The sequence below is a fragment of the Brachycentrus maculatus genome, unplaced genomic scaffold (assembly GCF_059751285.1).
Source record: "Brachycentrus maculatus isolate JH-2025_06_01 unplaced genomic scaffold, ASM5975128v1 h1tg000102l, whole genome shotgun sequence".
NCBI classification, from domain to species: domain Eukaryota; kingdom Metazoa; phylum Arthropoda; class Insecta; order Trichoptera; family Brachycentridae; genus Brachycentrus; species Brachycentrus maculatus.
In genome coordinates this window covers 1,487,686-1,559,774 of record NW_028280856.1, presented here as the reverse complement: position 1 = coordinate 1,559,774, position 72,089 = coordinate 1,487,686, and the positions used below count along the sequence as shown (strand labels likewise).

Below are 72,089 nucleotides of genomic sequence, written 5' to 3'. Positions count from 1 at the left end.
TCATAAAATTATATCAAATCATGGTTATCAACTCCTGCCTTCTTTTAAATATAACATACAAATTTGTAAAGCCTCTCACCAGTCTGATGATGTCGGTAACGACGAAACCCGGTCGCTGGTCAAATAAAAAAGTGGAAAAGCTAAAAATATTGGTTTTAATCTAATAATAAATCAAAAAAAGTAATAAAATTTCATTAAGAAATATAAAACATAACCTATAAAAATATGCTATATTATTTTAAAAAATTAACCTTTATTAATTAAGCAATTAAGTCAATTTGATAATCTAACACATTCTATTTTCTTATATTGAATTCGAAAAATGCTGTTCCACAAATGTCCATGTGAACTTTCCAGATAACAATAAAAAAAAATCGATTATTTTAGTAACGAATATATTATCATTTTTACTATATTATTCCTGTTAGTAGTCGGCAGCAAGGTCGATCACAACTGCAAGTCAACTGCGCGTCAAATTCTCTAGGCACCAGTGCGTGCTGAATAAGATTTCCGTTTTGAAACTACAAATCGCTCATTCCTTTCAAGAACGTCATAAATGAAAAATCGTCAATTTTGAGTTGTGCATATTTTCGGAATGCCTATAAAATGTTCTATATCCCAGCAAAAGAGGTATATTTTCAACATAATATTATACTGCCGAATCAATTAATGAGATAATATATACCCGCTACGAAGCAGAAAGTGTAGTTTTTGCATTTTGAAGAAAATATTCGTATTGTTGAATTATTTTTTTTAAATACACTTAATATTTTTCAAATGGAGAAAAAACCTTCAGGTTTTACCTAAAAATATCTGTTGCACAGTAAAAAGTTCTATAAGTGGCTTGATATATATTTTTAAACTTTAAAAACGCTATCCTGAAAAATCAAGTATTTTTTTATTTATGACGTTCTTGAAAGGAGTGAGCGATATGTAATTGCTATGTGCGACAGCTTGACGCAGTTTTCCTTGACTGCTTTTTAAACTGATTGTCTGTTTCTATACTAACAAAGATCAAAGTTACCTGACCAAGTTTGACTTAATAAAGCCAGTTTTTTTTATTCGCCAGTCCTTTGATCTCGTTAAAGGAGCAGTAATTTGCTAGAACCTTATCTGAGGGTTGCCAGCCCGTAAAAAAATAATAAATTAAAGATAACTCTGAAAACATGACAAGGACCAATAAATACACCAATTGCGAGCAGTCCTCCCATTGTATTTTTTGTCTTATTTTTTTCTTTCTTTATAAGACTAATTACCCATCACGTCGCTTTTCCGCGGGGATAGAAAGAGAAAATAGGAAGCTACACAGCTATCTTTGCAAACAATCTTAACCTCTTCCACATTTATGAATCACCACATACATACTCATCAATTATTCCGACCCCTGACCTGATCACTTTCAAGTATTTGAAATACATACTTGGTCATTATTTCAATTTAATATTTCAAAACTTTAACAATATGTCCTCACTAGGATTTACCGTGCTAAAGGGCACATTTTAAAAGATTTTTTATTAGTAATTTATCAATCATGAGTGATTTCAAATCTACCTACCTCCATTATCTAATTGTGCATGGATAAGTCTCATTATTTTATGGCTTAATGGATAATGGAAGCACGTTTTAAATCTTTAATATGTACATTATATTGAATTCCTTTGAGCAAACAAGTTATATTCTTGATATTATTTTTAATGTTTCTTTGTTTTCCATATTTGGGTTTATATGTATGTTTTCGTCAAGTGTGTAATTGGTGATTTGTGTGCTTTTTTAAGAGGTGATCTTTATAAGTCTTAAATGCATATATAACTGAAATAAACTGTTTTTATCTATATTTATGTAGTAGAAATTAAACAATATTAGAAAAAATATGTTATAAAATAACAGCTTTATAGTTTTGTCGACATGTATTTTATTTGAGCAGTGGCTGGGTTTTCTTGTTACCGACATCTTCCGTCACTGGTCAAAAAAATATTCGTGGGAACACTATATCGTTGTTATTTTATTATTATATATAAAATGCAGTTCCACCAAGAAATGCCAATGCAATGCATAAAGTACAAATCTAGTTGGAAAAAAGTTTTATTTTATTATTTTATTTAATTTTTGTAATTCTAACAGCATTCCAGTCAAAAAATAATAATCTCACCTGTAAACCATTATAGTTGTTTCAACTCCTTGCTTTCAGATGGAGGTTTATACTAAGTATGTTAATTAGTACAAGGTGCTGTGATGAATATATTAATATTAATCCCTTCCACAGTATAATACATTTCAATCCCACCTGCTAATAAACCTGAACAAGAAGGCTTTATTAGCCTACCTCACCCCAAGTATCCAAAAAATACGCATGTTCTGAAAGGAGGTATTTAAAATACCAAAGCTGTACAAAGCTAGCTCGCTAATCCAAAGATAAATTGTGCAGTGGGTTGTCTGAATTATGGAATCGTTCGGATAACTGAGTGTTTTAAGAAAAATTAATGAAAAAATGGAAGTTTGATGTATGAAAATGCTCTTTACGTTTTTAATTGCGTACTGAATTCAATTGTAAATTAAAACACTTGTTTTTTTATCACTTGAGTTTAACGACTAGTTTTAGAAGCTACAGATGCTTCTATCTTCGGGTGCGAATATAAATTGAAATAAATATTTCCAACATTTTGAAAAATAAATGAAATAATTTTTTAAAAAATTAATTAATACACCTCAAGCAGTAAAAAACAAGTTTTCATTTACAATTCCATCATGCCTTACCACAAAGTGAATGCCGAAACAATAATTAAAATAGAATAATTAATGACATACTTTAAAAAATTCGAATAAATTTTTGCTTGAAAAAAATCAGACATATTGTTTTGAATCAACGAACCTGGTGTTCAAGAGATAAATCACGCTTTCGTCTTAAAACAATCAATTCCTCAGTGTCCTGGACGACATTTTCAGCCCAGTTATATTGAAAGCTTTCACGGCTTCAGAATGAGGAACTCTTGAAACTGGCATAATTTTTACATTTGTATTTTCACATTATATGACAGAATTAAAAACGAAGATATAAGAAAGGAATGTAAGGCTGAACGAGGAATAATTTAAAAGATAAAGAGTTTTTTAGGTGGTATGGACATGTGGAGCGAATGGATAGCGAGAAAATGACTAAGAAAATATACGTGGCGAATGTGAGAGGGAAAACAGAACGAGGACGACCGAAAAAGACTTGGCACGATCAAATCAATCAGAACCTAAAATCTGGCGGTGACAAAAGTCTTGCGTAATCGGAGGGCATGTATGACTAGATGTATGGATGTGAAGGAGGCGAGGAGTGTGTGTCAGGACAGAAGAGTGTGGCGTTCCATCCTCTCTGCCTACCCCTGCGGGGAAACGGCGTGATGGTAGTAGTAGTAGTAGTAGTATTTGCACAAGCGGGTATGTATAATATTATAACAATTATTCCAACTGCTAACCCAACCACGTTCAATAATTTTATCACGCCAAGTTTACTCAATATTTTTTTTATAGGTTTTTTTTTTCAAACTTGCTCACACTTTTTTTACTATTTTTTCTTCACTCATTCATTCCACATATTCAAACCATCTCAACACACCTTTCTGAATTTTATCGATAATGCTTTTCTTTACCTTGCATTCTTTTCTTATTACAACATTTGAACCTCTAACCACAAAACAGTAAAGCATGCGGTAAAACGCACATCTATCTGCGTCATCATAGTTCGACTGCATTCATCCTCCTTTGACCAACTTTATGCTTCTATTACATACATCAAGGGTTGTACCAGGACTCCGACTGATTCCGATTTATTAACGATTTTTTCTCTTCCAATTTAAACCCTGTAATTACCTATCTGTATTTGAACATCATAATTTTATGATTCTTGTAGTTTTTCACATTTTTTTCACCGAAATGGTATACCCATAAATAGGTGTAAAACGTCTATTTTAATATTTACTTTTACTTACATGTAATATGTATATATTATCTATACGATACACATTATTGTTGAATTTACTCGCTAATTTGAGTACAAATAGATTCTTGATTACTTATCCAAACAATCTGAGGATTAATAAGGTTTTGATGTATACATTAACTAAGTTGTTAATAATATTCACAGAGAGTGAACACCAGAATGGAATAATCGGTTAAAAATAAGCAAATGACAACGACTACATCATGAGCTTAATATAACATGAGCACTAAAAAAGTTGATAATATTATTAAATCAATAATAATAAAAAACATGATGCATTACAAAGATTCTTAATTCTTTTAAAATACCATATAAATATTGTATAAAAATAAAATATCAGTAAAAAGTGAATGTATTAAGGCATTAATAATTTCGATAGCCTCCTACAATAATTTAAAGTTCAAGAAAAGTAATTTAAAGATGTCTTTTTTATCATCTCCGTCTTTTTTTTAAAATATGAGGTCAAGAGATCTTGTATCCTTTATGTCACTGCGACGTCCTTCTGTATCATCAATCACTCTCAAGACCTACACGAGTCATCTAGCTCAAATCCTGTCTTGGTAAAAAGACCTTCACCTTCTCGGAGTCTAGAGTCTTACTCCTCATTACTGAGGGTTGTGACCCTTGTCGAAACTATGACTCTTCTCCAGTTATCTCTTGACTGGGTTGCACGTTGTGCTCCAACCTACAAGGTGCCTGCTGCTGTCTTAGATTGATCGGTTTATCGTGTGGCGGATCTTTCTCTCCCTCTCTTCCCCTCCAGACTACCAATCACAACAAGCCATTCCAAGCTATCCTTATTGCTACCTCTTTGACATTGGCCTGAGTCATACCATCCAAATGTAACTCCTGACGAATGAACAAGTTGGTGTGTCTAGCTGTCCATGGGATTCGTATTATGCGTCAATTTTTCTCCTTTCTTCTGCTTTTATGATCCATGTTTCAGTAGCATAAAGACAAATAGAGTCGACCAAATTCCTGACAAAATTTATCTCGGTGTTATTATTCACACCTAGAACTTTATATATATATATATATATATATATATATATATATATATATATATATATATATATATATATATATATATATATATATATATATATATATATATATATATATATATATATATATATATATATATATATATATATGTATATATTTATATTGTTTTTGGGAGAAGATTCATTTCCTTTTAAAAGTTGTTGTTTACTGGCCGAAAGTATGTACATACTTTGATTGATTTATTTACAAACTGTTACAATAATAAAACATTTGCAGAAGAGATTTCAACTCGTAGGGTAGAGCGGGGTCGTTTGAGACAAGGGCCAATTGAAACTGCCATAGAACCACTAATGTTTTATGCGTATAACATGTGTGGAGCATTTGAATTATATGCGTATGGATACTGAGAATAAAATTAATAAAATAAAACATTGAAACGTGTTTGATACAAAAAACATAAAACAGTTTTTGAGATAAATGATACGAGCCGAAGACACTATCGTATTATGTACAACAATAGTGTCTTCGGCTCATTTCATTTTTATTATTTTTGCACTGAAATTTCCAGTCGTTTCGTTTAAATATTGAAGAATAAACATTTCCTTACTATTTATTGATTTGGCGTTTAATTTGTAGAACTCCATTTATAATTTATGTATTAATCAATTTATGTATTAATTATCAAACACAGATTTAACAAGATTAACATAACAAGGCAAAACAATTGTCACAATATTATTTTTTTGTGTTTTTTGTTAATAAAATACAACTTAGTAGATTTCCTTACTATTTATTGGTCTCACCTGCCACTAACAACAAGGAAGTCTGACTTGACCATATATTATATTGCCATATTTATATGGGGTATTGAACCGTGAGAAATTTGCTTAGACCAGGGGTCAAAAGGCTTCGCAGTGAGAAGGGTGAAATATTAAGTTAACAAAATTTTAATATTTACACAAAGCCAAAAGATAACATTTAATTCTAGCTTTATACGTTTAACTAACAGTAGAAAACGAGATGTTAATTTATTTCTCATATTTAAAATACTACCATAGGCTACTGAGAATAATATTGTAAACTGTATAACTAATTAACTAAGTAACCATCACCCGGCTTCCCCGCAAGGGTGGGCAGAGATTATAAAACGCTACAACAATCTGTCTTTGCAAACGATCTTCGCCTCTTCCCATCTTCTCAAATATACCCGCTGATTATTCTGACTCCTGACCTGACCACATTCAAGTATTTTAAATACTTGATATTGCCAAGTTTTCCTCGGTCTTCTTCTGTTTCTATTACCAACTACATTCGCCTTATAAATTTATTTTACTGTTCTTTTCTCATTCATGTCCAAACCATCTCAACACACATTTCTGAATTCTATCGATAATGCCTATCTCAGCCTTCCTTCCTTACATCATTCCTTCCTTCATACATCGTTTCGCCACACATTTGTCGGAGAGAACGCATTTCGACCATATTCAGTCTACTTTTATCCTTTTTCGTAGAATTTTTAGTGGTTGTAAACTTAAGTAACTCATGACCTAAGAAAATTTTCTACGTACTCGTTTTAAAAGTAATTTTTTTTGTTTGCTTTCGAAAATTTTGATATGTCTGGAAAGAGTAACATCTTATAATTTATATTTGAAGCACTAACTTTGTGATTTTTTATTTTGTTATGAAAATGTAATTTGGTTTTAAAATCACCATAAATATTTTATTATGTAACTTAATTATAATGTCTACCGGTTTCGAAGCTAACCACTTATTTATCAAGACTGATTAATACTAAGTATTAATCAGTCTTGATAAAGAAGCGGTTAGCTTCGAAACCGGTAGACATTATATTTAAGTAATAACAAAATATTTATAGTGATTTTAAAACAAAGTTACATTTTATTTATAAAGTAACAACTTGTTTCAAATTTTAGGTTTATGCCAGTCATCAGATAATTGGCATCTTGACTTTTATTTTTTGTGTGTCATGCATGCTCTTCTGATGAGGTTCAGTAGTGGAGTTAGTAAGTGAAGTTAACAAGTTAACGACAGTAGAAATAAAGTTAACGAGTCACAAATCCCTATGGATTTTAGGCTTTTCGTAGGGAAAATAAAAGTAACAGAGGAATGAGCAAAGGGAGGATTCTTGGAATAGAAAGAAAGGAATTGGGTACTTAGAGTTGCATATCCTTACTTATAATAGCTTTTGTAACTCATACATAACTAGTTTTTGCGGGTCCCTTGAGAAAACACTGAAAAAAATGAAAATCGCATCATGGAATAAACTATATTATTGATTTTATTACGATATTTGGAACTTTTCATAATTTTATGATAATGCTTTGTTAAAAATTTCAATGCTGTGTGTGCAAATTTCTAATGGTTATGTATTATTCACTATATATTCGTATTATTTGTAATAACAAATTATGAACTCCCAAATTGATTTTCATTTTTTTTTTGGTAATTGTATTTCTGGAGAGTCTAGGTTCTATATGCTTACTAAATAAAGAAACACAATAGAAAACCAAATGGATCGTCCGCAGGCTTGTTTTTCATGATTATGAAAGGAATGTGCGAAAGCACTAACGAGGACGACTCCGTTTAATCTACATGGACCAAATTATCTCCGACAAGCGTTGAGCAGATACGCCGAGTTGAAGAGGTGAGCAGCAGAAGATAGAGTGGGTGGAGACTGACCATGAAAGAAGCAAAAAAATCATCACACAGATTGTTACCCATGAAGAATAATTTACTTCAATATTGCACAAGTAAAAACATTAACTATGTCTTATATCTTAGTTCATATTGACACTTAATCTAATTATATTTCTGATAATTTCCATATTTACCATTTTCCATTTTTACCATAACCTAAAATACAATGTATTCCCACACACAGGCCATGCCTTTATGGGATCTTTTTTTGTATTGTATTATTTATTTTTTTAAACTTGTATTTACATTGTATTGTGAAATGCAAAAGAATTTAAAATAAAGAAAAATATATATAAAATAAATACATTACTTACATATTTGTATTATATATTTGTAACATTCACAAAACATTTTCCCCCAAAGTGTTTCTTAAAAAGGGAAAAACATGCCTAAATAACCCCATTCTACCTTTCTGGAAAACCTTTGGTCAAATAGCACATTTTCTTGAAACAATATTATTTCTCAGTCCTAATGGATAGCTTCCACTAAATTCAGCAAAAGCTATTAGTAAATTAAACGACTGGCTACTTAAGACTCTTAAATTACTCGGTCAGTAACTAAATTCATTAATGGAGAAAAAATATTATTAAATATATGTAATAAAATAACTAGGTACCTACCTATACATTTTATTAAGTACTTACATATAGTACCTACATAAAACAGTTCTACCACCAGATGTCGCATGCATCGCTCTGAATAAAACAAAAGACATCAGATAGAAAAAATATAATATTCTGAACTGTCAGAATCAGATAGATAGATAGAAAAATATTATAAAGATAAATTAAGAATAAACTTTATTATAAAGTTTAATTGCAAAGCAACACATTGTTTATTTTATTATTATACACCCACTTTACATATTATTTACACCCAATTTACAAAAGAAAATTATTACCACGTTATATATATATATATATAACTTTGTTTAAAATCATTGAATTGAAAACAACATACCTTTATTATAAAATCATCTACATGTGTCTTATAAAAACATTTTACGTTTTAAAAACGGTTTCCAAGCAAACATCATCTCCTTCAAGTCTAATAAATTAGTATTTTATTAAGTCATTCAACAGAATGCTCATATAAGGCCAGTAAATTATTCGGTTAATAATTAAGGTTATTTATGATGAAAATATATTAATAATAATAAACTTAACAAGTTAGCTTACCTGTAAAATCACTTTATACGGTTTTCTTATTAAAACTTTATTGTAATATCGACCAGTTTCGAATCAAACAACTTATTTTTGAAGACTAATTCATGTGAATATTATTTAGCATAAATCAGTGTTTTCCAGCGTGGGGTGCACGCCCCACCGAGGGGCAATTTTAATATCTTGGGCAATGCGCAAATCGTCAATATTAGTTACATTGTTTTCGAAAACGCATTGCGAAAAAAATTGCACCTCTGAGTTTTGGAAAATATGATGACAACACATTTATATTTGTTTTATTTGCACTTTTCCATATTATTTTTGGTGAAAGATGGAAAAACTAGCCCAACGTAAAAATGTTGAGATTATATTTCTACTTCGCGTGTGTGTGATTAACGTATTCGTTTGCTTATATTTTGTAAAGTTTATAAACTTATTTTAATTTCCTAACAGTTTCTTATAAGTCCTAACCTCATGCAAAAATGAAAAGTAAGAGTTTGAATAAAGTTCGTTAGTATTCAGAAGTTTATTCGCATTTCGGTTTCTAAAGCCAAGCCCAAAGATCGCACTAATTTTCTTGAGAGTTGTAATGTAACATAAAATCCATATTATTTATTTATGAAAATGAAATTAAAAAAAAAGTTTACGAGTGTATTCCATTTGTGCATTTTTTATTTGAAGTAATTCACTTTTTTCAGCATTTGTTTCGTAAATTAAAATTGATAAGGAGGGCGTGGTGATTTTTGATTCGTGAAAGAGGGGCATGGTACAATTAAAGTTGGGAAACTCTGGTCTACAAGGAAAATGCTGCCTGCTTCGAAACCGATTAACATAACAATTGATATTTAGTGATTTCGCAAAAAAAGTTATATTGTAAGTTTTAAAATTAATAATCACAAGGTTAGTACTCCAAATATCGATGATATAAATAAATCTATCGATTTACCCATAGAACAATGAGAAATTTATTTGTTTTAGTTGTGAGTAAAGCTTTAGCTAGAAAAACGATTGAAAATATGTTCCAACCTGAATGATAAGAGTCTCTTCATGGATTTTCTGTTATCACTATAGAGTGAAGTTTTGTCTGCAAACATTGTGAAATCTAACAGCAGTGATGTTTGATGAGTACCTATCAGCTACTTGAAACCCATTCTATTAAAATTTATTGCCACAATATACGCTTGTATTGCAAGCTGAATTGTTTATTGGCCTCAGTATTGAGGCTTTCAACAGGATGTTGAAAGTTCACTATGGATTTCGAGATTTTCGCTACGATATATATAATAATATGTTTACAAGAATACAGGATGGTCCGACAGGACCTTTAATTGTAAATCGATTAAACAATTTCTTTTTTTTTTTTTATCAACACACGTACTTAATTCAAATTGTCATTTTTTCTAATCTTTATTAATAGTAAATAGCTGTTTTAAGGTAGGCAGCATTTACTTTTTTCTTTTATAATAAAAAAATATACATTTATTCTACGTAGTGTCTAGAGATGTTTTAACTATGGAAATCTTCTCAACAAAAAAAAAACAAATAAAATTTAAAACATCAAATTATAAATAAAAGCAAAAAATGCAAATTATAAAAAAAACAGAAAGAATGAATGCGAAGACAAAAAATACGAAATGTATGAACTGACAAAAAATTATATAATCTCGAGCAATGTATGAAATTTGATAGAATTACAGTTTTTTTTTAATACGACACACTAGCGAAACAAAGTTACTTTATATCATACACAAAAAAATAATTGCTGCTCCAACTAGCTCCGCCCATTTCTTAAATCCATTCTTTTGTTCGGATTTTTAATTTGTTTCTAGCTAAGAATAATACTCTTTCTTGGAACATATTCTATACACGAAGGCCTATAAGAATTGAATGCCTTTGGGTAAAAGAAATTTTCATCTGTGGAATATTCGTTTTTCCTTCAGTTTTAGATCTGGTCCAGTAATTAAGATGAACCCAATAGCCTATAAGGCATTATGTAACCTTCTTGAGTATTTATTTCAAATGAGTAAAAAAATCTAGTGAAGAATTAATGTTGGTACTAATTACCTGCAAAAATTATTTTATAAATATTTGTTTAAACACAAAAGTATTTTTCGGGCATTTGTTTTTAAGGAATTTTAGAAGGGCCTTATGCAATTTTCAATTCAGTTCGATTCAGTTCAATTTATTCAATAATAAAATAAACATATTCTTTGCAAACTAAATTTCAAAGCGTATACATTAAAATTAAAATTAGAAAGTAAGCAAGAACACTCTTGTTTAAGATTTAGAATAATCCCGCTTCGAAATACCCCCTCAGACACATCGAACAGATCAATATCCAGCGTGATATTGTTCAACATAGCGGTAGCTTTTCCTACAGGCATAAACATCGGCAGGTTGGTCCTGTATACAGGAATGTGAAACATCCTATGCCGACGCTGTCTTAGCTAACTATCGGGAACATAAAGACCAATGCTCCGGATAATTTCTAGATTATCGATCATACCGCGCAACAATCGATAAAAATGCTTATATAAGGCTTATATGGATTTCAGGAAGTATAATATGGGATTGTTATATTTTTATAATGATGGTAATAAATCATCGTAGTTTACGTTTTATACTGACATTTCTTGGTGGAACTGCATTTTATAAAATAAAATTACAACTACTTATATAGTTTTATCCGCATATACTTTATTTGACCAGTGACCGGGTTTTGTCATTACCGACATCATTATGAATGGTATTTCATCAGTCTGATAATGTCGGTGACGACGAAAGATGGTCATTGGTCAAATAAAATATATATGGAAAAAACTTTATGGTAGGTTTTTTTTATAAATCATAATAAATTAATTTTATAGATAAGATAAAATATATTTTTTTATTCCAATATGATAAAATAAGTGCAATGAATATGAATAATTTTACAATTTACTGAACAAATGTTAACAATAGAAATAAACAGATATTATTCGCATGAATGAAAATCTAATAAAACACTCTGGGTACAATGACTTTTTGTTACGTCGTTTGCAAACGTAAAAAATTTTCGCCATTAAGTAATTTACTAAGTAAGTCATTAAGTACCTAAATCACTGTTTACAAATTTGTAAGATTCGCACTTTCTTGACAATTTGGCGGCACTTTTAACTTAGATTTTTTAAGACCTCAATAAGGGTTAATATTGGAGATTTTTTTTTAATATTTATTAGTTGCCTTAAAAAATTCTTCTTGCCTATTATGTGCAAGTATTTAAAGCACATTTAGTTTATATATCCTAAAAATGATAGTAAATGTGAGTTTACATATCGCTCACTCATAAAAAAACTTGATTTTTCAGGATATCGTTTTTAAAGTTTAAAAATATAATGCAATGTATTAAAAATATATATCAATTCATTTATTGAACTTTTTACTGTGCAACAGATCTTTTTAGTTAAAACCTGAAAGTTTTTTCTTCATTAGAAAAATGTGTAGTACAATTGAAAAAATAATTAAACAATACCTTTTCTTAAAAATGCAAAAACAACACTTTCTGCCCTGTAGCAGGTAAATATTAAGTTAAAAATATGCCGCTTTTGCTGGGATATAGAACATTTTTCGGTTATTTCGAAAATATGCACAACTGAAAATTGTCGATTTTTGATAAATGACGTTGTTGAAAGGAGTGAGTGATATAATAAATTATTAAGCTTGATCCCTAAAAACAATCTCAAAGATACAATACAATAGACACAATGGATTTAATATCTTATATCAGTCAAGATTTGTCACATAGTTCATTTATTATTCGTCTTGTCATATTATCTAAATAAAACACCATTAAATCTGATAGATCTTTATGTCCTATTGCCTCTTTAATTTTTGTCAACTGCATACCTTCTTTCGCACATTCTGTAGTCGAGGGTTAATATTATAACACCCTGTTTATGAGATTCTATTTCAACATTTTAAAAAATCTCTGTAAATAATGCAATTATATTTTTAGTAACAGATGTAATATAACTCAGTCAGGGAATATTCGCGAATTTTAAAACCAGGAAGACATAAATTTTATTTAATCTTCTCACAGAATCTAGTTTTCATGTTACCACAAGGGACAAGCCATTTCAAAAAGAGATAAATCATTTCGATCAGATGAACGGTACATCTTGATTACAGCGTCATTTTTCCTCAAATCGTAAATAACACTTAAATTCTCAAAGGAAATAAATGGAAAATAAATTATTGTTTGTTTGAAATAAAAATAATGCTAACCTCTGGTACCAATTTTCGTATTTCTAGAAATACCTTACTTGATTCTCTCTAGAGAAATATTTTATTTTAACCGAATGATAACCGATAAATACTAAATTAATGGGTTTAAAATGATACCCGATACAAATCGATACAATTTTTGTTAACTTTTTTCATTATGTAAAAAAATTCGCATTTTACAATATAATATAATTACAAGTAGAAAAAATATAACTAACAAACTAACCATCACGCCGCTTCACCGCAGGGGTAGGCAGACAGAATAGAATGCCACACCACTCTGTCTTTGCAAACATTCTTCGCCTCTTCCACATTCATGCATCTCCTCATAAATACCCGCTGATTACTTCGACTACTGACCCGGCCGCTTTCAAGTATTCGACATACCTGATTGTGCCAAGTTTTCCTCGGTCTTCCTCTGCTTCTTTTGCCTCATAAATTTGTTTAAACGTTATTTCTTCACTCATACGTTCCACATGTCCGAACCATCTCAACCTCTTTTGTGTACTTTTATTTATTTTGTGTAGTTTTAAGTGTGTAAATAGTATTATGGTAGTGAAGGGTAGTATTGTTTACATGCTGTGGTAGTTATTGTCCTGACGAAGAGACGGGTACGTATCGAAATCGGTAGACATAAAAATCTCGGTAAGTGGTTATATACTTATATAACTAAAAAATAAAAATAAATAATAAAAAGGAAAAACTATATAAATAAAACAAACGTCTTTTGCAAAAATGGTTATATTTATTAATGGTTTGCAAATATGGAAGCTATTAAGTTATGTAATATGTGCACCTCAAAAATCTTTATGTACATTTTTTTAAATATTTCAAATCTATATTAATTTATTTTTAAATACATTTCATATGCATACATATATATTTCAATTATTTTTAACATCTCATCAAAGATGAAGAAAAATATGGAAGTCTGGGCATTTACGGGGCTGACGACCGTCATAGGCTGGTTTAAGTGATCACTATACACACGTGTAACATTCACCAATTCTACCCATTATTGACAACCACGCTACTCAAATTCTTGAGAGTTCTAATATATATGAACCAATTTCGAAACATTGTTCTTGAATCACTAGAACTTCACTAGAGACATCTATTGGTGATATGAAAAGAAGCTTTTTATTAAGCAGAAACTCTCATATTAGTATGTGAGATCCGAATCCTGGATTATAATCACATACATGAGAAACGCCAGAAAATATCGTTTGAGTATTTGGACACACTCAAAATGTTGTATATCTTTCAACATTCTGAAATTACACAAATATTTTATTATTAATTGGTATTCACTTTAATTTTACTGACAAAAAAACAAAACGAATTACGCACATGATTTTAATCATGTGGATAGAATTTGAAGCAAAGTGCATAGGGCAAATTCCTAAACATATTATTTATTTATTTTTCTTTATAACAAACCTTGAGGTGAAGCGGACAAGCCTCTAAGGTTTCATATGGTATATGCTTCCCTTGTCCTACCATAGATGTCTCTAGTAAAGTTCTAGTGAAAGCAAACACTGTGTTTCGAGTTTGATCGATAAACCTAGAAGTTACAAGAATTTGAGTAGTGTGGTTGTCAATAATGGGTGAATGTTACACGTGAGTATTAAGTTATCACTAAAAACCAGTCTATGACGGTCGTTAGCCCCGTAAATACCCAGACTCAATCTATATTGAGATGTCAAAAAATAATGTTTACAAAACAAGAAACATAGAATGAATGATTAAAATAAATAATAGTATACTAAAAGAACCTTATAGTAAAGATATACATATTAATATAATATATGTACATATGTTATATAGCCAAAAAAGTGGTCGGATACTAATACGAGTATTTAAAATATATGGCGTAGGTAACATTATACACCATTATTTAGGTAAAACCTACAGAAATTAAAAAATAAATACTAGATACCACTCATAAAATGCTTTAAATAAATCTTTTTTTAACACCCATGTCTATATAAATAATAATGCACATGTTAGTCTGCTCGAAATCTCGATTTATCCACCAATTGCTTTGAAATTTTGACACAACGTTGCATTAAAATACGGGCAAGTTTTATATGCATACCTATTACAGGTATTTTTGCCTGGGATAGATAAAATAATGTTTTTTTAACAGCCTTTTTTTAACGTAATGGCAGCGCCATCTGTTAAAAGTAACAACAATAATAGTAATACTAAACATTGCTCATGGCGGACAGCTTGGTTCTTGACTGCAGTCACTTTTAATTTTATTGTTTTTTAAAGCATCATTGTTTTTTGGATTTTTAACGTTTACGGCTTCTCAAGCATTGTGAAATGAAGCATATAAAAAAAGGTGTGCTTTCTAATTTCTTTTTTTTCAATTAGCTTAAGACTGTACCACAGCAACACATGGTTGGATATAACTAGCATATTAACATAATAGCACTCAATGACTACATTGAATTCAGATGATAATTAATAAAAAAGTACGGCCTACACAATATAAGATATATTCATTGCATAAACATTTTTATACTAAAATCGTCAAAATGGCCCCACTAGTGATTGTCATCAAACACAATATTGTCACCATATCACCATCGCCTCAAATCAAGCCATTCCAGTTAGAAGGTAAGGTGTTGAGAAATACAGAACTGAATGTACAGTAATACGTCGATAAAACAGACCTTATATAATGAACGGATATAACGAAAAAAAAATCCTGTCAAATTATATACAAATATTAAAAGTCCTATTAACACACTAATGACGGATGTTTTTTACGCCTGTGGAGCGCTGGCGGCAGGAATCGATGATTGTATACATATAGTTAAGACCTTAACAAAGAGATAGGTACTTAATATTATTATAAAAACATTAAGTAATTGCTCCTTTTCTGACTTTAAAATGAGGCCGGCACAGGAGATAAAAATACCCTTCTCGTCCTTAAGCATCAATCGACCGAACGGATAGAAATACCTTTCCCGTCCTTAGTGTGTTAATATTATACATACTTAAATTTGTGTGTCACCGCATGTAAACAATTTTTAGCGGCCATGATAATCCCAAATTATGTTTCAAAACTTAAAAGTGCAAACACAACTTGATTCCTTTTTCAAAGCAGGATTACTCAAAGCAAGCGCGTCAATATCAAAAAGCAACGTCACTTCACGAAGAGTGTCTGAAGACAACAAATATAATTTTGTTTGTATTTTGTATTGTTTATTTAAATCTTATGTTAATATTTACAACAGAAAAAGTTTTGTGATTTATTTTAAATCTATTTTTATATAACGGACACCCCCTCCTACCAATCAGTCCGTTATATCGAGGCTTTTCTATACTGATAAGTGCGAAGAAACTTTAAATAAAAAAAATCAAATCAACTTGAGTTGAATCGATGGTAAGTGTACGATAATAATAAAGCTTCTAGTGCTCCAAGCAGAAAAAGATGAAATAATTTAAAAATGTTCTATTGAAATTAAAGAACACTTATTAAATTGTGAAGTTAGTTTTAATTAGATCATAATAGGAACACAGTACACGAAATCGATGTTCCCAAAAGAAGGCTATGATTAACAATATCATCTAATAGTTTTACATATCGCAGGTGTACTGGCAAAAAAAATTAACTCGTAAATATGCAATTTTGACTTAATGATGCAGTATTATAAAGTTTTCAATGTTCTATAAACTGGCAAAATACACTAAGTAGTTTGAAATGTCATATTTATGTGGTTTTACCAGTAAATTCAAACTTTCAGTTTAATAGCGGATATTTTACTCAGGCTAAAAGCTTTAAATAACAAGGATTATTCAAATTGGTATTTTAGAGTTAATGTTTTTTGCCAGTACACCCACAATATGAACTTAAACATCTCACAAATCACATATTAACATTTTTAATTTGAGGTTTACTTAGTAAATACCAACTCTTTTTTAAATCTATTGTGACAACATGTGTTTCGATGCATTCCGCATCACTTTAAAATATTGAGAAATAGTGATATTTACCGCATAAAATTTAAATTAACAATGGATTGATATTACCACAAAGTGACTGCTGAATGACATTATTAATACATAATTTTTAAATCTCATAGAAAAGTAACTGCCTACTTCGGGATTCGACCCCTGGACTTTCGGATATTGTACTGTTACTCTTATCGATTAAGCTACACAGACTGCTACCTAAGTCGAGAATTTATCTTTCCCTATTGAAAGTAATTTTTTCTCAACCTCTTTTTTGAACCCACTTTACCATAGGTTGGAAAAGTGTGACTCAGGAGACGCATGCAGCTCTTTGACCTTTTAAGTATGGCTCTAGCACTAATATCTGGCCTTCGACTCTACGTATTCAAGTAAACAATCATTTTGAACCATGAAATTTATTTTATTTTGAAAGCAAACTGAGAAATGATCTTATTTTCTAACTGAGCAGCAAATACATATTACTATTTTCTGGGATAAATTTTTCACATATTTTAGTTTTGTACTAACATTATAAGGTGGAAAATCATTTTATATAATAAAACGACAACTATATAGCCTTTTCCACTCTTATTTTATAAGACCAGTGACCAGGTTTCTGTCTGAAATATTTATCTCCATTTTTTTTTAAATATTATGAATTTGCATCTAATAAAAACCATTTAAAACCACATCACAATGCTAAACAATATACATACACTGCGACAAGGAAAACACTTGCAACCCATTTGTGATGTAATAACCAAAAGCTACTACTATTTTTTTCCAATATTCTTGCACACCCACTCCATGCCTTCCTGAAAATTTAAAAATGAAATATGTAAGAATATAAAAATGTTATTCCACAAGTTAGAATATAGCCCTACATTGTATTTTCTGCCTTTGCAATGGAGTGATTTGTTTTTTTTTTATTTAATACAGTTACGTTTTTTCAATACAATTTCTATACATTTCTATTAAATACAATCTTATAATTTTAGTTGCTCTGAGCCTCTCCAAAAAAGAGACTGAGCTCTTGTGCTTGGAGATGGAATTTTTTCTTGTTGATAGTATCATGCTATGTTTTTGTTTTAATATTACTGGGGAACATATATTTTTATGCGGTACGAGGGAGTTATCTAGTAAAGTTTTCTATTGTATAGTCTGTATATGTTCAAAGAGTTTGTTAAGTTTCAAAAAGATGTTTACCTTTACACCGGTGCCTTCAATAGCTACACAAGATTGAATTTGCCAAGTTCGGTCCCGCAACAAATGCAATCCTAAGGCTTGAGCTATTTCGCTTGCTGGTAATGCTGAAAATATACAAGATTCCTGATATTTAAATTCCTCCCAGTCAATCAGAATTTAGGAAGCAGTCTGTCAATGTTTAAAGTATAATTGAGAATATGAGTTGAATAAAGATACAGAATTTCCTCGAAAGACTATAGGAAGGTCTATGGGAAGACCAAATAATTCATTGATGCTACAGAAAGATTACATGGTTCGAAGGCATGACCTAGGTGACGTTGTATATGATAGAAGGACCTACAATCTGAGGACGAGGAGAGCTGATCCTAACAGCCTACAAAGACGATAATTTGGAATGAAGCAAGGAAGAAGATGTGTTGAATAAAAACATATGAAAAATGGGTTGTGAGGTAAACGCATTTAAAAAACTGTTACATACACACACTACATCAGTACATAATATGTTGTTTAAAATAACAACATATTATGTACTGATGTACTATCACATTTATTTTTATTTTTTAATAATATTATAAAATATATTTGAAAATAATCACAGTATGAATAGAATGCAAGCATGAATTTAAATATGTAGAGGTATATAATATATCTCAACACAGATGATTAATCCTATCAATACATTATTCATAGAAATTATGAGTGATGGGTAGTTCAATTTAAGTAGACTGCATTATATATGAGTAGTTCCAGAATGATAGCGTTCAACTAGGAGTAAAGTATCTGAGCTGGCATTATGATTATCTATTCTACATCATGTAATCTATTCTGCGAAATGAACATAAACACTTGAAAAAGCTTACAGTTTTATGACTAATATATGGTATACCCATATTCAAAAACCCCATTAACATGTTAGTTACGATGAAGTTTGTTGAAGAAATGTAATTTGACGCTGGCAAAATTAGATCGCATCCAAAGAACAATGACTTTTAGCCATATTTTGAAACCAAAAGAGAATCGATAATATTTTTTTATACTTTAATGACACCCATCAGCTTTGTAGCAAATCAAATATGACAAGAAATTAGACTTTCAAGGCATATTTTTTGTTGAAGGTATGCGAAATACATCAAAATTATTACAATAAGGTGTACTGTATTAATAGTGTTATTGTCTAGACGTTAATCCAATCACTTAGAGTAATAATTAGCACATTTTTGACATGCACAAAGTACTTTGATTCCTGATTCTGTCAACTTAATAAAGTTTTATTAATAGCTTTTCAATCATCATTGCAGCATTCATGTTCTGCAATTATTTATTACATATAATGTGATTTATAATGAAAATTAATATTACCTGAAGGAACATCTTGCTTGTTGGCATATACAAGTAAAGGAACTCCTTTAAGCTTGTCGTCTCCCAGTAATTCTGTAAGTTCTGCATTAGTTTCTTCTAAACGTTTCTTGTCAGAGCAGTCTACAACATAAATCTGAAAGCGAGAAATATTTATACAAGTCTTTTATCTTTATTTCGCTCGAAGTAAGTCTAATTAACAAAATGGATGTATTCTGATTTTGTTAACTAATGCATAGCACCTAAAATGACATCATTTGGTCAAAGGAGTAATATTTATCTTGCTCGGGAAATGTAAAACAATATACCATTTGCTATGAGTTCTTCTTCAAACCCTTATCCACAACCCAATTGAGCATAGGGCACTTCATTATACAAATGCAGTGTTATATTGATCGTTCACACATGAAGGAAAAGTTATTAGCCCTCCACTTCAGGTACCAGTCCAGGGTAATATTGGATAAATATCAGAGTGGAAAAATCACTAATACTTATTTGACCCCCCCGCCCCCCTGGGAATCGAACGATACCTCCAGAACGGTAGCCGAGTGTGCTGACCATTACACTACGGAGGCGGGCAAAATGCTACAAAAGCAAAGTATGTAAAACATGAAAATGAATAAATAAAATAGGCTTACCAAAACATCAGTATTTTCAAAATAATTTCTCCAATAGGGTCGAATTTTTCTCTGTCCTCCTATATCCCAAACATTCAGTTTAAACCCATCAGAAAGGACGGATTTTATATTGAATCCTGCTGTGGGGGTAATGTGAGTAATATCCTCAGAGGCTAATTTTTTCAAAAGGGTAGTTTTTCCAGCATTGTCTAATCCCAATAATAACAGCCTTAATTCCTTTTCTGGAGATGACCGAAGTTTCCTAAGAAGGGCTAAAAGACCCTGCAAAAACGAAAACAAAATATTCAGAAGAAATTAATTCAAAACATGCCATAAACATAAAATTATAATTTTTTAATTTATGTTTTACTTTGTAAATACCACTATTTCTTATAATCCATTGTGAAACGTGTTTCGATGCATTCCGCATCATTTTCAAACGGTTTTTATCTTACGGTGTTTGAAAATGATGCAGAATGCATCGAAACAAGGGTTACAATAGATTTTAAGATATCGTGGTATTTACCAATTAAAACTTAAATTTAAATTATTGTAAAAATGTTTTGGACTTTCGGCTGTCCAAACTTAAAACACAGTAAGGGACATTTTTTGTAGTACCTACGTTTTTTTTGCAATTTTGAACTAAGTAGAATCTACTTAGTCCAAAAATGCAAAAAAAAGTACTACAAAAAAAATGTCCCCTACTGTGTTTTGAGTTTGGACAGCCGCGTTGTCATTATACTTGGAAAGTCATTTGAGTGTAGCGTGACTATTGCGAATAAAGTGTGCGTGTAGTTTGTGTTGCGCTTATTTGTATTGAAAAAAAAATTAAGAAATATCTTTTTAATAATTTTCTTCTCTCTTTTACAGCATTAGTAGAGTAGGTAGGTACTTAAGTAATTAACTTGTACGCAACAAGTAAATCTATTGGTATCCCTGAAATATTATTTTGTTGTGGCGTTTTTCTGTAACCATGACAACGCGCTAAAACTTTCAATATTTTAATCCAATTACTCGGAAATGTCTAGATATTTCACAATGAATCAAGAGTATTGATGAACAAAACTGAATAAATTCCAATAACTTCAATTATGCTTACCATCATTTAATATTAGTACGTGATTATATTAAGAAATGTAAAAAATATTCAATTAAGTTCCAGACGAAATAACGTTGACAACTTCATGCAAACTCGTAAGAAAACGTACTGACAACTTGACAAAACGAACACATAAATTTGACATTTGCGATCAATACTACAATTAAGTCTGTGACAGATCAATACGATTTCATACAGGTGGTCTGCCGGCTTCTTTTCTTTTACTGTCAAAATTGAGCGCCAATTGTATTATCTGCATATTTATATATTAAATAATATTGTTTTTATAATACATTCCTTATCGTACTTGTTTATAAATGATTTGAAGCGAAGAATAAGGTAATTTATTAATTGTGTATTTTTTAAAATTCAAATAACACCAAAATTATTAACTAATATATTATTATCTAAACCTAATGGTTTATAGAACACCGTATTGGATTTAAATAACCTTATTTTGATCGTAATTAGTAATATTGACACTGAGATTTTAATTCGTTTAGGGATTAGTATATTTGCTTTCAATATGCTTACTTACACCCACACCTAAGGAACCAAATAAAATTGTAAATAAATCGTCATATCTTCGAAAAGATTTGATATTTTGTCATAAAAATTTAATAAAATTTTAATTTAATTTAAAATAATTTCAATTGTTAGATACATAAATATATCGTTAGTTAAAAATTAATTCATAAAATACAATACTATTTTATTGTTTTATATTACACTTTCATATTTCATATCACATAACCAGGGTTGCCAGGTCTTTTCCAAATAAATACCGAACAGTGACCAAAAAAAAAAGTTTTGATCGTTTAATTATATTATTAACTTAAAATCCAAAGTACTATTGCACAAGAGTAACTAGCTAACCTAACTTATAAAAATAATATTTTTTCTCACTAATGCACGCTTTCAGCAATGTCTTATATGCTTTAACTGTCCCATGCATTTCACGACATGTCAGACTAAAATAACATTGTATACATAATTCAGCCTTCACACATTTATTATGGCTGTCCATCCACAAATCGTTCATATGGCTAAATACTCTTTCCACATAAGTGAATGAATCGTTGGAGAAAAAATAATCAGAAAGAAATACCGAACCGCCCATACTTCGGTATTTTTGTCATACCGAATACGGTGCTAAAATACCAAACGGTTCTGTAGCATACCGAACCCCTGGCAACACTGCACATAACACACCTCGTATATTGTGGACCACACATGGGGGCTGGACATGTGGCGGCACTGGAGCACAGTGCTGCGTTTGCCAGCGAGAAAATCTTCATCTACATCTCTCAAAATTTTATTTTTTTTCTTTCGCCGTTTCTTTTCATTTTTTTTATTTTTATTTGTTTTTTATTTTAATTTCATTTTATAAAAAAGATTGTCTGCCTCCGTAATGTAATGGTCAGCACGCTGGGCTACCATTCTGGAGGTCCCGGGTTCGATTCCCAGGGGGGGCTCAAATAAATATATGTGATTTTTTCACTGCAATATTTATTCTATATTACCCTGGACTGGTTCCTGAAGCGGAGGGCTGATCATTTTTCCTTCATGTGTAAACGATCAAGATAACACTGCGTTATATGACCCAGTGCCCTATGCACCATTGGGGTGCGGATAAGGGTTTCCTTATAAAAAAGAAATGTTGTAAAACATATATGACTGATGAAGTATTACACCCACCACTTAGTTAAGCTGGAATAAGGATTTATTATTATTTTTATATTGGATTTTTTCAAAGGGTCATCATAAATATTTGCTTTGTATTCTGTGATTTTTGTCCTCGAACGTTTTATTCATTTTTCAGCTGACATCAAAGAAAATAAAACATGACATTGTTTTATACCGGATTCAACGGCTTTAAGCAATGGCCATCCGAGCGAAATTCCATTTGTGATTTTGAGAACATCAGCATAAGTAAATATTTAAACTCTCCCGACAAAATCGAAAACTTTGATTGGTTTTTAGAATGGGCGGTAAATGCTTTCATCCTGAATTCAAAAATCATTGTCAAAGGCTTGAGTGAAAATTTTGAAGGGAAGACAGAGATTTTGCATAGCCCGCCTGATCACACGTTTACAAACGTAGCGGGAAATGACAGATTTTTAATATTTTACAACTCTAATGAAACATATGTCTGGAAATATTTCTTGGATCCTGGATTAGATGAAAAATGGAGTGTGGTTCCGCTATTTTTAACAAGAACAGAACTCCCCGATGATGACCAAATAAGCTCAAGAGCTCCAGAAACCATAGTTAAAATTTCGTGCGGTCACGTTAAACACATATGTCTCACATCAAAAGGAAGGGTATTTAATATTCCATATCCGATATCAATCGAAAATGTTTCTGGAAAAATCATTGATGTATGCTGTGGTTATGAACATGCTATATTCCTTACAGATATGGGATGTGTCTACACTTTAGGGGGTGGAAGGTAATCATTTTATTTACGTTTATAATTTATACTAAACGCATGTACTCAGATATATTTATTATATTTTGAATATTGAAAGCATTAACTTTGTGGATCATAGTGATATATTATTTTGACAAATAAAAAGACTTTGTTTTTTGGTCCACTCACATTTTTATTAATGTTGCATAAAATAATTTATGACTTCAGGGCAATAACCTGTTGCCGAAACTAGTTGGTTGTTAATAAAAATGTGAGTGGACCATAAAACAAAGTCTTTAATTCTCAAAACAATATTATATTTATTGTTTCGGCATTCACTTTGTGGTAAGACATGATGAAATTTTCAACCTTTCCAGGAGTAAAATAATTGATGTCCGACTTTCTCTGGAGAGTGGGTATTTTTTACATTAAATATGTGTTTTTTTAAATAAAATTTTTGTATTATGAAGATAGAAATTATGTAAAAATAATTTTAATAAAAAAATAAAGCTCACCATCTCTAGGTTTTATTCTATGGCAAAGTTAAATACAAATATCCACAGATGTCATTACTATACAAATTACATCAAACCAACTGACAGATACTCCTTTGAGGAAAATTTGCACCGACATTCATTTACGTCCATACTCCCGGAAAGGTTAAATGAAAAACACTTGAGTTTATTTTATGACGACTAGTTGGAAGCTATGTTTCATCTTCAGGTCTAAATGTAAACTAGACATTTAGACCTGAAGATGGAAGCAAAGCTTCCGAAACTAGTTGCCATAAAATAAACTCAAATGGTAAAAAAACAAGTGTTTTTCATTTAAAAATTTCAACGTGTACATGTGATGTGACATTACAGTCACAATTGATTCATATGACATTTTTATTTAAAAAAATTGGGCGACTTCAGTCGATATACACGTCCAAAGGGTTAATAGCTCCGTATCATAACACCGGCTGTGAAATTTTTGCCTCGCCGAATGACGAATCTAAAAATAGATATACCTAGTTCAACAATTGTACAGAGGGTTTATAAATTATCCAACACATTTTACTTTTGAATTATTTTTATGTTGAAATCTCGGTATTTCTGGCATAGTAACCCCAAAGTGTTGAAGGAATTTTCCTGTTACATATATGATTTTATATTGTTTCAGCCGCTGCCAACTCGGAAATGGATCTCTCGACAGTTCGCAAGAGCTTCTGCGTGTAGAAGCCCTAGCCGGTGTAGAAATACAAAAAATAGCTGCTGGAGGTTGGCACTGCTGCGCCGTCAGTGACATTGGAGATTTGTACACCTGGGGTTGGAACGATCAAGGACAACTTGGAATATATTCGCCATCAAAAAAACGCAGTTCTGCAAGTATGACGGAGCCAACAGGAAGTTGTTCTTCTGATAATTTATTTGAGACCGATGCGCCTGAAAATAGTAAACCAAAATTTTATACCAAAGACTCCATAAAGAGATTTCAATCGGCAATCGACAGCAAATTGGATAAAGTTGTTACTAAAAAAATTAAACAAGCAGATGACAATCCTAAACCCATCAATTCGTACGCTATTCCTAAATTAATTGACATATACGATGCAGCGGGCGATGTGATTTTAGAATTAAATATTGTAGATGTATCTTGCGGATCGAAACACAGCATGATCAAAATGGACGATGGGTCGATTTGGGCTACTGGCTGTAATAAATATGGACAATTGGGTTTCAATAATGAGGTTTTTGAAAAATGTAGTCGTTTTACTATGACGAATTTGAAATCTAAGAATTCTGTCATGAGATGTGGAACTTGGACCACTAGCTTATTCTGTAATTAACACGTTGACGCCTAGCGTTCCTTGTTAGGACGCCGACTATGAGTTATTTCGTTCTGTGTTTCCTTGCCGTATTCGTGCAGCTACGATCAAACTCGAATATATCAGTAGCAATAAGGATAGATGACTTCTGGGAAGAGAACAAAAAAGGAATTGTTACTGCTAACGGTACCGGAACACTTTTCATTGGGAAGACGGAAACGCGCAAATGAAGATAATCATTTATTTATTAAAAAATCACAAAGTTGTAAGTGTGAAAATAACAAAATTACACCAATACATCGAAAATTACAAAACACAAGGGGCGAGAAGAACAAAGAGACACCAATATAAAAACAGAGCAAGCGCGGCGTATACACGTTTCGAATCTTATTTAATCTGAGCACACAAATATTTGTCCGCCACCCCTTAAATACTATTTTAAAGGCGTTGCATGGGGTGGGGACAGTATTTGTAACATTTAAAACTTACTGAACTGCGTCTCTTTGTTCTTCTCGACTACCTTTATTAATACTATTTTAATACATCAATTATTCTAAAAAATACACAAATTTTGGCCGAAACAGGAATGCTGGCTTACATGAACAGAAAATTTATTAATATATGAACAAAAAATATATTTATATTTTTTTTTTATTCAAAATCAAGAAGGAAAGAATATTTTTAAGATTGGCTTTTTAGACCGGAATTCTGAAAATTGCCATGGCAGTCAATGTGTTAACCCTTTGCCCTTACCACATACAGGCAAAAAAATAAGCCTTTGCGGATTTGCCCGCACCAGTCATGGGCACTCCAGTGAAGAAATAGCTCAAACTGATATTCCTGTATTATTTTATACGGTATTTAAGTAGCTGTTCTCTATGTCAGTAGATCTGGCTCTATGTGTATGGACCTGTGGTGGACTTTGTCACTTAATGTCAGTATTATTTTGTATGTTTTGAACATATCTTAATGTTGTATATTTGAAATAAGAAAACCCTCCCCTTGACCAAATAAAATCTTCATTAAAACTCGTAAGTGTTAAGTATGTGTACAGTATGTAATGTATTTATTTGTCTTGAATAAAGTTAAAATTACACAGAAATGCTTGTTTTTTTATATTTAATTATGTCAAATAATTATACTTTTGTGGAACATAGGTCATGTTTTTTTGACGTGGGGTATGTCATTTCCTTATTACTGAAATGGTTTAAGCTGAACTACAAGATCAGATATCGGTACTTTTTATGTCATCGTAAAATGCAGCACTAATTATTCACAGAGCTGCTAGAACTAAACAGTGATCAGGACACGGTAGCCATATTATTTTTTCTTTTTATCTTTCTCTTTATTTGTCTGGACAATTTCTACTGCAGGAGGCCACATTTCTTCGAAAAAATCCTTATTTACAGCCATTTGCAGAGGCAAAATTACATCTCTGAAATCTATTTCACTTTCTTCTTCCTTTGGTACTTTTTCTTCTTCTGGTACTTTTTCTTGTACTGCTTCTTTAACTTTCTCCTTTTTGTCCTTTGTATTTTCTTTCTTATCTTTTTCAGCAGTTTCAACTGGCGGTTTGAATAGGTCTTTATACTGTAATATTGTTTTTGGTTTATTCATTTCATAAGGTGAATAAACGTCCTGACAAAGCGGTCTCTTTCTGAAGAAACTGCTTACCAGCATGAATACAAATTCTTCACCGAATCTAAAAAAGAATGATATTGTTTAGAAATGAAGTAAGGAAATAACATGTTGGAATCAAATATTATTTAACCTTTGTTTAGAAAATCCTCAACAAACGAAAGGGCTCATTTGGAACTCTATTTCTTTTATTTATTATTACTTTAATTAAGTCAACCAACTAACCATCGCACCGCTTCTTCAGGGAAGAAATACTTGATCATGCTAATAAATTTGTTTTACCGCTCTTTGTTCACTCCTTTGATTCACATGCCCAAACCATCCCGACACACCCTTGTTGATTTTTAATAATGAAACTTATCTTAGCCTTGCAGTCTTTATACTGCATTCATTCTACTTTCATCCTTGTGCCAGCTCCATGCTTCATTTCCATACATTTAGGTTGGCACGGAAATATCCATTGTGCACTGCTAGTTTAGCTTTTGCTGAAAGGTTTTTGTTTTCTATAACTGATTTCATTACACAATTCACTCTCCTTTCTATATCTTTCCATCACTACAAAACATGTTTCCCAAATATACAAAATCATCTACTTGTTCCAAAATTTCTTCGTTCACTTGTATTTTACATCCAGATCTACATTTATCATTTCAAAGACCATAACTTTGGATTTGTCAATATTTATTAGCAAATTAAATCTTTGCACACATTATACATCTTTGACGCCAGTTCTTGCAGGTCTTCTCTATTATCGGTAAGAAGCACAGCATTATCAGTTTACAAAAGGCAACAGATAGTCAAATCGATAATTTAAACTCCAATATTAAAACTTTTCAGTGCTTTCATACAATTATTCATGTATAGATTACCAGCCAACAAGAAATTAAAAGAAGAAAATGTATAAAAGGACTATTAATTTAAATATGTGCGCTTCACCTCTTTTCGTTAGATTAATTTTAAATGACTCACATATTTTTTAGAATCGCAGATATTTTTATAAGTGCATTAAGATTTTCAATAATTAGTCCATCATTTCTAACTTTTACAGGCTCGACAATAATTTTATTCAAATTAGTTTTCTTCTGTGCTGGTTTTGATTGAATCACCTTTAATGTCTCACTAACTCTCGAAATTTTGCTGTTTACACTCATTTTAGATTTACGGTTTCCATCTTCAACAGCTATGGAATCTTCAATAATTTGAGCTGGAAAGTAAAAACCATATTTTTCAAATATGAATTTGGGTAAATATTGCTACTTTTGACAGGTAAACATTAGCGAAGATTAGAACCTAAGTACTATAGATAATGCTTTTACTACTCAATCATAGATGGCACAAATGTCACATATTCAATTATGTTGTTTTTATAATATTAATAGATACGTATAATATAGCTTAAAATATACTTCATTTTGACACATAATTACCTTTATCCTTGTTTTTAACGTTTGGTACCCACGCATGCAAAATATTTACGAAATACAATTTTAAACACTAACAAAAAAAATAGCAACATATATAAAACATAAACATAACCTCAATTTACTATTTTATTTGAATTTATTAAAACATATCTATTTATTGTTAATCTTAACGTCAGTATAATTAATAAGTAAATAAACAGTTACCGATTATTTCTGGTGTCGCCATAGCACCATTATTTTCTTCAATAAACTCTGCTGCTTTCTTGAAATACAAAATAAGATTTTCCATAAAGGTCGTAAAATCATTTTTATTTTCCAGCTTTTTCATAAAATAACAAAACCATCTTACTAATAGTTTTTGGTTCTCTGAAAACGTTAATTATATTTATTACCAAAAAAAATTGATTTTAAAATTCAACAGATAAGTAATTGAGTATTTAGCCGATGGCGGCAATCGGTAGAATATGAAATCTTCTACCGATTTGTGCTTTTTTGAGAGATTTTAGAAAGTGATCTGTGGCATAGTTTTGAAAGAGTATTGAGAGTACAGATTATGTATATATATATATATATATATATATATATATATATATATATATATATATATACAGTACAGATTATATATATATATATATATATATATATATATATATATATATATATATATATATATATATTTATATATATATATATATATATATATATATATATATATATATATATATATATATATATATATATATATATATATATATATATATATATATATATATATATATATATATATATATATATATATATATATATATATATATATATATATATATATATATATATATATATATATATATATATATATATATATATATATATATATTTATATATATATATATATATATATATATATAAGGGTCCGCCAAATAACTTTTTTTTTTGAAAACAGGGCGCAAAACATCGAGTGTAGCTTCGGCTGTGTGGCACGTAGCGCCGTCCTGTTGAAACCAAATGTTGCCAATATCCTCCTCTTCAATTTTTGTGAACAAAAATCCGTTCAACATGGCCCGATAACGATCGCCATTGACTGTAACGGCCACTCCTTGCTCATTTTCAAAGAAAAATGGCCCAATTATGCCTCTGGACCAAAATCCGCACCAAACAGTGACTCGTTTTGGGTGTACCGGCTTTTCAATGTATGCGTGCGGGTTTTCTGTGCCCCAAATACGACAATTTTGCTTGTTTACATACCCGCCAAGATCAAAATGAGCTTCATCCGAAAAGATGATTTTTTTGGCAAAATCGGCATCTTCTGTAAGTCGATCGCAGGCCCACTCAGCGAAGCGAAAACGCATTGGATGGTCAGTTGGCTTCAACTCCTGAACCAATTGGACTTTGTATGGCGTCATACCAAGGTCTTTATGCAAAATTCGTCTCAATGATGTCTCCGAAATGTTCAATTGTTGAGAACGACGGTGAATTGATGTTGATGGCGCTTCACGCACACTTTCTGCCACAACATCGATATTCTCGGGTGTACGCACTGTTTTTGGCTTTTCACGCTTTGGTTTATCGATGAGGATGCCAGTTTCTTTCACTTTTTTCACAAGATAACGAACATACGGAGCTGACGGTGCTTCTCTTCTTCCAAAAACCGTACGCAATTTTCGCACACATTCTGCAACATTACCATGATTTTCAAAGTAATGTCGCAATATTTCCCAGCGTTGTTCAAGCGTATACAATACCATATTCGCTTAGCGGAAAGATAAAACTAATTATCTGTCAAATCAGACATGAGCTAAGTGTTACCATTCACGAAATAAGCACTAGTTGAAAAAAAAAACTTTAGATGGCGGACCCTGTATATATATATATATATATATATATATATATATATATATATATATATATATATATATATTTATATATATATATACATATATATATATACATATATATATATATATATATATATATATATATATATATATATATATATATATATATATATATATATATATATATATATATATATATATATATATATATATATATATATATATATATATATATATATATATATATATATATATATAAAACGTACTCAGAACATTGGAAATATGGGCTATCACAGGGAATATGCTTATAAATTGCATTTCAAACAAAGTTATTAGGCGGACGTTATATATATATATATATGTATATATAAATATGTATATATATATATATATATATATATATATATATATATATATATATATATATATATATATATATATATATATATATATATATATATATATATATATATATATATATGTTTATATATATATATATATATATATATATATATATATATATATATATATATATATATTTATTTATATATATATATATATAAATATATATATATATATATATATATATATATATATATATATATATATATATATATATCTATATATATATATATATATATATATATATATATTTATATATTTATATATATATATACATATATATATATATACATATATATATATATATATATATATATACATATATATATATATATACATATATATATATATATATATACATATATATATATATATATATATATATATATATATATATATATATATATATATATATATATATATATATATATATATATATACAAAACGTACTCAGAACATTGGAAATATGGGCTATCACAGGAAATATGCTTATAAATTGCATTTCAAACAAAGTTATTAGGCGGACCGGTGAGACCGATAGTCTTCCTTGCCTTTATACTCGTAAGTCTATCGGCAACTACGTCCAAAAACGATACTCGAAAAAAAACTATTAACAGTCACAATATGCCAAACAAATGCAAAATACAAATATATGTAGTCTACCTTGGGTCATTTTGTGATGTATGCCAAACAAATCTAATATTCAAGTATATTTAGCCTACCTTGGGTCATTTTGTGCTGTTGCGCCTTTATAAGTCCATCGACAACCACGTACAAAAACCAGAACTCAAACAAGCTTGAATGTTAACAGTCACAATTTGCCAAACAAATAATCTACAATTCAAATACATTTAGCCTACCTTGGGTCATTTTGTGCTGTTGCGCCTTTATAAGTCCATCGGCAACCACGTCTAAAAACCAATACTCAAACAAACTGGTGGTATAGGATTCACAACCCAATAGCCCTCCTAATATCTCGATTGACTCTTTGATGCCCACTTCTAAGATATCTGGTATCTCGTCTTCTGTTCCAATAGTCAGGAAGACTTCTGGAAGAAGGTGAACCGGATCTCTTCCATGTTCTTCTGTGACGTAATAAACAATATCGTCAAGAATTTCGACACAAATTCCAATTGTCTGAAGTGCACTATCGTATGGAATGGTAGAGCGTTTGACTTGTCCGGTATTGACTATTGTATTACGTACTGACTCCATTGAAAATTAATTATTTAAACGAATATTAATTCAACTCTTTTTCTGTAAATTTACATAATGGTTATATCAGGAAAGAATGCAAGGCTAAGATAAGTATTATCGATAAAAAAGAAAGGTGGGTAGAGATGGTTTGGGCTTGTGAATCAAATGAGTGAAGAAAGAACATTAAAATAAATTTATGAGGCAAATCTAGCTGGTAATAGAAGCAAAGGAAACCCGAAGAAACCTTGGAATGATCAAGTATTTCAAACACTTGAAAGTGGTCAGGTCAGCAGTAGGAATAATCGGCGGGTATGTATGAGGAGATGCAGAAATGCGGAAGAGGCAAAGATTTGCATAGACAGATTGGTATGGCATTATATTCTCTCTGCCTACCCCTGCTGGAAGCGGCACGATGGTTAATCAAACACAATGGTATATGAGTTAACGTTTTTTTTTTAATTTTTATTAATTTAAATTGCTGATTTCTATTTTTAATTAAATTATATGTTATTTTTTGACATCTCAATATAGATGAAGAAGAATATGGAAGTCTGGGCATTTACGGAATTATTTTGAAATTATTTTGGTTCCTACCTGCAAATGCCTAGAATTCCATATTCATCTTTATCTATGTCAAGATGTCAAAAAAATAATATAAAAATAACTGGTATAATTGGAGATAATCGAATATGTGACAAGTTTTTGGACACACTCAAAATTTTTTAATTTAATTTTCTTATTTACTCTTTTTCTTGCTTTCACATAATTTTCTGATTAAAAATAAGTAAAACTAGCCTTATACAATAGCGTATATACAATATTATTGTACTACATTGGACGATATATCCATCCACGCACAGGCTGTGCCCATGTAGGATATTTTATTTGTCTTTTAAATATACATACCATAAATAAATGCATGCACCATGTATAAAAACTTATAAAAATTACATATTTGATATTTTACGTTTCTTCCTATCTCCATCATATAATTAATAAAAGCAATTAACACTGAAAATGTTGAAAATAAATTAAGTGGTCAAATTAAAAGCTAAAATAATAAAATGAAGAGGATATTTTGTAGCGTTTCTCATGTATGTGTTTATAATCCAGGATTCGGACCTCACATACACATGAAAGAGTTTCTACTCAATTAAAAGCTTATTTTATCTCACCAATAGAAGTCTCTAGTGAAATTATAATTTGAGTAGCGTAATTGTCAATCATGGATAGAATTGGTGAATGTTACACGTGTGATCACTTAAAAAAGCCTATGCTGGTCGCGAGCCCCGTAAATGCCCAGACTTCCATATTATTCTTCATATATGTTGAGATGTCAAAAAATAATATGAAATTAATAAAAGCTCTTTTATTCATATTTCCCTTGTTTAATAATTTTAATAACCTGTACATAATATGAGAGGGTAATACTGCTTTGTAGCGTAATACTCATAGTCCCTTTGACCAAACGTGGTATTTGTTTGATTTGTTTCTGCGTTTTCCATCTTGTGGTTCTATTTTGCTCAGTGAGTTTCAAAAACAGATGCTTTTACGTGCTTAAAAACTGATACTTGTTCATAAAATGGACAGACATTCTGAAATTGGTCGGATGGCTGCTCTGTTTCCCAGTATTGTCATGATTACGCTACAATATTACGACAAAATATAAACAAATACTGAGATTAGCCATTTAATCATAATGGTAAATACTTACTTTTGACTCCTCCTTAAATCTGAATATTAGAAAATCAATTTTCAGATTTGTTTTCTCAGATAATTCAACAACAAACCACAAACGAAAAGCTTTATCTACAGGCGAAATTTAAACTGACAGCAGTTCTTTTTTTACAGCTAAACATTATCTCATCGTTGTTTAATTTTGAATTTGAGAACAAAACGATGCTTACATAATCCTTTAACAATTATTTTGGTTTTTAGTTTGAGTTTACCTTGGTAAATACTACTTTTTCTTAAAATTATTGGGATACATGTTTCGATGCATTCCGCACTATCATTTTCAAACACCAATTATGCTGAATGCGTCGAAACAGATGGCGTAAGTGAAGGTGCTTAGGGTCAAAAACATAACTGCTAAAAGCGAAACGAAATGGTTCTATTAATGTGAAAAAAACTATAATGGGTAAAGAGCTCGGATCTGCATACCCGTACACGCACCAGATTACGTAAGTTGTTCACTACAAATGTGCAATACTTCTTACAGAATCACAATTATTTAAGGTAAGTTGTTTATTGTCATTTATATATCTATACATATAAACATATGTATATATTTTTAGCGCAATAATGAATAGGACACTGCATCAAATAGAATTTTTTTTAATGTGAATTGATCAGTCCAGCACTTTTGTGTGATATTAAAATAAATAATTACCAAAGTGAAAAAATTCTTTCGTTTATTTTGAAATCTCTGAGAATTAAACCTGGGTCCCTCAAAATAGCAGACAATAGCTCTAACCACTTTACTATGTAAGCGGACAATAATCAAGTTTAGCGAATCTAAAAAATAGTAATATTTTTGTGTATATTCTAAGCGTGCAACAAAATTAACAGAAAAACAAAGATTTTCAACATTTAATGAAGTACGTGACGTATGACCCAGTTGAAGAGGTGACTCTGTGTTTTCCTGAAACTTCATACAGCTTGAAAGTCGGCGGCGAAGGCTTTAATGCGTTCCTAATGACATCAACCCCTCACTTCCTTTGCTACGCACCCCCTTACAGAACTCATCGCTAACATTCAAACTGCATTTAGGAAAACTAAGAAAAGCTTTTAATGACGTCACTTTCCAAGTCACGGTGTAAGCTTAAAGCTCTCAATGCCGACATATGGATTTCAGCTTTTATTTTACTGCCCTGCAGTGTAAATCAATTTTACGTGCTCTAAATAAGCTGCACTTAAAAGAATGCACTTTTGTTCTACTAAATAAAACGAACATTTAAAAATCATTTAATATACTTTGTTTTATTAAAATTACAACACATTTTTATACTAAGGGACTATGGATGTTTGGGCGTCCAAGGGCTTAATACCGACTGGTTTAAGAGATCATTTTATACAATGTGTAACTTTCACCATTCTGCCTATCATATTATCTTTATTTGATGTTTCGCCCTTAAAACATGAATTGGATGAAAACAAATATGTATATTGTTAAAAATATTTAGATTTCAAAAGAATAAGTTTCAAATATCTTCCATTATGGAAATATTTTTTTTTCAATTAAAAAAATTAATGAATAGGCTTGAATCGAGTCTTAGTCATTTCCATAGCTTTTTATAATATAATCATTCCCCATTTGATCAATAGTTTTATTTTAATTCAAACATTAATGATTTCGTTCTCCTACTTATGTTTTTTTACGGAATCACCTTTGACAAAAAAATTTTCAGCTTATAATACACCGTATTTCAGTACAAATATATGACTTGTGTGAACTACTTTTCAAAACTAAAATAAATTTTAAAGGGGTCGGTTTTCTTAGATTATCGGTTTTAGAGTTCAATCGTTACTATGCCACATCTTGATTTCGTTATCTGACATAATAATTTATTTTTTATTCAATTTCACTTGGTAACAACCACTTTTTTCTAAGATCGAAGATGTCGTAAGGTGGGAGAGGCATCGAAGAAGATAATGGTATGCGCGTATGAGGTGAATGGAACCACCTAGACTCATCCACATCGCACTGCACAGCCAACCCCAAAGTAGAGACTCCCGGCCAGCAGAGAGAAGGATTGGCAGCTAGGAATCGACATCGCAAGAGACTAATCCCTCTTAAAAATAGGCCACAAGCCTTACACCAAGGAGAAGAAGAAGATAATTGAAAGCTGTCCCACCACATTCCCAGAAGCATCTAGGCTTCCTGACAGACCTTCTCTTGCAAAACATTTTTTTTGTTTCTGTTTTGTGTTAGTTCTTAGTTGCGAAATTTATTGAAAATGTGAAACGAAATTGTAATTTTTACAACAATAGACTTCCATATTCTTCTTCAATTTTTCAAAATGGGATCATATATATAGAACTTCCAAGAATTTGAGTAGTGTTATTGTCAATCACGTGTAGAATTGGTGAATGTTACACATGTGTAAAGTGATCACTTAAACCAGACTAAACCAGCCTAAAAAAACTGTTTTGGGCTGGTTTAAGGCTGGCTAACAACTGTTAGCGCCCGTAAATGCCAAAAATTCTATATTCTTCTTCATATATGTTGTGATGTCAAAAAAAAATATTTGTGGCTAATCCCTCTTATAGACGGGCCACAAGGCCTACACCAAGACGAAGAAGATTAAGAAGAAGAAGAAAAACCTGTTGTCTATTTGTGATTTAACGTTTTTTCACAAGATAATGAAATAAATAAATGAAATATTACATTTAAGTCATATGGTATGCAAAGCCTTTTTTGTATTTTCAAAAACCTTTAAATGGCCCGATGCTCTAAGTCCAAACGGCGCTTTTGAGTCAAAGAGAATAAAAAAAATCGCCGACCTACCCTACTAAGTTTTCCGTTGCGAGGGACGAGGGTGGGGCGGTGCGTTCTGCTGGGGATGGGGCCTCCAACCCCTCTACCCGCCACCCTTATCCAAACAGGAAGTAACCATTACAGTGGCGGCAGAATTGGTGACCTCGAAATAATTCATTTAAGTATATAAAATAAATAAAAATTATCAATATCATTTAAAAATGTTTATAATCAATCAAACCCTCATCCACACCCCAATGGTGCATGGGGCACTGCACGCTGAAATCTCGGCTGATGAACTGTTACTACCAGATGTCTATCACCCTCCTCTGGACATAACATTCTTGAGTTTTCAGACAATACCCGAACTAGTGAACCTGAGTTAAATTTCTTCCGAGCAGACTTTAACTAAATAATTAATATCGATTGGTTTTCATTACTCTGAATAATATTAATGGAATCCTTGATATCTTTTAACATCACCAATCAATCAATAAAACCCCTACCCACACCCCAATGGTGCATAGGGCACTGCATCATATAAACGCAGTGTTATCTTGATCGTCAACACATGAAGGAAAGGTGATCAGCCTTCCACTTCAGGTAACACTACAGAGTAATATTGAATAAATATTTGAGTGAATAAATCACCTACATTTATTTGATCCCCCTCCTAGGAATCGAACTCGGGACCTCCAGAACGGTAGCCGAGCGTGCTGACCATTACACTACGGAGGCGGACGAATATAATACTAGTCATAAATTGAAGATATTCAAAACATGTGTTCGACCAATAGCCACGTATGGAATTGAGGCAAGAGCAGATACTTCTAGAACAAAATCTCTTTTGGAACCTCTGAGATGAAATAATTAATTATACCTATTTATCGTCTAAGAATCATATTTGAGGAGAATTTTTATCAACATCATTTTGAATGGTTCACAAATCTGGATTATCTCTAATTATAGGAGTTATATATCATATTATTTGTTGACATCTGAACAAAGATTAAGAAGAATATGGAAGTCCGGGAATTCACGAAATGATATTTTCTGGCGTTTCTCATGTACGAGTATGTGATTATTTATTTATTTATTTAAATGGTACAAGAACCTTTAACAATTGAATTTTAACAATAAAGAATAGTGTATTTATATTAAGTCATACACAAAAATATTTATAGACATTTTTTTAAAGCCATTATGAATTATTATAATCCAGGATTCGGACTTCACATACAAATATGTATAAGAGTTTCTGCTTAACAAAAAGATTCTTTGTCTCAACAATAGATGTCACTAGTGAAAATTCTAGTGAATATTATATAATGTTCTAAAATTGGATCATATATATAGAACGTCCGAGAATTTGATTAGTATGGTTGTCAATCATGGGTAGAGTTGGTGAATATTACACATGTGTAAATTGATCACTTAAACCAGCCTATGACAGTCGTAAGCCCCATAAATGCCTAGACTTCCATGTTCTTCTTCATCCATGTTGAGTTGTCAAGAAATAATAAATACAAAAAATAATCTATAATTGGAGATAATCCAGATTTGTGAACAAGTACATTATGGACATACTCAAAATGTTGTTTATTCTTCTTGATGGACCCTCTGTCTTCCACTAATGGTTACAGGCCTCTTCCGTGTCCTTTTATTCCCTTCGGTCGGTTGTGACTTATGTATGTATGTACATAGTATATTTAAATCAGATAAAACATGTATTGTTGGGTAATATATCCAAAATAAAACAAGGTTTGTTGGATTGAATTTTACATTTATTTATGTATATGTTAATACGTGACGCGTTTCGTCTTCTTAGGATATTATCAAATACTGTGTTTGCACATTAGCAAATAGGAGTGTTTGATAATCTCCTAAGAAGACGAAACGCGTCACGTATTAACATATACATAAATAAATGAAGAATTCAATCCAACAAACCTTGTTTTATTTTGGATATATTACCCAACAATTCAATATGGAATTCTACCAACTGTCTGCAGTTACAATAAATAAAACATGTATATTTATGTAGTATTCACCTCGAGTAAAGTGAAATACATATTTTTTAAAGGCTTACATTTATCGGTGTACTTTTAATATAATTACCTAGACGTCACTGCCTTAAGGCTGCATCCATTGGGCTGATAGGGGGTCGTGTGGGGGTAGGTCGGGGAAGGCTCTAGGACCCGCGGGGCGGGGGTGGCGGAAGGGGAGAAAGGGGTGCGTGCCTTCACCGTAAAAATGTATTGATTTTAAGGTGGGTCAAACGGTCGTCTAGCTTAGGATGTTGTCTTAATTATGGCATAGAAACTTTAAAAAATCACCAATTGTTAAAGTGCTCCCGGATACAAGCCTCTGAGATTTCTCTTTAGGCATTTAATTGATTTTTACTTCATAACTAATAATTCTTTATCGATAGAAATCCATAGGCGAAAATTCGATAGAAATCTATAGGCAAAAACTTGGTTTGGAGACATCTATTGGTGATCTGTGGTCAGATGAGAAGGCACCGGATAGTAAAATGCCTGAAGTTGGCATCTATTGGCCAAATGCCACGTGGTAAGATGTACCTAGAACGTCTCTCAATTAAATTACTCTCAATTGTACATAATCCAGATTTGTGAACAACTATTTGGACACACATAAAATGTTCGGCTGTCCAAACTCAAAACACAGTAAGGGACATTTTTTTGTAGTACGTTTTTTTTTGCATTTTTGGACTAAGTAGAATCTACGTAGTCCAAAAATGCAAAAAAAAACGTACTGCGAAAAAAATGTCCCTTACTGTGTTTTGAGTTTGGACAGCTGATGTGTTCGACCAATAGCCACTTATGGAATTGATTGCATTTTCGAACTAAGTAGATTCTACTTAGTCCAAAAATATATCCCTTACTGTGTTTTGAGTTTGGACAGCCGATGTGTTCGACCAATAGCCACTTATGGAATTGATTACATTTTCGAACTAAGTAGGTTCTACTTAGTCCAAAAATATATCCCTTACTGTGTTTTAAGTTTGGACAGCCGTGTTGTAACTACACATTTATTTTTCCCCTGTTGAACGGGTTCGTTTCCCCTCAAAGATAGTTTATTGTACCGGGTAAGTTACTTTAAGTACGAGTCAATGAAGTCTAAGACTTCCATATTCTTCTTCATCTTTATTGAGATATCAAAAATAGTGTTAAATATTTAGCGTTTTACGGAGTTCCAATATGCGGTACCTACCGTCGAACGGGTTCGTTTCCCCTCAAAGATAGTTTATTGTGCCGGGTAGGTACTCGGTGTAGGGGAGGGCTGTGCAATTAGGGCTGGGAGAAGTAAAAAGATAAACAATGAGGTAATAAAGGGGAAGCAGGGGGGAGCGTTGCAATTATTATTCCGCAGATAGAAATAGTGAAGTCTGACATATGGAGCAGTTCCAATAATGGCTGCAGATCAATACGGAGTCAAGGGTCGTTTGGTACGCAGCTTATTGGAAATTCGATAATTCAATGTTTTCATTTTCATCATTTTTTCAGAGCTATTTTATTTTTAATTTATTTATTTAATATTGTTATAACTTACGGTACTGAAACACCATGAGACTATGAGGAAGTTGGAAAGGCGCATTGAAGAAAAAATATTTATTTAGCCAAAATTATGTATTATATTAACAGAGCGAGAAGAGCAAAGCGACGCCAATAAATTGAGTGCAGCCCGTTGTTTCACTTTTTAACAGTACTGAGTATAAACGCAAAGAAAACACGTCAACAAACCGATCAAATAATACTCAGTACTGCAACTCAACATTTTGAGTAACTAAATATTCCTATTTGGAGATAATCCATATTTGTGAACGAGTATTTGGACACACTCAAAATGTTCTTATCACAATGTTGTGTACCACTGCGATGCCGTGTGCTGGGCTGGGTATAGTTTGTAAATACGCAGACCGCTCATATTAAGTTTTGTGTAATTATATTTCCCATTAGAGGTCACTCCCTTAGAAAATTGACAAACAATCTCCTCGTAAATACCACCCCAAGTCAAAGGCATACGTCACATCAATTGATAAAACAAAAACAAAAATTAAATGTTTATTGTAACTGCAGACAGTTGGTAGAATTCCATATTAAATTGTTGGGTAATATACCCAAAATTAAACACGGTTATTGGATTGAATTCTACTTTTATTTACAATAATGATGTGTGACGCGTTTTGTTTTATTGTAGTGTTTGATAATGTCTTAATAAGACGGAACGCGCCACATATCAAATATGTAAATAAAAATAGAATTCAAACCTTGTTTAATTTAGGGTATATTACCCAGCAAAAATTAAATACCCTTTTCAAGAATGTTCACATACCATTTTATTTGTTTTTTTTATGTTATGAGTTGTCATTAACTATGCAAAATAGCACGACTATTAAAAAATAAAAATTAAACACTTGTTTAAAACCGCTTTTGAGTATTTTAAAGTAAACATGACTTATTGTGTTAACACCAATAAACTCATCCCAAGTGATCTTATACAAGTGTTTTATTAATTTAATAATCTATTTTATTCCATCTTTTAATATAAACCAGAGTTTAAGCCCTTTTTGCAGGTGGAAATTTCTGATAATATCAAATCACTTAAAATCTAAATAAATATATTTTTTTACATAGTATAAATAGATAATGATGCAGATATAGAAAGTGATTAAATATAATAATTTTTTTTAAATGTGAGTATCATTTAAACTGATTTATAGAAAATTAAATTTTCCGGTTAATAAACATAAATTCAAAAATAAAATTTTAATTAAAAATATATACATACACATATATACATTATTTCGGTATTTTAACGCATTTTTAGAAATCCTAGATTAGTAAATTAATCACTATCCATTAAATCGTTTAAAAATGTAACTTTTTATAAAAGACCTATTAATAATTGGACTGTAGAGTAGGGTAGATATGAAATGTATCTTGTCATTCATTTTGATCATCTATAAAAGTATGACTTATGACAAATGAATTACATGCTAATAAATATTCATTTAATCATTGTTGTAAAATATGCCCTCGGCACGGGAAACCCAGTGAGGACACATTATGTTAAATTTTAAATTATTTTTATACATCGCTCACTCCTTTCAACAACATCATAAATCAAAAAAATTGATATTTCTGGAGATCGTTTTTAAAGTTTAAAAATATAATAAAATGTATTAAAAATAATTATCAAGCCACTTATTGAACTTTTTACTGGACAACAGATCTTTTAAGGTAAAATCTGAATACTTTTTTTCCATTTGAAAAATACTTACATAGTATATTTTTAAAAATAAGTAAACAATGCCTTTTCTTCAAAATGCAAAAACAACACTTTCTGCCCTGTAGCAGGTAAATCTTAAGTTAAAAATATGCCGCTTTTGCTAGGATATAGAACATTTTTTGGGCATTCCGAAAACATGCACAACGGAAAATTGACGATTTTTGATGTATGACGTTGTTGAAAGGAGTGAGCGATATATGATGAAATAAATATGCAGAAATATAACAAAAGAGTCATTAGAACGAGACAAAAATACAAAACATTAATATGACAAAAAGGTTGTATGACTTTTTGTTAGTTTTCGGTTCCTATACAAAGAGGATAGTTTTTAGAACTGAAGCGAATAGTTCAGTGACATAGGTAGCTTCAAGCGATGTTTTAGCAGTTTTAGGAAAGTGACCTTTTTTATAAAAATATATATTTTTTTGATTGGAATATCATAGGGGTCTACTCGTCGAATATTTTATTTACAATTTGATATTTAGTATATTCTCCCCTAAATTTAATAGGTACGTTACTTGCAAACCAAATACGATGAACACTGGATGAACGTATAAGTGCATGCATAGCCACAAGCCCATACACGTACAATTAAATATGAAAAAAAATATCTATGATGCACACGCAAAAGCACGCACGTATACCTACCTATACACATGCAGGATCAGGACGTCTTCCAGAATTCAATCAAGTATTTTACTAATTTTATTTTTTATATCACTATACATTTAAAGGCCCAATATTCGTTAAGTCGCAACTTTATTTTCTCTAAATCCAGGGTAAATTTTGGTTAAATTCAAGTCAATTTTTTTTAAAGACCATTTTCGTATTAAAAATTTGAGTTTTTCTACGAAATAATTATAAGGTTTTGAAAAGAAAAGAATCATGGAAAGACAAGGAGTAAAAAAAAATTAATAAAATTTGTATCGATTACATAATTTTTAAAAAAATCTAACAAAATATCCAATACCTCTGTATTGGTCACCTCTGTATTGGTCGGCCGTTGATTGAATTATGTGTTTGCGAGTAAGGCCTTAAGGATAACTTTTGATAATATTTTTTTCTGTATCTTTCTAAGAGACTTAACTCAATGTAACCGGCGTGGGTTACGTGCGATGACTCTCAAAAATGTACACGCCTGGCCTTCTTCGGAATCTCCCAACTATGCCACCGTTGTAAGGGGTGACGTTCCAGACGGCCCCGCCGTACCGAGTTACCGAGTAAGCTGGATACGGACGGAGGTGAATGGATGTATGAGCCGGGAAGAGCGGGCACTGAACCGACAAGTCAACCTCAATAGCCCTGATAAGGGCTTTCCGAAACTGGTCCGTGAATCGGTATAATGAGGCGAAGCGGTCCAGGCTGGCGGCGCGGCGAGTCGTCCAAGGAGCGGGAGCGGAGAAATGAAACACAGGTTTCAACAGTCACACCAGAACTAGTTTATTCTCAAAAAATGCGCCCTCTATATACCCGGCCGTGATCGCGTACCGCCCGACAGTGGGAAAGTACAGCCAATCAGCGGCCGGGGGAGAGAGACAGCCATATCTCTGTCTCTCTCTAATGGGCACCGGACGGGCTACACTTTCATACCGTACCGGTGCCGTTCCAACAGTTCGTTATTACATTACAATTTACAAGTTTATTTTATCAGTAATCTATTTATACAACTTAACATCTAGGCGCATTTAATATTAACATTGTCTTATTTTTTCTTACATCTAATACATTCTGTAAATACATGAGAAATCGGTAGAATCCATAGAGGCCCTTCTTCGGGCCGCATTCCGACGGGCGACCGTTTCGCTCGCCGCCAGGCGCCTGGAATTCTTTTTCAGGGCCGCCGCACGGGGTGTGCGATCCGTCCGTAACACTCCCCCCGTGCAGCTAGTCTGCACCTGAATTCTCGGGGACGGGTCGCGCGCCTTCTCTTCTTATTACCGCGATCTTTGTTCCCATCTTATGTTCCGAATTGTCAGCTCCGCCAACAATTTTCCATCCTTCCGTAGTTCCGTCACGGCGTCGCGCATCTCTTTGTCGGCGCCGTGGAAATTGGTCCCGTTGTCGGAGTACAGGGCGATGGGGCACCCTCTCCGGGAAATCATCCGCCTCACTGCCATTATCGTGGAGTCCGCTTGCAGTGAGGACGCGAGTTCTAGGTGGATGGCGCGTGTAACCATACACGTAAAAAGAACGCCATAACGTTTTTCCCGTCTTCGGCCGACAGTCACGGCTATCGGCCCGAAGAAATCTACTCCGCAGTGCGCAAAGGGCGGTGCGCCGTACGCAAGCCGGGATGCGGGCAACTGTCCCATCAGTGGGATCCTTGGTCTGCTCCGAGCTGTCTCACATGTCTGACATTCCCGTGATATTTTCTTAGCGGCGTCCCTCAGCCGCAGGATATGATACTTCGTTCGTAGGTCTGCTACAGTTCTTTCTGTTCCTGGATGTCCACCTTTCTTGTGGACATGTTCAATCAATAGCCGCACATATCGGCATGCTCCGTCGAGGACGGGTGGGGCAGTGAGGCCTGCCGCGAATTCGGACGCGGCCTTAAGGCGTGTACCCATTCGTATTATTCCATTGCTGTCCAAGTACGGCGTCGCGGCGTACAGACGGCTTCCGGGCGGGCTTCCCTTTCCCTCCCGCAGCATTTGCAGCTCGTCTTGAAATGAGCTTTCTTGTGACCTCCTAATCCACATGTTTTCAGCGTCCTGCATCTCCGCGGCGCGCAACTCAAACCCCCCTCCGGGTTGTCCTGTGACCGAGTGCCGCCGGCATCTGGAGATGAATCGTAGTACCCAGGCGGTCGTGCGCACCAGCCGGGTCCAGGAGGAGAACCGCTCCACCTGCGGGAGGGCCTCCTCGTTCCTTGTGTGTCCGACAAACTGTCGAACCGGTTTTTCTTCGAGCGCTTCTGCGCTTGGTCTCGTTCGCCCAACTTTCTCTGTGGGCCATTCTGTCTCTTCCTCCCTCAAGAAACGCGGGCCCCCAAACCACAGTCCGTCTCTTGAGAGGTCAGGGGTCCCCTTGTCGCGGGTTCCAATGTCCGCCGGGTTTTCCTTTGTGGGGACCCATTTCCATTCTTCACGCGTGGTCAACTCATCGATCTCTCCCAATCGATTGGCCACGAACGTTGCATATTTCAAAGGATCATTGCGTATCCAACACAGCACCGTGCTGGAGTCCGTCCAGTAGATCGTTCTTACTATCCTCGCCTGACTCTCCCTTTTGATGGTGGCAGCCATCCGTGCCGCCATCAGTGCCGCCTGTAGCTCTAGGCGCGGTATGGAGAGCGGCTTCAGGGGGGCCACTTTCGATTTGGCCATCACGAACGCCGCGTCGCCGGCGTTCACAAAGTAGGCTATCGCACAACAAGCCTGTTCAGATGCGTCGCAGAAGATGTGCAGCGTCACGAGTCGCCCTTTAGACTGTAGCACACATCTTGGTATTCTGCATTCGTTGTTCTCCATCAGCCGGCGCCACTCTGACCATCTCTCAGAGTGCTCCGGCAACAGCGTCTCATCCCAGCCCGTCTTTGATCGCCAGACGGCCTGTAGGATAATTTTTGACCGCACGGTGAGGCACGTAATAAAGCCGACCGGGTCAAAAATACTCATCGTCGCGCTCAGCATTTGGCGCTTGGTGGGGTTCTCGGGGATCGAGGCCATCTCGGTCCCATATTCGAAGAGAAACGTGTCGCTCCTGGGGTTCCACATTAAACCCAGGACTCTTTCCGTTGTATTTGCTTCTCCTATTCTGATGGCATTTTCCGCCTTTTCCTTTTCCGCAATGCCTTTCAGGACTCCTGGCTTATTAGACGCCCACCTCGTGAGCTCAAAGCCTCCCCTTAGGAGCACCTGCCTCAGGCCATGTATGAGGGATGCGGCCGCTTCTTCGCTGTCGGTCGCATCCAAATAGTCATCCATATACATTCGTCCTTGTATGGCCGCCGCGGCGGCCGGAAATTCGTGTGCGTACGTTTGGGCGACCTTGTCGCGGACAAACTGGGCACTACTGGGCGAGCATTTCGCGCCGAACATCATCGATGTCAACATGTACGTTTCGGGTTCATCCCGGCTATTCGTTCGCCACAGGAACCTTTGCGATGGCTGGTCAGCTTCATTGATCCTAATTCGCAGAAACATCTCCTTGATGTCTGCGGCTACCGCCACGGCCCCTTCCCTGAATCGAAGGAGGTTCCCCAACAGCGAGGACAGGAGGTCTGGTCCTGTCAGTAAGTGGTCATTCAATGACGTCCCCCGGTGCTGGGCGGCAGCGTCAAATACCACTCTTATCTTACCCGGCTTGTTCGGGTTACTCACAGCGAAGTGAGGTAAATACCACTCCCTCGGGTGGTGCACATTCTCTTCTGCGGGGTCGAGCTTCACAGCATATCCTTTTCCAATATATTCACTTATCTTGGCCTTGTAAGCCGCTGCCAATGCCGCGTCACGTCCTAGCTTCCTTTCTAGAGAGTGAAGCCTGTTCAAGGCTGCCTGGCGATTGCACGGCAGTACGTCTCCGTCCCGAGCCCATAATAGCCCGGTCTCCCATTGGCCTGACGGGAGCTGTCTTGTAGTATTCTTCAAGAGTTCCAATGCGCGCTTATCGGTTGCGCGATTCCTTTCGGCGGTGGAGACGCCCAATGACTCCACGGCGAAGTTTCTCTTCAATAGCTCGTCCAACCCTTGCTCGACCCGGTTGTTTGGCAGATTGAAGTTGGGGTGTACGGTACCCCCGTACGTTACTGGCCCCAGTGTGGTCACTATGGTCAGCTGACCATCCTCCCGAAGCACTGGAGTGTCGATCGGGAACATGAGAGACGCGTTATCGAGGCCGATCAGCATCTGCGGTCTGATGACGCGAGCTCCAGTCCGCGCGGGCGCGCCACTTTTGTGTACAAGGTCCAAGTCCTTGATGGTCCTCGCCCCGATCTCGAATTCCCCGTTGTGATCACTTATCAAGGTCACCGTTACACGCTGCGACCTGTGTGTGTTGCTTTGTCCAGTCGCACCTTTTATCGTCAGATTCCTTGCTATCCCCGTAGCACCTATCGCGCGGGCGACACCCTCCTCGAGGAGGGTCACAGACGCAGCCTCGTCCAACAAGGCGAACACTTTTGCGGTCCCCCGCGGTCCCTTCAAAGTAACCGGCAGCACTTTGAATGTGACCGGGACCTCACAGTCATTTGTCCACAGCACCTGCGCATTGTCCACAACTTCCTCACTTTTCACGGCTTCCGCGGCACCATCCGTGCGGTAGTGCAGGATTCTATTGTGGTGTCTCCGGCAGATTTCACACTTTCTTGCTTCACACTCGGGCACCCTGTGCCCTGATTCCAAACACTGGAAACACAGTTTGGACAGCCGCACAAATTCCCAGCGGTCGTCCACGGTCTTCTTCTCGAACCGTTTGCATCGGCGTAAGTTATGCCCGCTGGCCTTACAAAATACGCATTCCTTGTCACTCGTCGTGTCGCGCGTCGCAAACACGTGACTCCTTGGCTCGACGCGTCGAGCGTTCTCGCGGCGGGCGGGCTCGGCGCACTTGTCGCGCTGACCCGCGCGCTCCTTGTCTCTGTTCCTCGCCACCATTCTGAACAGACCTCCGTGGCGCGTGATGCCGGCGGTGATCTCGTCAAGCCAAGCGGCGAGATCGTAGATACTGCTCCTCGTCTCGCGGCGGCGATCGCGGAACCAATCCCACCGGAGTTGCGTCGGCATCTTGGCAACCATCTCCGCTAGCAGCTGCGGGTTGTCGAGATAGCAAGCGTCCATCCCGTCCACGGTGGTGATGACGTTGCGTATCGAAACCGCAAAATCGACGACTGCTTCATCCGCGGGGTGGTCGGCGAGACTCGGCATCCTCCGGGCGTCTTCCAGTATCTGCGCGATGATGAGTGTCGGGCTGCCGAAGGCGTCCTCCAGCGTCCGCAATATTTCCGACACGTTGCGCGGATACAGTAGCAGGCCTGCTACCATGTGACGCGCACGCCCTTCCAGTGCGCGCGCCAATCTTCCGATGTTGTCAGCGTCCCCTATCCCCCATCTCTCAGTAGATTGGAGATATGCCGCGTTGAAGCGGCGCCATTCCCTCGGGTCTCCGCTGAACTTGGGCAACTCCGGCGGCTGCCCCGACCATCGAAAGTAGTCCCCGCCTCGGGGTGAGGGCTCCGCGTAGATTGCTCTTCCATCATCTCTGCGGTGCCGTTCGTCCGGTCGAGCTCCGTCGACCCATTCGCGTACCGGGTAGCGATCGCGTTCGTCCGGTGCGCGCCAACGCAAGCCAGAGGTTTCCATACGCCTCGGCTCCGCGTTGCCAGTAGGCGCCGGGCCATGTCCCCCGGGCGCTTCTCCTCTGTGGCCGGTCAGTTCGTCCCGCGATTCCCCAGCGAATCGCGTAGGTTCCGGATCCAACACCGGAACCGGTAGAGCTGCGGCCGATGTCCTGAATCCCGTTCTGGGCTGATTGGCGGCGTCGTCCTGCCGCGTTCGTAGGTGGGTGGATTGTTCGACACCCGCGATAACCTCCCCCCCTGGGGAGCTTACGTTAGCTGCTGTGCACTTTGACAACAGCTCACGGAGTTGCTGGAACTGCCTCTCGTTGCTGGCGGCTAGCTCCGCCATCTGGCGGCGCAAGTCGCTACTCGTATCAGTCCGGACTGAACTGACAGAGTCCCGATCCTCCTCACGGCGCTGCTCTTCGGGCTCCATGGCGACGTTGCGTCCCGACCTCAGGGATGCAGGCATCGTAGCTGGAGACTGCGTTGAAGGATCCGGTTCGAAGGACCAAAATGTAACCGGCGTGGGTTACGTGCGATGACTCTCAAAAATGTACACGCCTGGCCTTCTTCGGAATCTCCCAACTATGCCACCGTTGTAAGGGGTGACGTTCCAGACGGCCCCGCCGTACCGAGTTACCGAGTAAGCTGGATACGGACGGAGGTGAATGGATGTATGAGCCGGGAAGAGCGGGCACTGAACCGACAAGTCAACCTCAATAGCCCTGATAAGGGCTTTCCGAAACTGGTCCGTGAATCGGTATAATGAGGCGAAGCGGTCCAGGCTGGCGGCGCGGCGAGTCGTCCAAGGAGCGGGAGCGGAGAAATGAAACACAGGTTTCAACAGTCACACCAGAACTAGTTTATTCTCAAAAAATGCGCCCTCTATATACCCGGCCGTGATCGCGTACCGCCCGACAGTGGGAAAGTACAGCCAATCAGCGGCCGGGGGAGAGAGACAGCCATATCTCTGTCTCTCTCTAATGGGCACCGGACGGGCTACACTTTCATACCGTACCGGTGCCGTTCCAACAGTTCGTTATTACATTACAATTTACAAGTTTATTTTATCAGTAATCTATTTATACAACTTAACATCTAGGCGCATTTAATATTAACATTGTCTTATTTTTTCTTACATCTAATACATTCTGTAAATACATGAGAAATCGGTAGAATCCATAGAGGCCCTTCTTCGGGCCGCATTCCGACGGGCGACCGTTTCGCTCGCCGCCAGGCGCCTGGAATTCTTTTTCAGGGCCGCCGCACGGGGTGTGCGATCCGTCCGTAACACTCAATATGACCACTTTATTGCTTTAAGACCTATTTTACGAAAAAAAAAATTATATGAAGAATAAATAAATTTACTTTTAAATATTTCAAAGAAGTGGTGCATGGAGTACTGCATTGAATCTACACAACAATGTTAACTTCATCGTTACTTTCATGCATGCTTGATTCAGCTGACACTTTGGTGTTTAAGATAAAATCTTTTTTATTTCAGATATAGGTCATGGTCCATATGAACGTACCTGAAATTTTTGTTACAATTTTACTATAATCTCCAAAAGTGGTAAACATTAGTAAACAACTTTATCATATTGCATTCCCAATATATATTTTTTTTGATATTTATCACTTAAATTCTTAAGGTGTACCCTACAATACCTTTAGATAAGAGTCTTGGAGCATTAATCAATATATATAAGTAAATGAAAATGCTCGTTTGTTCAACATTTAACTCCTGAATTCGTAACTGTTACTTCCTCGGCTAATGAACTGTTACTACCAGATGACTATTACCCGTCTCTGGACATACCATTCTTTAGTTTTAAGAAAAGCAATACCCAAACTAGTGAACCTAAGTTAAATATCTTCTAAGCAAACTTAAGTGAAATTTCTAACTCAATAATTAATAAAGATTGTTTTTCATTACTCTAAATAACATTAATACAACCCTTGATATCTTTTATACATACTTAAATTAAATTATTTTCAAATATAAACTCTGGTAAATTATTTACTTTTCCTACATTGTATAAAAGGTAGTACCTAATATTAAGACAAGACAAACTTTTGTAATATAGAACATACTTTATTGTAATATTTTGTATTTGAATGTGCTTGTCTGCATTTTTAAACTACTTAATATTTTTTGTCACTTGACATTTAGTAATAAAAGCCCTCCGGGCGTTTATGTGATTCAAATAAATTTAAAAAATCAAAAACTTGTGCTTTTATTTTCTTACTTTCCCATTGAATCAGACTGAGCTACAACAACGCAAGGCCGGGTAGGTACAACTAGTTTCAAATAAAATTCATAAATCTACCTAATAATTAATATGATTACGCAGAAGGAAATAGATTCTACGAGTATAATTAAAATTTAACATGGTAATCGAGTTCTGTTATAAATGCATAAATATTTTATATTAATTCCGTCAAATTCTAGAAGTCATTATATTATAGTACATCGCGAACGCAATCAAGATGGCGGCCAGTATTGACGGAGAGTTCTCGAATATTCCACTTTTTCTTTTGGGCGCGTCGTTCCCTCGAGTTTTTTGCGCGGGCTAACGTGCGTGCGACAAAGACGGCGCTATACGAACCACGTATGGGGGTCTCTCTCTAGCAAGCGTATCCTATTTCCCCCGTTCGGACCGTGCGCCATCTTTGATTTTAAGTCACAGTAATCTTAATTGCATAGAAAAATTAATTTTATTAAAGATTTTTAAATCAGGTAGGTGCCCTGGTTCAAAATAAATATAATCAATATAAAATCGTTATAACCTAAAAATACTCGTTATCTTTTTTTTTAAAACCAGCTGTAGTTTTAGTAAACCTATATCTTTAATTAAAATTTCTTAAGTTTAGTTTTGATTATACAGAATGGCGCAAAATGAAGCATCCTATCGGAACATATTATAATTTTTGCAAATGACGTTGCACGTCAATCAAATTTGACATTTGTGAAGCTGCAGTATACAAACATATTGATAAAACGGGCACAAAAGTGTATCAACACTGGCGGCAGCCACTTGACTGATATCATCTTTTTTACTTAACAGAAAAAATTATAAAGGTCCTTTTTAAATTTTTCATTACGCAAAATTACTTTTTTTTATTTAGTAAAAAAGTTATTTGAAAACAAAATTGGATGATTAGTTCTGTGCCACCCTGTACAAGTGTTTCATTTTTAAATACTATATTTTTATTTTTGTATTATGCTTACATAACTGATAATGCTTAATAATATGCATAGTATGATAAACTCAGTCTCCCTTTTTGTAGAACTCTGTATTTTGTATTTTGTAGAAGAAGGAGAAATAAATTTTGTAGAAGAAGGAGAAATAAATACCTACAATACTATATTGAAGTGTAACCAGATCTCACTTCTGTTTTTTTTAATGAAAATTTTACAAGAAATTTTACCTTTATCTGTACTCAGTGGCGTGAACAGAAAATTAATTAGGGTATGCAGTAGAGATAGGTAGTAAGGTAAGCTAGGTACTACTTACTAGGGTAGGCAGTTAGATGGGTAGCAAGGTAAGCTAGGTACTACTTAGTAAGGTAGGGTAGGTACTGGTTGCGTTTTTTAAATGTCACGCTGGTAAGTTAGGATAGGCACTGCTTTTCTGCCTATATGGAAAGCACGCCCCTGTGTGTACTATATACATACATAATATACAATCTAAAATACGTCATTATTGATATAGACCCCTGATGGTCTCTTTCAGGTTAAATAAAATAAATATGTTTATATTTTAAGTACATTTTATTATTGATTATTATTTGTGGTTTAGTGACCATGGATAGCAAATAGTAAGATGAGATTTTTATTAATCCAAAATGGTCTTTGTGTATACATACGCAAGTACGTAATTTGCTTATCACTTGGTTTTCATATTCATTTCACATTGCATGACAGATTCGTATTGTGAATATAGTTTTCCAGTAATCGATTTAATCTCTTCTGACAGCTGACCATAAGATATAATGTTGCATGCTCGACGTATAACCAAGATCTTCTAAACAAAAATAAAATGAAATATTGTAACATTGAAAGGTACAATAGTGGATAAAAATCACTTAACACAATCATTTTTTTTTAAATCAGCTCAGTATAATGACAATAATCAAATTTACATAAACCAAGAAAAATGTAATTAAATTAACTCATATATTTATTCAATATTACCATGGACTGATACCTAAAGCGAAGGGCTGATCGCAATTCCTTCATGTGTTAATTATCAAGATCACACTGCGTTTGTATGATGCAGTGCCCTATGCACCATTGGGTGCGGATGAAGGTTTTTACAAAACACATAGTTTTGTTGATTAAGTGGTCAACAAATAATTTGTTAAGTTACTTTTAAATTATAAATATTTGACTCTTTTAAATGAAATTGGGCATTTTTTACGTCATGCGATTTTTATATTAATTTCTAGATTCTAAAATTAAATAAACTAAATATTCAGAACGTATAATTCACATGTGTATAATAAAATATTTTATTGCATTTATATCTTATACTTTACCCAAATCTCGTATATGAGGAGGAAAATAAGGGTTGAAAGGGAGGAATAGTAGTAATAGCTAGGGTATTCAAGGTTGCATACCCATACTCGTACAAGCTTCTAAACAAATCCACAAAAGTAGAATAATAGTGGAAGGAAAAATTATTATTGATTTACATCACTAATACTATGATTTAAATTATGTGAAAAAATATCGTCAAAAAATATACTGGAATCAATAATATTTATTTGAGTTATTTTTTGACATCTTATCAAAGATGAAGAAGAATATGGAAGTCTGGGCATTTATGAGGCTGACGACTGTCATAGGCTGGTTTAAGTGATCACTTTACACACGTGTAACATTCACCAATTCTACCCATTATTGACAACCACACTACTCGAATTCTTTGAAGTTATACTATATACATATAATATATAATATGAACCAATTTTGAAACTTTGTTCTTTAATCACTAGAACTTCACTAGAGACATCTATTGGTGAGATGAAAGAAGATTTTTACTGAGCATAAACTCTTATATTAGTATGTGAGGTCCGAATCCTGGATTATAATCACATACATGAGAAACGCCAGAAAATTTCAGTTTCATTTTTATTATTTAAGCTTATAATTTGACCAAATAATTTATTTACAACATTTTGAGTGCGTCCAAATACTTGTTCACAAATCTGGATTATCTTCAATTATTTTTTTTCATATTATTTTTTGACATCTCATCAAAGATGAAGAAGAATATTGAAGTCTGGGCATTTATTTGAGTGTTACTACTTTCTATTACATTTCGTTCAGTCGTACTTTTATCGTATAAATCGAAGAAGCAATACAAACTCATTTCACCACAGTATTCCCAACACTAAATACCATAAAGTATGGCATTTTTGTGTTCAAAACACAGTTTATAAAAATTTCAAACTTCATAGACTAATAGAATTGAATAACGGTTGAATTTTCTTTGAAGTGCAGACCCTATTACTGTCATTATAGGACAATTTAAATGTCAACAAATTCGCTTAGTGTCACTATACTGAGAATCGATTTGTTTTAGGAAAAGTTAGAAATAAAGTAACCTTTGATATGTCAGCATGTTTTACGGAATATTACATTAAATCAACGACCTACCTTAATGTCCGTACAATACAAGCAGACGGATGTACGTTTAAGGTTTGGGTTAGTTTACAGGAGCCGGAAAAACGTGTATTTCACTCCATCTGACAGAACTGGTAGTAAGTTGGGTCAGGTTATGTATGTGGCTTTGGTTAGGTTAGGTTATTTTTTTATTAATTTATTTATTTTCATAAATACATAGATACATTCATTTTATGTATTACGGCTCTTTAGGCATTGCCTGTGTTGAGCCGAAATACTTACATGTTTAATACATTTTTTTTAAATATATTTTTACTACTATTTGTTTGTTTTTTTTTTAATTATTAGATTATATACATTACATACAAAAGATACAATAATAATTTACAGTATAAATGTTTTACAATAAAATAATTACACCTGGACTTTAATTAAATCACTTTCTACCTTGTCCCTTCCAATGCGAAGCAAACATCGACGGACACTGTTCTTAAAGACCTGATCACTATTAGAATTCTTAATGGTTTCGGGCAGCAAATTAAATATCTTTGGCGCAAGGAATGAAAAAGTTTTTTTTGCAAAACTTGTTCTAACGGATGGGCCAACATAGTTTTTATTTAATGCTGCCCGAGTTCGAATAATTTGTTAAGTTCTTACCTTTTCCATTTTATTCCAGAAGTGAATCAATACTTCCTTGATGAACAGCTGCCGTACTCCTAGGACCATGTAGCTTGTAAATAGCTCATTGGATGAGTGTGTCGAGATACGTTTATTTATGATTCTTAAGTTTTTGGACTTTGAACACTGGGTTGTATTTGATCTGGTTCACCCGATAAATATTCTTTATAATTCACATTATTTCACATTTCAGTATGTTTTATTATTATTTATATTTTAACCCTTATCCGCACCCAATGGTATAAAGGGAACTGCATCTAGCGACGCAGTGTTATCTTGATAGTTGATTGCATGAAGGCAAGCCTTGCGTTTCTTGTACCAGTCCTAGGTGATATTAAATAAATATGAGAGTGAAAATCAACCATATTTCACCACGCATGTATTTGGAAATAGAAATAAAGAAAGACCAAGGAAAACTTGGCATTATCGAGTGTTTTAAAAACTTGAAAGTAGACTGGTCAGGAGTCAGAATAATCGGCGGGTTTGTATGAGATGTTTATGGAAGAATCGAAGTTTTAGAATTTTTGCAAATATTTAATAGTGTAGCGTTCTATTCTCTACCTAGCCTACCCCTGTGGTAAACGGGTAGGTTAGTAACTAGTGGTGTTTTTTCTTAATTAAATTCGGATTTGATTCCAAATACAATACGTGGTAAAATTTTGAGAAAAGAAAAATGAAATAAGTATATGTCTAAAATATTAGTGGTAAATAAATCTTAAATTAGCGTCGACAATATTTTCGTCAACAATTTGTATGACATGACATATTTATGAATATCTTGATGAAACTGAAATTCCTGTAAATGGGGGATTTTTTTCTCGATGCTGTATTTCCACCTATCATATTTAGTATTTAAAAAAATAATCAAACAATCTTTTTTTCAAACAATCAATCAATCCATTTTCTTAAAAATGCAAAAACAACACTTTTTGCCCTGTGGTGAGTAAATTTTAAGTTAAAAATATGCCTCTTTTGTTGGGATATAGTACATTTTTTGGGCATTTCGAAAACATGCAAGACTGAAAATTGTCGATTTTTGATTTATAACTTTCTTGAAAGGAGTGAGCGATATGTACATGTATTTTCATTTGTAAATCAAAATATTTATGAGAAAGATTAAGAATTTTTTAAATCAGGGTCACATAAAACACGTTATTTTATTTACAACCTTAGAATAATTTAATAACAATATCCTTTATATTACATTAAAAAGGATTTTATTATTGACTGAAATTTACTTATGATTAAATTTTTTAAATAAATTACTTTGTACGTGTTCTTGAACTTGGAGATATTTACTGTGTAATATAGTACTTAATTGGTGGTGTTTTCTGAAACCTGGACTTATCCTGAGAATTTCTGGTCTGCCTCAATATAAAAATGGCGCGTATTCGTCACTTACCTATCCCAACTGGAGTCAACGACCTCGACACTGAAAAAACCAGCACAGTGCCCCGGTAGCTACTATTATACTGCATTCATAACACCCTTGCAACATGACGGAGAAAAAAAAATGACGGAGTGTAGGTTGATCATTTTATTGAAATATTCATTTGAATCTTCTTTCTCACCCGATGGTGCATAGGGCACTGCATTATATAAACGCAGTGTTATCTTGATAAATGATTTTAACACATGAAGGAAAGGTGATCAGCCCTACGCTTAAGTTTCAGTCCAGGGTAATATTGAATATATTATATCGAAAAAATAAGAAATATGTATTTAACCACCCCTGGTAATTGATCCCGGGACCTCCAGTACGGTACCGGAACGCGCTGACCATTACTCTATGCCGGCGAAATATAAATTATTAATAATAAATACATAATGTTTTAATTTTTCTCCACCTCGGTGGTGTAATGGTTAGCGTGTTAAGTAACCGTGCTGGAGGTCACGGGTTTGATATCTAAGGAAGGTGATAATAAACATTGGTAATTTTACACTCTAATATTTATTTAAAATTACTCTGAACTGGTCCCTGAAGCGCAGGAGTGATCACCTTGCCTTCATGATAGTAACGATCAATATAACACTGCATCAATACGACGATAAGGATTAAAAGATGTCTAATGCATATCAGCAAAATATGGCAACACACAACGGAGTCCTGGTACCAAACCTAATGTATAAAAGTGAAGCATGGAGTTGGTAAAAGAGGGATGAAATTAGACTGAATGCAGTCGAAATGCGTTCTCTCGATAGATGTTCGAATGGTGAAATAATTCAAATATAAGATAAGCATGATCGATAAAATAAAGAAAGGTGTGTTGAGATGGTTTGGATACGTGGAACGAATGAGTGAGGAAATTATAGTAAATTAAATCAATGTGGAAAATGCAGTAGGAAATAAGAGCAAAATAATATCGAGGAAATCTCAGCATGACCAAATATTTGAAATACTTATTAGTGGGAGATGCATGAACGTAAAAGAGGCGAATATTTTTTACAAAGTCAGAGTGCGTGGCGTTCTATTTCCTCTGCCTACCTCTGTGGGAAAGTGGCGTAGTAGTTAATTAGTTATTAAATTATATTATGTACTCGTATTTATGTTATTAATGGAGACGATACGCTGCACATAATTTTCCTCTCTTACAACAAAATAAAATAAATGCATGTAATGATAAGCCGCGAATGAAAGAATGAAGGAGGGTAAAAAAATATTAAATATTTTCATGGTATAAAGGAGAATATCAATACTGCTGTGTAAAAAGATTCGATAAATTGTGCATGTTTTCCACTAAAACCATCGGCACATATTTATCAAATTTCATTTTTATTTTGGTGGTCGAAGTGGTGAATCCCTATGAATGCAGTGTAGTGCCGAGTACTTCATCCACTAATCGTTCCTTGAAAGCAGATCGCCACTGGGTTTAGTGACCCCAGACGAAAAATACGCACTGGACTTTTCAAAAGTCCAATGCGACTGAATGAAGTAGACACGCTCATTTTCAAGGTGGCTTTTTGTAGAAAAGTCGATTCATACGTTTATAATTTTTACTGAAACCTTCAATATAAAAAGATGGAATTTTTAAATAAATAATAGTAGAAAAGAATTTTTAAACATATATTGGATGTGTCTGAAGGGGATAAACATTGAATAACGATTACATAGGAAAATTTTTGTAGAATTCTTGCTGTGAAAGAGTTCCAGTAAAATCCTAATACTAAAATATTAAAGAATGCATAATTCTCATTTATATATAAATTTTTGTTTACATTATGATACATGTATATATTTTACATGTCTTTAAAACATGGATGAAAAATCCCACATAACCTGCGCGTTGGTATAACGTGCAATTTTTAAAAGATATATTATGAAGTAAATTGTTATCTAACTAGAAAAAAAAAATATTCAGGAGTTAAATAAATTACGGTAAAATATTTTTTAGATGTAAGAGTAAAAAAAATGCATTTAGTGTATCATCAATTTATTTTAATTTAGATTTCCTCGATAAATTCATTCGTACACCGGACTACCTATCGGATAACTGTCAATGACCTTCTGCAAACCAAAAAGTGGTAAATCAATTAAGGAATCAATCATTTTGACAATTCAATTACAAAGTTAAAATACTCAACACAAGTACAGGTATATAGTTTTAAAAAACGAACATGAATACATTACCCAAGGCAATATAATATCCTTATCTTCTTCTTTCAATGTCTTTTCAATCACTGATGGTCCTTTATTATAAAACCTCGAACATTCTTCGCAGAGCAGAGATATTCTTAGCACGTCAAAGCTATGTCTTCACATTTCTGAATTAATTTTTAAATCAAACACAGATTGATTGAGTATACTAAGTTGTATTTTATTTAAAAAAACACATTAAAATTAATATTGTGACAATTGTGACAATATTAATTTTTATGTGCTTTTTTTTAATATCATACAACTTAGTAGACTCAAAAAATCTGTGTTTGCTTTAAAAATTAATTCATAAATTAAAATGGAGTTCATAAGTTAAACGCCAAATCAATAAATAAAATATACTATGTCTTTTCACTTATGTTGAGGACCAAGGACTTCCTTTTTTCCAATTTCAATCTGCTTCTAATTTTTCACATTTTTGCTGGATGGGTTGGTACAAATTATATCTCATGACGTGTTCTTGATACTCAACTTTTTGTCACTTGATAAAGGTTAGTAACTGTTTAAATTTCTCAAATCTACCAAGTACTTCCCTATCTTAAATAAAATGCAAATGTTCCGATAAAACTGAAATTATTTGCAAAAATTTAAACGAATTTGTCGAATTTTGGTCGAGAAAGAACGACAGCATTTCGACGTTGTAAATATACAGGAATTTATTTTTATAATGAATATGTATGAATACGATGTATGATAGATGTTCGAATAGTGAAATAAGGAAGGAATGCAAAGCTGAGATAAGCATTATCGATAAAATTAAGAAAGGTGTGTTGAGATGGTTTGGACATGTAGAACGAATGAGTGAGGAAAGAACGGTAAAACAAATTTATGAGGCGAATGTTAGCGGGAAAAAATATGAGGAGATGCATGAACGTGGAAGAGGCGAAGAATGTTTGCAAGGACAGAGTGGTGTGGCGCTCTATTCTCTCTGCCTACCCCTGCAGGGAAGCGGCGTGATGGTTAGTTAGTTAGTTAGTTATATATAAATATATATATATACATATATATATATATATATATATATATATATATATATATATATATATATATATATATATATATATATATATATATATATATATATATATATATATATATATATATAAATATATCTATATTTTGGTAAAAAAATCCTTCGTTGTGTGGTTGTCTGCACTTTTGGCTACGTCTCGAGTTCGAGTCCTAGGGGTATTAACATCAATATATGTGATTTTTCACTATAATATTTATTCAATTTACCCTGGACTGGTACCTTAAGTGTGGGGTTTATAAATGTTTCTCTTTGTATTTCACGTTCAAGATAATACTACTTTTAAGGAATGCAGAGCCCTATGCACCATAGGGTGTGGATAAAAGTTTAAAGATGTGTAAAAAATATAAATACTTCAAAGAAATCTATTTTGTTTGTGAAAGATTTACAGTTTCTGAAAGAGCAACGGCTTAAGCAGGTTAAAAATTAAAATACGAGTTCTTATTATTAGTTTCCATGAAGGCACCAACCAACGCATGCCCAAAGCCGCGCTAAATGGCGGGAAAAAATCCGAACCGACGTCGGCCGGATCCTCTCTCTAAACCGGATGAAAAATGCTGCACAACCGGTCGAGCTGGAGCGAATAAGTAATCCGAAATATTCTCGGCCATTTTCAAACGCCATTGCGACGTTTAAGATGTCGATGGACCCGCAAAAGACGCCTTGAACTAAATGACAGATAAGTCGACTGATGGATCGGCCATTAAATCTCCTGCGCGGGAGTATGAATGCGAGAGAGCCTTTTGAATTTCGAACGCGCAGTTTGAATGTTGCCAGCGTTCAATTTATTTTTACATAAATGTTATTTAACAGTACCTGCCTAATGGCTTTATATTTTATATTTACTTTTATAATAATCTAAGTATTTAATGTTTGATTGTTGTATGTAAAAATTCCATATCACATACCAATAAAAATAAGAGGACCTCTTATTAAGTATTATACATACATTAAAATACTTTTTTTAAAAACTTATTGGTGAATTAAGTGGTTTCTCCTGTTATATTTATTTTTAGAAGCAATTTTTTACCACTTTGAAATTCAATTATAAATAAACATATCTGTGTTTTATAAGACACAAAAAATATTAGTATGAATATTCATGTTATAATAGAAATACGAAATTTTTGGCAAGCATTAAATTTGAGTCTAGCATTCCATTATCTACTTGCAATCAATTCATGTCCAATTCAACTCCTAAATATTACACTAAAAAAATTACAAATCATTATGTATGTATTCTAGATATGTTTTTTCTTTATCAATACTTTACAAATATTGATTTTATTCAAACAAAGTAATTTGAAATATAAAACACACATATTTCTTTACAAATAAAGCCAATGATTAAGCCATAATTATATGTCTATTATAAAATGTGTTGTTTCATGACTTAAAATAGAAGTTTACAATAATTGCAATGTTTCCTTTTGCTCAAATCATTGCGATAACATCTAAAATGGGCATTGCTTTTATTTTCCAAAGCTTTATCCGTTTTCAATCGAGAACATCGCATTTGTCATGAAAATGCAGCAACGTGATATTGCAAAAACAAACCGATTAATCAACATGATCTGTCTCATATTGAAGGGATCAAGGATATCGAAATAAGAGAGGCATTGTGAGTTGAATAATAAAATCGATCTAGGAATTTTATGGCGGGAAATAATGGGAACGGTTTGAAAATGGCGATAACAGCGTGTGCGCAGCAGGTGTGCGCAGAGCCGATTGTAAAGCTGTATGAGACGAGGCGACGGTTCATCGCGCACTTTGAATTTATCGGAATTATTTTAATGAAATTTCCAACAAGGGGAGTGTGAGAAAAATTAAATTACCTTTTGGTCGCACTTGAACACAACGCTATAAGATTTTTCTTGAAATAAAATGCTAATGATTTGAAAGAGTAAGGAAAGAATAGAAAACAAATTAATGAGAAGTTTAGTTGGTAAAATAAGCAGTGAAAAAGATCTATTAGACAAATGTGCGGTTAAACGATGGTCGAATGGTGATAAATGGAAAGATTGCAAGGGTGAGATAAGCATGGACGAGAAAATTGAGAAAGGTGTATTGAGATGATTTGGGCATGTTTGGGCAATACAATAATTAGGGACAATGAATTTAGTTTCAGAAATAATAGATTTTAGAGGTCTCTAAGTATTTAATAGTCAACAAGTAATATTACGGTTATTTCATTAATTGATTCGGCAGTCACTTTGTGGTAAAACCTTTCCATTTTTAATAAAAAAAAATTACTTAGTAAATACCACTTTTTCTTAAAATCTAATGTGGCACGTGTTTTGATGCGTTCCGTATCATTTTTAAACACCGTAGCTAAATACGTTTACCATTACGAAAATTCAAATAAGATAAATGGAATTTTCAGATAAGGAAATAAGGATTTTCGCTAAACGATGATTAACCCTTACTGGTCTAATGTCGAATCTCATTCGACATCGATTTTTTGCTCTTAGGTCCCGTGTCGGATGTTATTCGACATTTTTTTCATCATTAGTATTATTTATTTATATTTCAAGCTTACCTTTTTGTCACTCGTATCTATTAGAACAGTATGTGGAGCAGAGGACCAAATATGTTTTCCAATTGGAATGTATCTATCTACCTAGATTTTTTTTTCAATTTTGGAGGACCGGAAAGGGTAAATATAATTTTTCAGTTATCTCTCCTTTTACCATATTTCAAAATAATTTATTTGTTTTTTCAATTTTTCGCTTTACATTATTCAGTTTGTATTATTTATTTATTTATTTTATTCAAATGTAAGATCTGCATCTAGCAATTCAACGCTTTCTCTTGTCCAGCATTACCGAAACCTCCATCAATCTTTAGGCATAATAGAAAGTCCATGGTGGTACTGAATTACCAGTTATGCTGTAGGTATTTCCAGGGTCCATCTTTGGCATTCGTGGCCCGGAGAGACCTTCTGACCTCCCCGTAACACTTCTTCTAGGTATAATGTAATCATTAGCCTTTGACCTGAAAATAGCTACGAAGAAAGTTCAATTGCATCTTATTTTGTCGTTGCGAATTGCAAACAACTATTTTTTATGCACATTAAAGGGTATTAACAACAGTACCTTAACACTTTTTGACATCTCAGCATAGATGAAGAAGAATATGGAAGGCATTTACGACCGTCATGGTCTAAGCGATCACTAGTTTAAGTAATCACTTTACACACGTGAAAAATTCACCAATTCTTCCCATGATTCTTATCACACTTCACAAATTCTTGGCACTCCTAAACAAATTGATCTAATTTAAAACACAGTATTTGACTAAATGAAATTCTATATAAATTTGACCGAAGTTCAAATTATAAGCTAAAATAATCAAAATGAAAATGATATTTTCTGGCGTTTCTCAAATATGCGATTATAATCCACGATTCGGACATCAGATACTAATATATATATAATCAATAAAAAGCTTCTTTACATCTCACCAATATATATTTCTCTAGTGATTCAAGAAAAATGTTTAGAAATTGGTTCATATATATAGAACTTCCAAGAATTTGAGTAGTGTGGTTGTCAATAATCAGTAGAATTGGTGAGCGTTACACGTATGTAAAGTGATCACTTAAACCAGCCTATCGTCGGTGACGGTCGTTATACCCTTAAATGCCCAGACTCCCATATTCTTCTTCATCTTGATGAGCTGTAAAAAAATATAAATGAACGTAGTATTTGAATTCACTAGAATTTCACTAGAAACATTTAAACAAAAACTCTTTCATTTGTATGTGAGGTCGAAATCAGTAAAAAATATTCCAATAATTTTTGAAAAATATTTTTAGTCGATAATTTCATCACTTAATTTATTAACAACATTTTGGAGATAATCCAGATTTGTGAACAAGTGGATCCAGAGTTGTGGAGACACTCCAAACGTTGTAAAAAAATACATATTTATTATTTTAAATATATAAGTCCATATGTTGTTTATCTTAAAGTCACACTCATTAAAAAAATATATATATACATATCTAGTTTTGACACTGAAAAAAACTACAAGTTTCGTCGTTAAAAATTCAAAATTAATATTCCTTAGGGTGAGAAAAAAAACATATGCAAAACTTAAACCTACGGAGGTGATGTGTTACACAAATATGATCCTTTGTGATCTGTGCTTTAGGTCTGAAATTCTTTGAGTATTTTCTACGTTTGGGATGGTTTTTAATCATCGAAATTTGAATAAGCACTGGTGCAGAACGCGTTGAACCGGTTTTTCCTATAATTAAGCAAACTAGACATGCGTGCGACGGCAAAAGTACTTTAACACGTTTTTAATATATTTTGAATAAAACTAGCCTAGAACCTAGTTGTTACTTATAATAAAATAAATAAAATAAAATATAAGCAAATAAATATCATAAAATTTCAGGACAAACAAAATATTTTGCAAAATTCAATATCTCAGTTAAAAGCTCATTTAGTTACCTCGTCCCCTGTACACTGCCAAATAATAATTGCCAGTTTTTATTTATACGAAAAAAATACAAATTGGTTTTATTTACCTGTGCAATTTTAAGTGTCTTCTAACAAAAGTTCTTGTATAATTTGTATCTTAGTTATATAAAATACATTTTCAATTACATGCACTCAATTTAAGTCAATTATTTGAGCTTTAAATCTAATTATTTAACTTTACTACTTTAAACACTACACATCACTTCACGATTGTAATTTTATCTAAAAAATTGTCCAAATAAATAACCTTAATTAAACAATTTGATTTAGTATTTATTTAATAATTTAAAAGAAATGTGGATTAACCCATTTGCATAAAAATGTATTTGGGGATCAGAAGGATTGTCTCGGAAGAAAATTTTGATATGACAAAATATAAAAGCTCAGATTGTTAAATAATTTAAACTCCATACAACACTAAATAACCTAAGCATTCATATTTGGTCATACAATCATTTTTCCATCAATAATTATGCTCATCTGCATAAAGAATTTAAAGGTACATTTAAATTACATATTTTTTGTGTATGTTTTCTACATTACATTTTTTCTTGAATTTCCATTAAATCAAAATTCATGTACGTATGGTGCAACTATTTTTATTTATTCAAAATATTACATCAAGTCATCGAACTTGAACAAAAGATATCAGATAAAATCATTTCTCAACCATTTGACTGTAACGAACATACAGCTCTTCTTTCTTCAATATAATTACGTTTTTACGCTTATACTCCTATTAATTATATCTCTCGTGATTGACAGTAATATTTTTTATAGAAGGTGAAAATTTCCGATAGTTTTAATGTACCTTTGATATTCCCATGAGTTTCATACAAAACTCATTATACGCCTGTTTTCAGTCGCCTATGTAAGAAGATTATGGAAGTCTGGGTATTTACAGGGCTTACGACCTGTGATCGGTAAATAGGTTTAAGTGATCACTACATACTCTTGTAACATCAACCATTTTACCAAAGATTGATAGCCAAACTAGTCAGATTTTTGGAACTCCTACATATATCATTATTTGGACATACTAAAATGTTTAAGAAAGTTTTTTTTGACAAAAAGGGAGTACCTTTGTGTTAGATTTTTTTATGTATTTTAGATCTTGTAGTTCTATGTAGGTACGTTACCAAATTCTACCTAATATTTTGAACTTAGTTTTTTTTATAATTACATTTCATTATTATTTTTATAAATTTGATTTGTATTTTGTTTTTGAAATTGCACAACGCCATTTTTTTAATAAAAGACTCCTTCGACAAGAGTAATCAGAATTTTTTATCTATTTATTTTCATCCATTGTAATGAAATCATATAAGTGACGAATACTCAGAACAAACACTAAAAAAATGTATACCTGAACGAGTGGTTTGCAAATTTCCTAGTTATTTTCCAATTCCGTAGTTCATTATCCAAACAGTCGGCCCCAAACAATACCGTTGTCAAGGCCTTTACATATTTGGAGGGTTGCGACCCTTATTATTTTCATGAAAGGCAACGACCTACGGTACTGCGTTTCGAGTTGGAAGGCTCTAGAACAGGTCGTGTATCCGGGTATGATGATGAAATTCATTTGTTACCATAAAGGGGTGTATAAATTTAAATTTGAAATTTAACCCGACACTGATTGATCTCCTATGGGGGTTGTCGTCGATTGTAAGGATTAAATACTATTTTTTTTATCTCCATGGTTTAGTGCTACTGTGTATTTGGCTAATAATAGGCCTATAACAAAATTGAAACAGTATTTTTGTATCTTTAAAACAAATAACAAAATCATCCAAGAATAAGCAAATGATTTGTTTTAAATATTTTACCGTAGCACCCGACATCAAATAATAAAATCATCAGAATGCGAATCGAGTATTCAATGATTATTTGATCACATCACAAATATCGCTGATACTAACATGTTAACTACATTATTGATATCCTTATATCACGGAGCTAAACATGTGAAGGTTTATTTCATGTATGAAGTATGTTTTTCATCTCCATGATTTTATTATAAGTAAAAGTCGTTGTAAACTTAACCTCAAAGAATTCGTACAAATTTCTATTGGGATGTATGACCTAACTTATATAAAATTGTACAGTTATATGATCCCGACTGCCGTGAAATCGCTGGAGTTGTTTTTTCATCCAAGTTTTATTTTTTCATATGGCGGATATAATACTGATTCCATTTCCATACTTTAATATTTTTTTAATCAATACTGCATAGATATATTGATGCCTTATGCAATATCTCAGTTTATATATGGGTCAAAATAAATATGCAGATAAGTATCATCTCTTTTATTATCGGGAAATTAATATTACCGAAAAAACAGTTGTTTTTTTACAATGTAAAATAAAATATTACGTAAGCTGAATCGGTGCACTTTATGATAAATAATAACGAAAATAATTTTACGATTTTTATAGAAGTACTTCCAATCAGAGAGTAGCCATGACTCAATATCCTCGTACAACCGTCGGATGGAACCGCTCACAACGAAACTAAATGAAGGGCTTTGACCTTTACTTTCGGACGCTACCTAAAGAGTGACGTTCTTCATACATATACGTAATATTATGATCTGCTCAATGCACCAGAGGAGCAAAACAACATTCAATGTTTTCATTTTATTTTATTTTTTTACTTCTTTATTATTTTTCCCGATCGTATTTATTATCTTCAAAAATATATTCGGACGCATCAATCTTTTCTTTTATTTATTTACACTTTGTGGTAAGATATGATGAAATTGTAAAAGAAAAACAAGTGTTTTTCTTTAACAATTTAATAACTTTTTTTCATGTAAGAACAAAATCACAACGCTTTAAATAATTGTCAAGTGATATTTAATTAGTAAATGTGTTTCGCGTTGTGTTTTACCATTTCGATTGAGGAAATAAAGCAAAAATGATTCGATTGAGGAAATAAAGCAAAAATGAGTACGGCCTTAAAAGCAAATCATTATACAAAACTAACAAAAAAAATATAGAATCACTTCCCTAAACATATACTTTTATCAAAAATGTATTAAAAATAACATTTTCCCTCAATTCATTGAGTCTAAATTTGTAACATTCTCAAAATCCTCTAATATCCCACAAAAATCCATCCTCAAATTAAAAATAACGTTGTTAAAAGAAGTTTTAAAAAATGCCTTCAAAATAAGAAATGATACAAAATTAATTTTAAAAGTGTTGCACATGGAACTAACTCATATCCTACATCCCATTGAATGGGATTTATTCGATGATAAAGTAAGACACTTTACATCCATAGAAGCATACAATAAAAAATGCCAATTAGATAAAAAAATTAACGAGTTGATAAATAAAAAAACACTAAAAATAGATCACCCAAAAATACTAAATACGCATAAATTTCATGATCGCGTAGTGAATCTCTCTTCACACACATTCCTACCCGATGAAACTTCATTATTGTCAAAGGGTTTAAAATTCAACTTACAGTACAATATTAAAAATGTTAAACCCGCGTTAGATAATTTAGCTATGGATGTTGAAACAGCATTATTTAAATAACAAAAGTCCTATCACTATAAATGTGCGGAAAGTTTAAATAATGAAGTAGGCAATTTAAATAATTTGATTATAAAAGATACTAATTCCACCCAAATATCAAACATTAAGACAACATTAAAAAATAAAGAATTAATTCTAACAAAAGCCGATAAAGGCAATTCGATAGTTATTCTAAATAAAAAAGACTATATTTCAAAGGTAGAAAACTTCTTAAACGACGGTATTTTTAAAATCCTTCCAAATAACCCAACAAATAAATTCCAAGATAATATAAAAAATGCGATAAAATCATGTAAAAGCGATCTGTTTCCAAATGATAAAATAAAATCACAGTTAGTTCAATCAAATCCTCAAATTCCCAAATTATATGGCTTAATAAAAATTCATAAGGATAATAATCCCATTAGACCGGTTGTGTCCTCTTGTAATTCCCCAGCTTTTAAATTAGCGTCATTTATAACAAATACATCAAATAATTTAAATATTTTCCAAACTAAGTATACAATTAAAAACTCATTAGAACTAATAGACACACTTAAAAACCTGGTACTCCCCAAAAATGCAAAATTAGTGTCGTTCGATGTCGTCAACTTATTTACCAACGTAAATATAGAACAATCAAAAATAATTATAAAAGATATTCTGAATACTTCAGAATTACCTGAAAACATTTCTAATGATTTAAGTCGTCTTTTCAACATTTGTTTAAACCAAAATTACTTTCAATTTAATAATAAAGTTTATAATCAAACCTCAGGCTTAGCAATGGGTTCTCCAATAAGCCCATTAGTTGCGGACATATTTTTAGATAGTATTGAAAATAGTATATTTAAATCTAATAATCAATTAATTAAAAACATATTTTTATGGAAAAGATATGTAGACGATATCTTTTGCATTTGGACAGGAACAGAACGACAACTAACTTCATTTTTAAAATTTATTAACACCTTTAACGATAATATTAAATTTACGCTTGAAATTGAAAAAGACCATAAATTAAATTTCTTAGACTTAACTTTAACAGTACTAAATAACACTATAGACTTTAATATTTTTCGTAAGCCAACTTATACAGATACGGTCATTAATAATAGTTCCAATCATCCAATTTCCCACAAACATTCCGCTTTCCACTCGATGATACATCGCTTAGTGAATGTCCCGTTATCCAAATCTAACTTTGACACCGAGCTTAATACGATCAAACAAATTGCGTTAAATAATGGTTATAATGTAGAATTAATTAATTCTCTTTTAAATAAAAAAATTAAACAAAGAACCTTAAAACAGTTTTTATATCCCAAAATAATAAATGATAATAATAATAATAAATGGAGAAGAATAATGTTTATAAATAATATAACGAATAAAGTAACTAAATATTTACCAAAAAATATAAGACCGGCATTTTATACTAATAATAATATTGGGAAAATCCTTTTAAATAATAAAGATAAAAATAATATCCTAGACAATTCTGGTATATACCAATTAACTTGCGATTCTTGTCCTTCGAAATATATTGGTAGAACGTCGCGTAATTTTAATACCAGAATAAAAGAACACATACGATGTCTAAACAATAATAACTTCTCCGAATTTGCCAATCACCTCATAGAATCAAATCACGTCTTCAAAAAAGACACGGGAGTAAAAATATTAAACACTAATAATAAAGGGTTAAAACTAAATAATATGGAGATTTTTTATATTAGGAAAGCACTTAAAAATAATATTCCTCTAATTAACAACCAAATAAATTTTACATATAGTCCATTGTTTGATTCGACATCGATTAAACACGATTCGTCAATATCCAATTCGAACCCCCCCCACTCCTCTCATCCTACAAGTATATAAATAGATTCGATTCCTAGTCTAATTCTAATATACGTTTAACCTCGGCTCGTAACGCATGTCTGTATTGAAAACTATAGTGCATGTTGGTCTTCGGGTCGACCAAAAATCGCATGTATTAGACAATTTGTGTAGTTTTGAGTGTGTAAATGGTGCTATGGTGGTGAAGGGTAGTATTGTTTGCATGCTGTGTTAGTGATTGTCCTGACGAAGAGACGGGTACGTCTCGAAACCGGTAGACGTAAAAATCTCGGTGAGTGGTTATATACTAATTTTATTAACATTTTTGTAAAAAAATAAATAAGCAAAAATGATTATTGAAAAAAACGTGTTTTGATAAATATTTTTTATTGAGTCGTTTCTTATCATTCCCCATCAGATAATATTTTAAAATCTATGAATTTCAATACGTTTTATCTCTGAAACATCATAATCTTTTCTTCTAAGCCTCATTCACCCCCAATGATGTATAGGGCAATGCATCGTTTTGAAGCACTGTTTTCTTGGTCATTAAACACGTATACATAATTAAAAGATGGTTAGTCTTACGCTTTAGGTATTAGTCCAAGGTTAATTAAATAATTATTTTGGTAAAAAATCAATAATAATTGAAATCTCCCCACCCCCTAAAATTTAAACACATAAAATTACCTGACACAATCATATTCAAACACACGCGTTTAAATGTAACGCTATTAAAATTTAATCGCAACCATTGAATTTCTGAATATGTTTATAATATTACAATATATTTTTTACATTGACATGAAAATACGCACGTATTTGAATGCAACGTTGTGTCGATATTTCAGAGCAATCGGTGAGTAATTTAAGGTGATTCAAGATGTTTTACAAACAAACATTTCCATTTTATAAATTGATTCGGCAGTCACTTTGTGGTAAAATCTATCCATTTTTTCAAATGTTTTACTTAGTAAATACCACTATTTCTTAAAATTTACTACGACACGTGTTTTGATGCATTCCGCATCATTTTCAAACACCGAAATGATGCGGTATTTACTAAGTAAAACATTAATAAAAAAATCCATTTTAATTAGAATAGTTCACTATTTCTCAAAATGGGTGATAATGCCCCTTATAGGCGTCTTAGAAGAATTTCACAGGGCATAAGAAGCCCAAAGAGACGGATAAAAGTGCTAAGAATTAAAATATATATTTTATTCCTTTCCTCTTTCTATGATGGAACATTTTGAGATTTTATTTTCCTCTTTGACGATATATTTTGATAGGGGGCGCCAGACTAAGTTTGGGAACCTGTGGTAAAGATAAACGTTGATACATTTGAAGCCCCAATGAAAGCATGGTTGGGTTAGGTCAGGCTATCACGAAATTACCCAGACATTCTTTTAAACCGGATGCAGATATCGTATAGAGGAAGTTTTTTTTATCAAAAATTAAAATAAACGTACGTTTTAATTATTGACAATAAGCACAAATATTAAATAATTAAAATGTTACATTATTTAAAAATCACTTTAAATATTTTATTTTAACTTAATTATAATGTCTACTGGTTTCGTAGATAACCACTTTTTCATCAAGACTGATTAATACTTTTCGCGGTTAGCTTCGAAACCGGTAGACATTATAGTTAAGTTTTAATAAAATATTTACAGTGATTTTAAAACAAAGTTACATTTTAATTATAAAATGGAAAATCTCAAAGTAAGTCCTTTAAATATAAATCGTATTATTTTGACTCATGACCTTACCACTTTCCTGACCAAGTATTAGACATACCTGATCAAGCAAGTTTTTCTCGGTCTTCCTCTGCTTCCTATTCCGACTACATTCGCTTCATAAATTTGTTTTACAGTTCTTTCCTCACTCGTTCGTTGCACATGTCCGAACCATCTCAACACACTTTTTATCGAAAATGCCTTACATTCTTTCATTATTTCACTATTCGAACATCTTTCTGCACATTCGTGTAAGGGATAACCTTTCGACTGCAGTCAGTCTATTTTCATCCCTTTTTACCAACTCCATGTTTTCCTTTTTTTATTTTCCATTCATTCCTTATTTCACCGTTCGTACATCTATCGTACATAGTTTTCCGCACATTCGTCTGAGGGATCACATCTCGACTGCATTCAGTCTACTCTCATGCTTCTTTTACCAATTTAATGCTTCACTCCCATACATAAGAACTGGAAGCAGGACTTGCATACTGCCAATAAAAAAAATATAAAAAAATATTAATAAATAATATTATTTGGCCAAGTTTTGAGACTACCACAATGCACTTTGAGTTGGGCAGGGAATGGTTGCAATTTTAACAAAGGACTACCGAGAGCATATAGCGTAACTCACGATCATTGAACCCTTGCAGGTACCTTAAACATGGCCAATTTTTATCATTTCTGAGTACCAACTTATGTATGTACATTCTTTCCGCGTTTTACGAATGCCGCACGCTGTTTTGCGAGTTGAATCCTTTGGGAAAACCTTGAAGCACTGTAAGTATAATGAGATTTTTTATTTTATTAATTGATTCGCTGTCGCATTGTATAAATAGTGATATTTACTAAGTAAAATTTAAATTAAAAATTAAAAGATTATTTTTTTTATAAATAAGTACACGTTTCGAACACAAAAGTTTGATTTTGAAAGGCTATAAACCTTAAAAGAATTTTCGCAATTTAAAAAAAATGTTACATTTCTTCTTCTTTTCTCTGTTTTTCTATTTCTTCTCCTTATGCCTATATTTACTCTTGTGGTGCATAGAGCATCGTACCGGATCGTATTGGTGTTATTTATATTAACTTGATCATAATTATATGTAGGTAAGGTAAGGTAAGGTAAGTGATTAGTCCTGAACATCTTTAGATGTATTTCACTCCTCTCCTAGGAAATACATAAATATGATGACGTGTGTGAAGAAAATCAGCAAAAAGGACATTACTAACCCGTGGATTTTATTTTACATTTCAATAAAATTATTTAAATACGTTTAATAAAAAAAAATTCACCACTTTTGATTTTTTTCTATTAATAACGTGAC

At 33.0% G+C, this 72,089-nt stretch overlaps 4 protein-coding genes across 5 annotated transcripts; 1 reads left to right on the top strand and 3 right to left on the bottom strand.

Annotated features, from left to right (window-relative positions):
• Positions 1-16,325: 16,325 nt before the first annotated feature.
• On the bottom strand, positions 16,326-21,471 carry LOC148310284 (ADP-ribosylation factor-like protein 3). Its single transcript, XM_088258710.1, has 5 exons — positions 21,376-21,471; positions 20,298-20,558; positions 19,663-19,795; positions 18,304-18,407; positions 16,326-17,912 (listed from the first exon to the last, which is right to left on the bottom strand). Exons 1-5 carry the CDS (start codon positions 21,379-21,381, stop codon positions 17,871-17,873), a joined length of 546 nt encoding a protein of 181 aa, XP_088114836.1. The 5' UTR covers positions 21,382-21,471; the 3' UTR covers positions 16,326-17,870.
• On the top strand, positions 21,257-25,623 carry LOC148310283 (uncharacterized). 2 transcript variants are annotated; one of them, XM_088258707.1, is made up of 3 exons: positions 21,257-21,714; positions 23,198-23,827; positions 24,953-25,623. In XM_088258707.1, the coding sequence occupies exons 2-3, from the start codon at positions 23,220-23,222 to the stop codon at positions 25,617-25,619; spliced, it is 1,275 nt and encodes a 424-aa protein (XP_088114833.1). In that variant the 5' UTR covers positions 21,257-21,714; positions 23,198-23,219; the 3' UTR covers positions 25,620-25,623. The 2 variants fall into 2 exon arrangements, with proteins under 2 accessions (XP_088114833.1, XP_088114834.1); XM_088258708.1 differs by having other exon boundaries at positions 21,261-21,390.
• A 1,293-nt stretch (positions 25,624-26,916) lies between these two features.
• On the bottom strand, positions 26,917-32,321 carry LOC148310282 (uncharacterized). The gene is made up of 4 exons (XM_088258709.1): positions 31,758-32,321; positions 28,865-29,026; positions 28,206-28,440; positions 26,917-27,300 (listed from the first exon to the last, which is right to left on the bottom strand). The coding sequence occupies exons 1-4, from the start codon at positions 32,110-32,112 to the stop codon at positions 26,919-26,921; spliced, it is 1,134 nt and encodes a 377-aa protein (XP_088114835.1). The 5' UTR covers positions 32,113-32,321; the 3' UTR covers positions 26,917-26,918.
• Positions 32,322-43,821: 11,500 nt separating this feature from the next.
• On the bottom strand, positions 43,822-48,636 carry LOC148310281 (uncharacterized). Its single transcript, XM_088258715.1, has 2 exons — positions 48,436-48,636; positions 43,822-47,772 (listed from the first exon to the last, which is right to left on the bottom strand). The coding sequence occupies exons 1-2, from the start codon at positions 48,634-48,636 to the stop codon at positions 43,822-43,824; spliced, it is 4,152 nt and encodes a 1,383-aa protein (XP_088114841.1).
• Positions 48,637-72,089: the final 23,453 nt, after the last annotated feature.

Coding starts and splice junctions, on each gene's coding strand:
- LOC148310284 (XM_088258710.1), bottom strand. Junction 19,796..20,297: donor TTGAAAATACTGATGTTTTG/GTAAGCCTATTT, acceptor TCTCGCTTTCAG/ATTTATGTTGTAGACTGCTC. Junction 17,913..18,303: donor TTGAAGGCACCGGTGTAAAG/GTAAACATCTTT, acceptor TTAAATTTTCAG/GAAGGCATGGAGTGGGTGTG.
- LOC148310281 (XM_088258715.1), bottom strand. CDS start 48,636: ATGCCTGCATCCCTGAGGTCGGGACGCAACGTCGCCATGGAGCCCGAA. Junction 47,773..48,435: donor CAAAGTGCACAGCAGCTAAC/GTAAGCTCCCCA, acceptor ATCATCGCGCAG/ATACTGGAAGACGCCCGGAG.
- LOC148310283 (XM_088258707.1), top strand. CDS start 23,220: ATGACATTGTTTTATACCGGATTCAACGGCTTTAAGCAATGGCCATCC. Junction 23,828..24,952: donor TACACTTTAGGGGGTGGAAG/GTAATCATTTTA, acceptor ATATTGTTTCAG/CCGCTGCCAACTCGGAAATG.
- LOC148310282 (XM_088258709.1), bottom strand. CDS start 32,112: ATGGAGTCAGTACGTAATACAATAGTCAATACCGGACAAGTCAAACGC. Junction 29,027..31,757: donor ACAGCACAAAATGACCCAAG/GTAGGCTAAATG, acceptor TAACGTTTTCAG/AGAACCAAAAACTATTAGTA. Junction 28,441..28,864: donor GGCGACACCAGAAATAATCG/GTAACTGTTTAT, acceptor TTTACTTTCCAG/CTCAAATTATTGAAGATTCC.